Source organism: Microtus pennsylvanicus, chromosome X, assembly GCF_037038515.1.
Source record: "Microtus pennsylvanicus isolate mMicPen1 chromosome X, mMicPen1.hap1, whole genome shotgun sequence".
In the NCBI taxonomy this organism is placed as follows: domain Eukaryota; kingdom Metazoa; phylum Chordata; class Mammalia; order Rodentia; family Cricetidae; genus Microtus; species Microtus pennsylvanicus.
Genome location: NC_134601.1, coordinates 28,286,873 through 28,347,820, shown reverse-complemented (window position 1 = coordinate 28,347,820; position 60,948 = coordinate 28,286,873). Strand labels below are relative to the sequence as shown.

Below are 60,948 nucleotides of genomic sequence, written 5' to 3'. Positions count from 1 at the left end.
CATGGCTAACCCACACAATAGTAGCCTTTTTTAACTCCCCCCCAACACTTTCTTAAGACCTCTTTACAATTGTCATGAACCTTTTCTAGTTTCAAGATGTATGCAGAGAATGTCACACACATGTAAACACACACACACACACACACACAGAGAAAGAGAGAGAGAGAGAGGAAGAGAGAGAGAGAGAGAGAGAGAGAGAGAGAGAGAGAGAGAGAGAAATTTAACACCCAAATATGAGAGAAAATATGGAATGTCTAAGTCTGGAATATGTTGTTTACATATAATTAATTATTAATGTTCTTGAAAAAACCTTGATTTCATTTTTTCCTATGTCTAAATAAATTTAATTGTGTATTTGATCCACATTTTACTTATAGGTCCATGTATCGGTGTCCGTGGGTAGACTGGGGTCTTGTTCTTGCTGTTGTGAATAAAGTAGATGTGAACGTGGGCAGACATGTATCTGTGCAGTGGGATATTGAGTCCTTTGGTGTATACACTAGTGTTGTATAACTAGATCATGGCACCAGAACACACACCAACTAGAAGTGAATCATAAATGGATCTTCTTCCTGCACCTTTACCACCAAGTCTGTTTCTATCCTTTGATGAAAGCAATCCTTACTCCAGTGAGGAAGTCATATAAGGATGTACAGGAATTGGGGGGTATCTACTGGGATTTATAAGTTCATGTATCCCGGAACAAGCAATGGGGACTTTTGACCGCTCCCTGATTGAGGCAGATTCACAGGTAAGTAGGTTTTCCAAGAGGATCCTCCATCAACTGCTATTAAGGGATAAGGCAACTAAATGCCTGCAGTATCTGTATAAGTCAATGACTCAGAAAATCTCTCTCTGTTGATACGGACCTGCTCTTGAAGCTGCAGAAGGATCTATCACAGCTCCCAGTGCTGTACCCTGTTTCGTTGGTAACAGGCTTCATTTCAGTGTGAGCTCATGCTTCAGGAAACTGGCTGGAAGCCAAACAAGACCTGAGATTGTCTGAGAAAGAAAATAAGGTTGTCGCTGAAATCATGAGATACAATGTTGTATAAAAGCAAAGCTTGACTGGAAAAAGCAATCTTGGAAAATTATGCAAATGAGACATGACAGCTCAGCTCTGATTGGAGAGTTTTATTGACCACCAAGCCATGTGAGAATAAAGGCTGTCTGCTTTGTAATAATAGTTCATTCCAGACACAGCACCTGAATTACTTAATTTCCTAAGGTTGTTGAGGTGTTATCCATCAGTACTAATATTACAATTACATTTTTTCAATTGGATCAGGCAACAGGGAAATATACAATTCACAGAGTAGACATACACAGTACTGAAACACTGACAATTTACTGTGTATGAACTGTGAATGTCTTCTCACCTATTACATTTTAGTCTTTACCTTTCATTCCCATTTTTTTTGCTTCTTTGTCATCATTCTTTTCTGGAGTACCAGTTGTGAGTGTTAGAGTTCATATGGAAAAGGATACTGGCTCTTGGTAGCCAAGGAATAATGAGTGTTACATCTCGAGTTGTAGAGTATTCTGTCAATACAGAGTCAGAGAACACTGAGTGTTACAGCTCAAATGGAAGAGTATTCTGTCAGTAGAGAGAGAACACTGAGTGTTACAGCTCAAATGGAAGAGTATTCTGTCAGTAGAGAGAGAACACTGAGTGTTACAGCTCAAATGGAAGAGTATTCTGTCAGTAGAGAGTCAGAGAACACTGAGTGTTACAGCTCAAATGGAAGAGTATTCTGTCAGTAGAGAGTCAGAGAACACTGAGTGTTACAGCTCAAATGGAAGAGTATTCTGTCAGTAGAGAGTCAGAGAACACTGAGTGTTACAGCTCAAATGGAAGAGTATTCTGTCAGTAGAGAGAGAACACTGAGTGTTACAGCTCAAATGGAAGAGTATTCTGTCAGTAGAGATTCAGAGAACACTCAAATGGAACAGTACTCTGGCACTCTGAAGCCAGGGTATAATAGCACAGGACACAGTAAGCAGGGCAGCTTACAGCCCTGCTCTAGGAAATGTTTCCCCCATGTAACAGCTGTTCTCCGGCAGGAAAGGACTTCACCAGCAAACTTGCAACAACTCTGCCATGCTAGAGGAAAGCTTCCCCGTCAAAAGTGTTACAGCCCTGTTCTTTTCCACTCTGCTCCACTCTGAATTCCCTGGCCAAGTTGTAACACCAATTATTTACAAGTTATGATACAGAAAAAGAATACTGGGAATAATATGATCATCTCCAGCATTGCACACAACTCTGACCAGCCAACTAAACTTTGTCCCATCCAGGTGTTCACTTGTCAAAACGAAGTAGACAGAGATAGGCTTCTTTGTGTGACACACAATTGCTTTTACACACATGTACACAAGCCAGGTTCTATTATCATGGCCAGGAAATTCTCCCTGAGCATGTGATACATTCAAAGAGAACAGACTTCACCAGTGCAAACAGACAAAAGAAATCTCCTGATGAAGGCAACACAGAAACTGATCAGGCCGTTTAGGAGCAGGAAACCCCCACAAAAATGGTCCGTTTTTTCCATGGACAGAAGTAGGAAATGTCCTAGATTTCTGGTCAGAATACCAGAAGGGAACTCTAGCTTCTCGTGTCCTCCTAAATTAGAGCCCCTGCTTGAAGGACATGGGAAGATGTAACTGAGACTCAATATGGACACTAGTCCCTGCTGGGGAACACCTTTGTCATTGGATCTGGGCTTTCATGGTGAACTATTATCTATTCTCCAATTCTAACCCCTCTCCTGCATGATTCTGGGGACTCTTCAGGGTGTGTGTGACAGTAGCAGCCTTGGAGGCCATTGAGGGTGGATACCAGAACTCTCATGAGTTGCTTTAAGGGAAAGCTACTTCCTCGGGATGGAAAGAATGGAATACAGCTCTGGCTGTGGCTGGCTGGGGACATGACTGTAAACGGCTCTGAAGAATGACTGTCACAGACTTTCATATCGATGGTCCCTTAAGAGTTAGTTAAGCAGAGTCAGTCAGTCATCTGGTGAAGCAACAGCCCCTCATGCAGGCTGATTTTCCTGGAGAAATGCTAAGGAGAACGGAAGGACAGTATTCTGTACACCGAGACAAGGTCCTTGTCCCTCTCAGAAAGCCGCCCTCCACAGTGCAGACACATGCAGAGCTTTCCTCCAACAGCCCTGCAGATCTCATCAGACAAAGATGTTTTTCAGTTTCCAGTCCTCCTCTAAAGCCTGAGCCTGCTTTCCCTGGGCGTCTGGGCATTCTTAGAGCTTCTCTGTCTCTTTAGTTGTCTGCTCCCTCTGCCGTGTGACAAATAACAAATTGTGTGCAAATAACTCCCTCTTCTCTAGATTCCCTCTCTGAGGAAATGCCAAGATCCACAGCCTGCCAACTTTGCAGTTTCCCTCTCAAATCAGTAAAAATTGTCCTTGAGCTTCCTTCTGACTCTGTTTCTCAATTAATTTACTTACAAGACTAAGAACTCAAAATAGGCCAATCCAGTTTCCCTAGTACCACTTGGCATCCAACACGAGGGTTGCCACAAGTTCCAGAAACAGGTGAACTAGGCTCTTTAGCAGTGTACAGATGTGGAAAATATGTCAGCTCCATCCTCTAGGTCATTGGGACTCATAGCATCCTAAGTAACATGATATTATAAAACTGTCATATCCCTAGCACGGACTTCTATGCAGGTTTGCAAGCACATTATAGTAAAACTAATGGCAGAAAGTAGATTCTACTAAAAACTATCGCAAGACAATTTGTAGGTGGTCAAAGTAGTGTAACCTCACATGATTTCCAGTGTGCAGGAGAGCAGGCACTTCCACACTGTGTTGTCAGGAATAATGTTTGTCGATGGCCTTTGTAATGTAAAGGATAATTTAAAATACAGATGAAGGAGGTGGGTGTTGTATCTTATCTGTTGCTTTCATTGGTTAAGTAAAAAAGAAAACGGCTTGGCCCCCTGATAGGGTAGAATTTCGATAGGCGGAGTAAACAGAACAGAATGCTGGGAGAAAGAAGCTGAGTCAGTGAGTTGCCATGATTCTCCCACTCCAGGGAGATGAGATGCAGCCAGCCACCAGGTCAAACATGCTGAATCTTTCCTGGCAAGCGCACCTCGTGGTGCTACATAGATTATTAGAAATGGGTTAAGATGCTGAAACTAATGGGCCAGGCAGTGTTTAAAAGAATACAGTTTGTGTGTTGTTATTTTGGGGTATAAGCTAGCCAAGCGGCCAGGAGCCGGGCTGTGAGAAGAGGCCACAGCTCATACAACATACAGACTTTATGATTCTGAAAGGATACCTTCAAGATTTCATTATAGACAAGTGTTTGAAAGATGTACAATTGAAGGCAATAGAAACTATGAAGGTGGAAAATTCCCATCACTTGGGGGTTGGTGAGATACAGTTTAAGGTATCCCAGTCGACATAAAACACAAACCTGAAATTTCAACAAAATAGAAGATGGTGCCAGATCAACAAATCTTACGCAATCCTGGTCCAGAAAAGAGCTAACGCACCTTGTCATCGAGTGTGAGAAAGAAATCCCTGCTCAGAAGCTATGCCTTACCATGAACACCTGGGCACTGGAAGGAGCCTCCTTGACCACGGAGCCTGAAGGAAAATGGGAATTTCTGCACTCTGGAGACATTGGACATACAGGCTGTTTGCTTTATCTTGGGTCAGTGGTACCTTCAGGAATATCCCTTATGTGCCCAAATCTGTTTCTGAACTTCCACCTCTAAGAAGAAAATCCTCATAGAAAGAAGCTGTGACCATAGAACTAATATCTTGTTGTCTTAAATTAAAGGCACTTTGAAGTTATCAAGTTAGCCAAACAGCTGCTTCCACCAATCCAAGAGTAAAATGTCACCAGATAATGTTTTAGGTCCATGAAAAATCTTCCCCAAACTCAATGTACTCTTCTTTTTCTGGCTTTTCTGGTGTGCCTATCAATGTATCTTAACCTTGCCTTACTTTGCAACTCTCTCTCTCTCTCTCTCTCCCTCTCTTCTCTCTCTCTCTCTCTCTCTCTCTCTCTCTCTCTCTCTCTCTCTCTCTCTCTCTCTCTCTCTGTGTGTGTGTGTGTTTGTGTAAACATATAATTTTAAAAAACCCACGAAACTGCTTCTTCATTGGAACGTGGAAGTTTGGGTAACCTCAATCTGTGTTCCTGTGCTGTGATCACTCATAATGGCTCCAGAATAAATGTCTACAGTACGAGAGCTGTGATTTTTACATCAGCAAGTAAAAAAATGCCACATGATCACTTTTATTTGTACAGATCTCTACGCAAAGGTCTCACAACATAGAAATGATGGAAAATCTTTCATTCCCGGTAGTACAGAACGTTCTATTTGATTCAGGAATTATCTTAATTTTCCCTAGAGGCCACCAGTGCCCCCTCCCTCTCTTAATGTTTTGAACCTAGGCTTCCTCCTCCAGAATTTCAGTTGTCTTCTAGCTGCACTTCATGATGACGCCACAAGGTGGCACTATGATCAAATAAGTGTCCATCCACGTAGACATAAAGAAAAATCTTGGAGCCGGGCACATACAGACTCCCTGGTAGAATTCTTGTCTGGCATGGATACAGCCAACAAGAGAAACATGCAGGGATGGCAGTGTAACTCCTTAGCAGAGATTTTGCTTAGGTAGAATTTACAAAGACAATGTTTAGATTCTCCATACCACAAAATCAACCCAATTCCTTAAAAACCCAGTTTGGCCATGCATTGTGCTACACAATTTTATTGCAACATCCACGATACATAAGAATGCAGATGTCGGTGAATTTCCAGGACAGTCTGATTTCTACCGCAGGTTTCAGGTCATGGAGGGCACAGTGAGACGGTCTTTAAAATGATCAGTTAGTGAACCTAAATACAGAATTTATATTCTGAAAATCCTGATAGGTATAAGGGAAGACTGTGTGCATCAGGTTTTCTTACAGGAACAAATAGATCATTAGTTTATAAAGCAAAAGCACAGTTTTCCTAGTAGGACTGAAACCCCAGTCCTGGACAGTTTGACTCTGTTGCTTTTGATCTGTGGTGAGGCAGCATCCTTTGGTTTGAGTGCATGGTAGAGAAAAAGCAGCCATCTCGTGGCTAGGGAGCATAGACTAAAAGACACAGGACTGGGTTTACTATATCCACCTCTTCAGAGGCTCGGCTCCAAAGACATAGGGCCTCCCACAGAGCCTTGCTTATCAAGTCTTACCACCTCCCAATAGTGTTGCCTTGACAACAAAGATTCACCAAACAGATCATTGGAGAATGTCCAAGCTTTAGTCCTGAGCACATGCTAGAGACATGTCCTCTGCGTGTCCATATTATAAAACGCCAGGTAGTTCTGGAGCCCCTGGGAATCACCAGCGTGTGCCAGGGACGGCAGGAGTGCGTGGAAGCAGATGGAGATGCAGGCTCAGGAGCTGACAGATGTGTGCAGAGCACACAGGAGAGCCAGGGACTCCAGTGACTGGAGGAGAATGGAGAACCCCGTGAAAGAATGGGGTGTTGGAGAACCCACACTCGACTCCTGGGGAGAAATCTCGACAGTGAAGTGTGATTAATAAAAACTCAGGGTCAGACACTGGGGTTCAACTTGAAGATTCAAACAGCAAAACAGCCAGACACTGGCTCTTACCTGAACCTCAGTCTGAAATGGCGATCCTGCTCCAGCAATTTCAGAATGAGAATGTGTGACTGATCGTTGTCTCCCCAGTGTCATATGCCTAACTAGGGCTGGGATTAAAGGCGAGCACCACTCAGATTAAAAGTGTGTGCAACTGTGGCTATTGCGATTACAGGCGCATGTTACCATAACCTGGTCTATCAGGCTGACTAGTGGGTCTGTCTTACTCTCAGATCTTCAGAGAGTCTGTATTTATTAAAATACAACCGAAATGCCACCACACTACAGTTTGCAGGGTTCAGTCTGCACCAAGGGAGGAAACAATGAGCCTATAATGGGATGCAGATCTGGGGTCAACAGCAAACAGGACTGTCTTAATGTGTGTGGAGATTTGTCACACAGAACCCCTGTTGCAGTGAACATTTAAGATATTTAACTGACAAAAACTCAAAAGAAAACATCCATGGTGCCCCTAGTGGCTAGAGTCAGGATTTTCCCTCTGAGAGTCTGAACAGCTGACTCTGTGGTCTGGAGAGTGAGACAAAGTTAGGAACTGTCTGAGCAATATGAATGATTTAATCACTAGTTGTGACCGTATTATGTTCACCCATTCCCAGGATGTCTAGCTTCAACCGAGAAGCCCGTGCACACTCTGCACCTGGGAATGTACAGTGCTAGAGGAGACACAATCCCCTCCTCACCCATGCGTGGATGTGTACACTCATAGGAGCAAAGCTTCACTTTTATCCATGTTCTCCCTCCATGAAATTGAAAACAATGTTTTCCAAAGGTCTGTATATCCAAAGTGCTTGTGTTAATCTGCTTACAATTACATTCTCGGCTTCCTTAAATCAGGGAATTCCTTTTGTCTTGACTGCAGAAATTTCAAAGCTGGAGCAAGTGACACTGTAGAGGGAAATCATTCTCTCAGTGGACCAGTTCCTTGCTCATGGTTCAGAGTGTCTCACTCACAGACTGGGGACACCCCTCTGACACATTGCTTTAGCCCACAAACATTCCACCTTCCCACATGGCCACACTATTTTAAAGTAGTCAGCTCCAGCAGAGAACTTCCACTGAAGCTACCCTTTTCATTTCGCACTCTCACGGTTTCTCGGTAACTCATGAGTGCTTGTGTCTTCACATATTAAAATATGTTGTTCAAGCTGCTCAATGAAATCACTACCTTTCATCTCCATTAGTAAGTGAATCTCACAGAAAATAGATAATAACCCGGTACTTAGGATTTGCTTGCTAATGTTTCTCCCCGGTGTTGACACAATTCAGTGTTTTTATACAGTTAGAGTCCAGCTTTTTAATAATCCTTTTAGTTATTCTTTGTGTCTTTCACAACGTACATGTCCATCCCATTCAATTTCGCATCCCTTCTTCTCTGCCCTTTCACCCTCCCCCAGGGAAAAGAGGAACAGGAGAAAATTCTCATGGTGCAAGCTGGAATGTGAGTCACACAGTGCACAGTTTAACATGTGTAGATAGAGCATTAGCTTGGTGAGCTTTGAGTTAAGTGAAATATTAAAAGCAATTTTTTATTGTTTTGTAATGAGCACATGGTTTGTAATGAAAACACAGTTGAGCACATGTCCTTGTGGTATGCTTGAGCATCCTTTGGGTACATACTCAAAAGTGGAATTGGTGGGTCTTGAGGTAGGTTGTTTCCTAATTTTCTTAGAAATCGCCATAATGATATCCAACGGGCTGTGCCAGTTTGCACTCCCACCAGCAATGCAGAAGTGTTCCCTTTACCCTACAACCTCTTCAGCATAAGTTGTCATCAAATGTTTCTGATCTTGGCCATTCTTACAGGTGTAAGTTGGCATCTCATATTTGGTTTGTTTTGCATTTCTCTGATGCAAGGAATTGTATTTAGAGGCTAGGCTTGAGTGTGCAGGGGAACTGCAGGGGTTCATGCAATCAGACACTCTGATTGGAAAAGATACAAAACATAGAGTGGTGGATGATCAGATGACATGTAACACCAGCGGAACCTGCTCTTTTCCCCTGTGATCTTAGTTGATCAGACCAGCCACTTGGGTTTTCAAATGGATGAGAGACTCTGCTACACATTTCTCTGAGACACACAAAAGGCCACCAAACACACGAAGATGTACACAGTGTCACTTATCTTTACAGAACTGAATTTTCAAATGGCCTCATATCACAATTCTATGACCACAAAAAAAAAAACTCCAAAAAAAAGAAGAAACTCCAAAATGCAAGTAAACCTAAAAAGTTTAGCTTATGCAAAACAGCGCAGGTGTGGACTACCAGAGTCAAGAGTGAAAGAAACAGGGAGCTTTTGCTTAAAGGAGAGAAGTACTTGGTTCTAAAGCATATTCATTCTGTATAGTACAGGGATTTGTAGCCCAATATTTCATCCAAGATATTTTTAGCCAGGCTCTCTGGCCATGCTCAATTTCCAAGGCAGCTGCAATCCTTCCAGACAAGCTAGCCACCTAACAAAGGCCAGGATGTATGGCTCCTTCTCTTTTGTTAATACATAGATCGCCTGGGGAGAGGTGTTGATTCTAAGCTGGTGACTTAAGTTGCAGGTGTTTTGGTAGTCCTGTGTCCCCTGGAAAGAGAATGAGTTTCCACCTAAGTTTAACTGGGGGATAAAAGGTGTTTGAATAATAAGTGTGGGAGTTCTTCAGGAATGGGTGAAGCCTGAGATGCCTTTCCCATATTTCTGAGTGAACTGTGTTTCATTATTTCCCATGCCTCTGTACAGGTCTAGTTAGGATAAAATATTTTCTATGTTGGGACCACGTAACCCGACAAGGATTGTGACCGTACTTAACAGTAAGGCCTATTATACTGGATATTTTTTAAGAGACTAAATGTGTATTCCTGTCTCAAAAAGGTAACTATATGATTTGATGGAAGTGGTCATTAGATTTGTTGAGGTAATCATTTCACTATATATACATACATCAAAGAGTTCTCTATATCATTTAAATCTGTATGTGTTTGTGTATCATTTGTAAGTTAATAGAACTGACAAGCAGAAAATTGATGGAATATTCATTACTATCAGTCTACACATTGGGAGTGGCATGTCTAGAGATTCCCAACCAAGGTCCAGAGGAACAGACAAAAGTAACTGCAAGGCAATGTGTTGGTCCTTTCCACATACTTGGTGTGCACAGCACCAATGTGAGGCTAATTTCCTACCCACTCCCATTTTACAAATTAAAACTTGAGGAATAGAGATAATAGGGTTTGTAATCATGCCTTCACAGTCAGCAAATGAAAGGCCTTGAATTTGTATTCCGTAATCTGTTCTGAACTGTGGGAAAATGTCGGTAATTTGAATTTGTTGAGAGACAGATTGAGTTGAGAAAAGAATGCACATTAAAGTAACTATCAGAGTATCAGTAAACTGGAACAAGGTTAGAGAAAAATAAGGTTGTGGCCTTGGCGAGAGGATACCATTGCAATATGGGTAGAGAAGTCCAGTGTCGGCTCCTGCCATGCTGCCCACCAGCACAGCCACGGAGAGCAAGGCCAACCACGTGGGGACCGCAGGGGTACCCGGGACTGGAACTGCCACTATGGGCATGGCCCCCGTAGCGGCACGAGCCTGGAGCCAGCAAAGCAGAGCAGGCCGGCCTCGGTAGCAGCAGGCAGCGCGGCAACCCCTGAAGAGGCAATGTCCAACAAGGTTTACGCCCTGCCAAGCGTGGCCAACGCAGAAGTGAAGCCCATAGTGTCCAGCACGCCACTGGTGGACTTGTTGATGCAGCTGGAGGATTACACCCCTGCGATCCCAGATGCAGTGACTGGTTATTACCAGAACCGTGCTGCCTTTGAAGCTTCAGACCCACGCATAATCCTCTTCATCTCACTAGCTGCCCAGAAATTCATCTCAGATATTGCTAATGATGCCCTACAGCACTGCAAAATGAAGGACACAGCCTCTGGCAGCTCCCGAAGCAATAGCAAGGACCGCAAGTACACCCTAACCATGGAGGAATTGACCCCTGCCCTCAGGGAATATGGCATCAATGTGAAGAAGCCACACTACTTCACCTGAGCCACCTAACCCAGATGTATTTGTCTTTTCCTCTGTCCCCACAACAGCCTGTTTTCATAATAAACTTTATTGTGACAGGCAAAGAAAAAATAAATAAATAAATAAGTATTGCTGGAAATGTCAAATTAAAAATCTTAGCTAATAATCAGAGATTTTTACACCGGAATTATTTGAAGCTAAGGGGCAGCTTTGCAATGGGGAAGGGGCCATTGCAGCAGGACACTGTTCTATGATTTTGAGCTTTGTTTGTGGAGACACAACTGGCTTAGAGTGCAGGCTCCTCCTGGGACAGATGGGATGAAGTTGGGAAACGGTTGCTTGGCACACCAAGCATACATGAAAGCATACTTTCTTTGCTCATTTCGCAAACGTTCCGTCAGAATCTGTACCCTGGATAAGGAAGTGGCCTTTGAGCTCAGTTCTTCACACTCTACCTGATATAAACAAGCGCTTTGCTTCTGTATACTTTTTGCCTTGTTTCTAGGTACTTCATTTCTTTTTAATTACTGTTATTTATTGAGACATTGTCTCTTGCAAAGTGAGGTAAGAGTTTCTCATGATCATGTATGCCAGTAAAGGGGGGTCCAGAGTTGAGGTAATGCCTTTTAGTCTGTATAAAAACCATACGAACTAAAGCTTGTTATGCAGTTGTTCATACTCTGCATCCCGTGTCCTGATTTGCGTGAGACCCTTACCCAGAGACCCCAACGCACCAGACGTTGACATTTGTGGGCCTCTCAGTTTGGTATGGGGTTTTCCTTGGACAGAGAGATGTGATTGGGACTGGAAGGAGTAGCTGCGAGGTGTAAGCATCTGAGCTTTTGAGACCATAGAGTCGAGGCTTCCCTGCACGGGGCAGGTCTTTCCTCGGGGCCTTTCTTCTCGGCCAGGTGGGTCAAGCTATAGGGCAGGAAACAGCAGTGATTTCAGAGTTCAGATCACAGCCATGTGAGGAACATGAGCGGACATCTAGGACAAGTGAAACATGGAGATACATCTGGAATTGGAGATGGGGGAAAGTCTGACCTTAATGTGTACTTGTGCCATCAAGTCTTACCTACATGCACAGGTACCAGAATTTCACTTTAAGTACAGCTGCATCTGTGAGACTCACGTGGAAGTGTTGGTGAAGCAGAAATACATACCTAACAGTGTGTATCATATCACATCAACTTTTTCTTAATTCACCAAGATGGACCACAATTTGTCTCTAGGTATCCTAACAGAATTCACAAATACTGCTAAAGTTGCAATCTTTTATTATTTCAAATTCCATATCATTCTAAATTATTGCCAATAAATCTAATTCAAACTGTGAGTTTTGGATTTCCAGGGGTTGTTGTCTGTACTTTAAATCTTTCTATTTTTTTTTATGGGTGTTGGTTTTTTTTCCCACATGGATGTTTGTGTATCATGTGTGTGCAGTGCCCAAAGGGGCCTGAAGTCAGGGTCAGATCCTCTGGAACTGGAAGTACAGGTGGTTGTTGTGCCCACAGTGTGGGTGCTGGAAATCAAACCCCAGGTCCTCTGGGAGAGCAGCAGGTGCTCTTAATCACTGACCCATCTCTCCAGTCCCTTTTGTAATTTTGATGGCTCTTGAAAAATCCATTATTCAAAGCCTTTATCTCAGCTGGCTCTAACTAAAGTGTACATATGGAAATGTTCACTTAAGGCCTCCTGGTGGAATATTTAAGTTTCAGCCCTTACAAATGGTAATTCTGGAAGTTAAGACTGAGGGGAGAAAACACTTTGCTGTTAGGTTTACAAAACATGATTTATAACAAATTAAAATACAAACTAAGTATGTTAATCTATCACAAATAATTAGGAACTAGATAAATTTATACTGTCTTACAAAAGAAGGTATTCGAATTTCTTAAACACCTGTTAAAGGAGCCAGGGAGATAGAACAGCAGGTAAAGGCATCTCCTGCCACACCTGACTGCATGAGTTCAATCCCTTGCACCCACCTGGCAGAAAGACAGAACAAACTCCTACAATGTGTCTCTGAAAGCACACACGCACACGTGTTTGCATATCAAATGTGACAAAATGTTAAAATACTTTGAATATATAAATACATATATTTAAATCATCCCCCAAATATTAGGTTTCATTATGGAATTTTTATGAACTTATTTTTAATTTTATAAGAAATCACAGTTAAGAAACTTTGAAAGTTTAAAGAGACCTTGAACTGTTAATATACTGAAAAAATTAAAGGATTTGATATTTTGAAGGTCATATTGTTTTATGTTGTGATAGTAACGAAAGGTACTGGAAATAAACAAGGAAAGGTTATGGTTTAGAAGCTATGTATGTGTTTCAAGAAGGCAGAGGTCTACTGTAGTGGCTAGTTTGTCAACTTACAGAAACTAGCGTCATGGAGAGAAAGTGGACCATAGATGAAGGACTGTCTCCACCAGATAGACCTGTAAGCAAGTCTGTGAGACATTTTTCTTGATTAATGAATGGTTGATGAAATAGAGCCCAGCCCACTCTGGGAAGTGGTTCCTGGGCAACTGGTCCTGGTTTGTATAAGACTTGTTGTTCAACAAGCCACAGAAAGACACTAAGCAGCTTTCCTCCATCTTTCCTGCCCCTGCTCCTGGTCAAATGCCTACTCTGACTTCCCCCAATGATGGCCTGAGATTGGGACATGTAAGTCAAACTACCTTTACCTCCCTCAGTTGCTTTTGAAGTTTTTATCACAGCCATATAGAAACAATAAAGTACACACACTTAGGTTACCTTTCAAATGTACAGAAAACAAAGTATCCAGAGCACCTGTTTGCATGGGAGTTTCCAGGAATACCATTCACAAAGTCAGTACGACAGGAATAAACTCCAAGTTCTCTGTTCATTGTAGGGTCTAGTTTTCACCTCAGGGTGCAGTGTCTGACAGAAACATGGCAACCAAGGAAAGACAGAGAGAGAAACTATGCCAATATTGGTCCAGTTTCAACTTCCCTAGTATTCTGATATTGTGAACACATCAGTCAGATCCGTATTTCTGAGTGCACAAGATCTCAGATTATATAGTGACAGCCATATGGAAAACACAAAAAAGAAAGTTCAAAGAAACAGGTAAAGTTAATTTTAATATTTTATTTAATACAAACTGTCCAAAACTCTGCATTTTTTAACTTGTAAACAACAAAAGGAAATCGCTCATTACACTGGTATTTTAGTTGGTTTTGAAATTTTGTGCAATATATAATGATGCAAGCATTATGAAAAATGTGTACAAATTTGAAATGTTATATCACAAAATAATTATGACATATGAATTACAGCATATTTTAACATTCTTTTTCTTATTTAGAAATACAATAGTACCACCAAAATAAAATTAATACAAACAAATATTACCTGCCTTGCCGTTGTCTTATGACATTTTGCTTGTAAAATATAATTTGAACCCAGGCAGTGGTGGTCCATGCCTTTCATCTTAGAACTTGGAAGGTGGAGGCAGGTGGATCTCTGGGAGTTTGAGGTCAGCCTGGCCTACAGAGTGAATTCTAGGACAGGCTTCAATGCTACACAGAGAAACCCTGTCTCAAAAAAAAAAACCAATATGTATAGTTTTATACATTTACCAGTATCACTACTAAAAACAAAATTCAATTACTTTTTTCTGTGGTAAGACTGAAACCGAGCAGGACCTCACTTTAAAAAGAAAACAATGTAAAGAATTAAGCCATTGCATTTACTAATTTATTTCAATAGGTCATTATATATAAATTATTACTTACTATCTATTCTTTTTGTTACTGAATGTCTGAAATGCAGTTGTTTTGGCATCTCAACAAAAGCTAATTTTGTATTTTTACCATGACTTGTGATGCAGTATGCATTTAAAGAAATTAACAATATGAGTAAGATATTGTTATGTGTCTGTGTTCATGTGTTGGAGAAGGTGCATGCACTTGACTGTGTGTGCGCACACATGTGCTCATCCTCAAACATGAACGAGTAAAGTCAGTATCTGTTTTCTTTTTCTACACATATTTTCTGAGGGCAGATCTCTCACGGAACGTATAATGCACTATATTGCTAGAATGTCTGGCTATGTAGCCCTAATGATCTTCCTTCCTCCACCTTTTCAACACTGGAGTTACAAGTGTGCTCTTTAATGCTCAGCTTTTTACACAAATGCTAGGTTGGGAGCTGAACACAGGAGTGCTCGTGACTGAGGCATTTCCTTAGCCCTGTGTAAATTCTTAATTACCGACTTTACATACACCATTTCTAAGTAATTCTAGGATGTGCAAACTGAATTTATAATGGTGTTCTATTTTGGAGTTTAAAGTCAGTTAGACTCAGTACTCAAACAGGGCTAGTATGCATCATAGCAAATGGGGCACAGCTAATGGAAAAGAGAAACAAGCTGTATATAGGGAATGACTTATACAGCTAAGGAAATGTACAGGATTGACAGAACTGGGAGTGGAATAGGGGAACTACAGTAGGGGGAATATTATGGCAAGGATCCTAAGTCCCACCTAAAAATTCATGTGACAAAGGCTAGACACCCAACTGAAGACTTCATGGGAAGTAGTGGAAACTTTACAGTTGGCCTACATCAAGGAATTGTCCAATTATAATTATGTTCTTGAGGTTATACTGAAACATCAGAGCCTCTGCTTGCCTGCTTTCCTTGTCCACTACTAAATCTTGGCGGTTTCCCCAGAGCAACCAAAACCGCCTATAGTAACTTAGGGGATGGAAACATTGTCTCATAAAAAATCCACCACCATATCCTCAAATATAGGCAGGAAAGGCTGTCATTGTTCTGATTTGTGTGGTGTACCAACAATTGAACCAACAGTATGAGCAGAAATATAGCAAACTAGGAGTTGATCATCCTGTATTACATGCACATCACTGTGATCAGTAAAATGAAATATATTAATAGTATACAAGAGGTACACAGGAATTCTCAAAGTCCTCCATTTTTTTCTAAATTATTCTGCATACTAATTAGTTTATGTATCTATTTTCCCTAGGTGTAATTTCCCTCAATGTAAGAACCTTATATATTGCATATATGAGTTTAGGAAATAACATTTAGTACTTAAGTAGTACATATCATATTGAAATGGTGTAAGACTGTGAAATTTACTATGGGTAAGTGATCCATTTCATGTCATTCCTTCCTGCAATCTGTAGCATTGCCTTCAGTTGTAGTTGTACAATAGAAAGGCTCCGTCGGTCTAATCGGCCCTGAAAATGCCATCGTTCATAGCAATGTATAGGGATAGGATATATCACGTATTTTAGCCTCATCAAGCGTGTTAATCTATGCATGATATGCACAAGCATAGGCATTGTGATGGGGTTAGCAGCAAAGCCCAGGACACGGAGACGAGTACAACGAACTAGGGCAGGGATAAGAACAGAGATTGCAGAATCATTTATAAGACAATGACTTATCTCTAGATGCTTAAGAGTACCAGAGAGATTTAACAGAAGAGTTTGAAAGGGTACAAAGTCATCCCAATTCATTGCGTTGTTACTAAGATTCAACATCTTTAGGTGGAAAACCTGAGGGCACTGGGCTAGAAATCTGAAGTCTCTGTACGATATATCACAGAATGACAGATACAAAAAATCCAGGTTAGGTGGCAGAACTCTGTAGGGAGAAAACAACAATAAAACTTCTGAAGAATGAGGATTGAATGATAAACACTATATTTTTATATCCAGAATAAACCACTTTTCTCATGCACTATAAATGGATATTAATAAGTTAATCTTTACTTTGTTTGCTTAATAGTTTCATGACTCTGGAGAAAATTTTTTAGGCAGTAACTTACTATGTAGTCCTGGCTCTCCTGGAACTCACTATGGAGATGATACTTCATTGAACTCAGAGAATCTGCCTGTCTTTGCTTCCCGAGTGCTGAGATTAAAATCCTGTGCCACCACACCTGACTGAAAGTTTTGTTTTCAACACTGAGATACAATTTCTTTTAATATTAAGAATGTGTAAAGGGTATTATAGTTGATTATTTCAAGAAATATTAAGAGAAAAACTAACACACTTGATACTTAAAATATTATCCATTGTAGATTTCAGTTCACGTTTTTAGTGGAAAGGGATCAGAAAGAGCAATCAACTGAAAATTACCTTTGGTCAGTCCCTAAATGCCATCCTCTACTTTTATGGCCTATACCTTGGTGACTACAAATTAGCAAAGTGATCTGACATTGTAAACCATTGGCATCAGTGCTATAGAAAAAAGTCTTCCACCATCTCAATTCCTCTTTCTTCTCATATCTAGAGGGCTAGTGGTTTTTGACATTCATATTTCTGCACTTATCTTTAAACTGCTGGCTCCCTAATTTTTGTAATTCCTCCTCCAGTTTCAAATTCGCAAAAGTGACAAAGTGGAAAACATAAAAGGTTTTGAGGAGTTTAGGAATACCCATGAATATTTTCTATGTTGTCCCAAGACTTATCCGGGAAACCCAGAAACCTGTCTGAAACTCTTACCTGAGCACGCTGTCCAGATGGTTTTTGAGACGGAATGAAGACAAGTTGAGTTCCTTAAGGTTTTCCATACGTTGCAAATGACTAAGGAAATTTTTAAAGACTTTCCCACTCAGAGATCTAAAAGTGACTTTAAACAGACTAAGGCTCTTTAGGTGGCTCATCTGAGAAAGAACGTTGGTGATATCACTCAGTGAACCCTTATCAACTAACAGCTGATTAACACAGTTGAGATCAAAAATTCTCAGGGTGCATTTGCAGTCACCCAATTTGTCAACTTGCAAATCTCGACAGCATATGTGCAAAGCACCGAAACTCTCCCTAATTTTCCTCGTAAGCAACATCAAAAATTCCCTTTCCATTAAAGAGCCATCCAGGGAAAGATCCATTAGTAATTCTATAGGTCTGGGTAAATGAATTGAGGACTCTAAATCTGTCAAACGATGCTGTCCTTCCATTTTCGTGACAGAGTTTTCAGAGTAAGTACAAGCGTGAAAACAGAAAGGTGGATTGATTCTGACTTCAGGGCATGTGATCCTACAGTCAATGTCTTGTCTTAAATCTAGGATCCTCAGTTTAGGTTTCCTGTAGGGGTAAGAGGAGATAGAACATCTGAGAAATAGCAAACGGTAATGAAAAGCAATAGGATCAACGATGACATATAGGAACAAATCCTTTTATCCATAGCTGGTACTCCTTGTACTAAGTACCAACAAGTATTTGCCATGAAAATTCACCCCCCTCTTCTCCCATCCTTTGTACACCTTAAATACCCTCCAGTCTTAAAGCTCCTGTCTTTCTCTTAAGTAACACCCATTACATAAACCCATCAATAGAATCCTCAATAACAGATTTCCTAAGGAATATTGAAGACATCAGTCTTTAATGTGTTTCCAAGTTTTAGCTGAGTCTTACAAATAAAACTTCTGCATTCACTAGTTACTCGTTCTAAGACCTCCTTTGTCTTACCATATCTCTATTATACAGTCTTACCGAGACTTATTCTTTGCAGGATATAGTGGAAGATTCTCAATCATGGCTTTCAGGAGTTCACGATGAGGTTCCAGTACAGTTAATGTCCCAAGATGGAGACAGTAAAAGGGCCAGACTTTCACCATATCACCCAATATATTCTTATGCCCACCCTTGAAGGCAGCAATGAACAATGGAATAAAAAGATCTCTTGGAATATACTCCAGAGCTTGGATTGCTGCAGACTCATGTCTCAGCGAACACTGTATAGCAAGATCCATCAGAGTTTTGGGGTTCTTTGCATCCATTTTTGTGAACCTGCATCAGGAGGAGAAACATTTAGAAGTTCTGGGAAAACACATAGGGTCTTCTTAGCAACCCGTGCTAGTAAAGAAGAAATGATAAAAAAGAAATCAATCAGCCACCACCAGCTACTTCTACTATAGACACAAAATAGAAATAGACTTCTGAGTTTATAACTGTATGTGTTTATGTGTGTGTTACTACTCTCTCCCCCATGTATACATAGTCATACTGTATTTTGTTAAATGTCATCAAAATGGGTAGTAAGTAAGCAGAAAACAATTTTGGTCACTTATCTATATGAATGCCAGTATTTTCCCTCCCCTCAGTAGTAGATAAGCTATGATGAAGAAAAAGATAAATCTACAAAGTGGTACAATGGTAAATATTAAAACATCAAATTAATTGTGATTAAAGAGAAAAAGAATGACAATCTAGCCCTTGATTTTTCTCACTCCCATCACTATATTTGTGGCAGATGAAGACACCAAACGTCTACAAGATACACATAAAGGAAGATGGTTAAGAACTTAAAGTTGATCATAAAACATTTAGAAACATTAGTCATAAATTAATCCTAAAGATGAAGAAAACATAAAATCAAAATAAGGCAGTACAGTTTGGGGCAAAGACTTCAAAACTGTTCAACTCAAAGCTGTATGTTGTCTCACACGTGGAAATTAAAAATTAAATAGTCAATCTGATCATGGAATAATGACTTCAAAAGTCTAGGATAGGTGGCAGGGGTTGGGGTGACAAAACACAGTTAGATATAATTCCTGTAACCTGGAGGTTGGTATGGACATATTACAATGAGTCTTAGTAATATGATTTATGAGTATGTGTTACAAAAAAGCATATCAAATGTATATCAAATAAACAATATGGAGGGTTTAAGACTGCAGTCTTTGAAACACACAGACTCTGAGAAAATAAATTGATGTGGATAGGAGAAACATTCAAGAAAATTTGTTAATGATGGAAAAAGACAAAATGCGGGGAGGGGATTAAGAATCCTGTAACACATAAAAGAGTCAGAAAGTTCCTAAAATTTTCCTTCTACTGCCAGAATGACAACAAATCCTCTGAAATGCCTACATAGCACTGATAAAAAGAAAACAGTATGATAAATTGGATTGTAAAACAATGTAGTATCATATGAATACACAAAATAAGGAAAATTTTGAAGCAAAAACTTTAAAACCATCAGAAACAAATTAACTGTTGCTTATCACCTACCTAATATGGTACTTTGCTACAGCATCTTGTACACTTTTCATGGCATTGAATTTTGATAAAATACCTTGATGACTAAGATTTAAAAAGTGTTACACTTTCTTGAGGCTTCTGGGATTTCAATCTCAGGGACATGGCTAAGGGTCTTAAAAAGGTGGTCTTTTGTTGTAGCTCAAAGTGCAAGAGAGGGCAAGTGATTCCTTTTGGTGAAGAACTTTCTTATGTGTGAAGAAAAAGTCAGTCTACAAAGGAAGGCACTGGGCAGTCTCATGTAACAAAGTAGCTGATTTCACACACTGTTACAAATGTTAGTCAAATGTATTCAAGAATTTTCTATTTAATGTTAGAGAAATGTATTCAAGAATTTGCTTTTTGCACTCTATTACCAGGTCACATGGTGTAGGAGGGTCTTCTATTTCTTATTTTCATTGATTAAATAAAGAAATCTGCCTTGGCATTTGATAGGGCAGCCCTTAGATGGGCGTGGCAGACAACAGAATTGTGGGAGGAAAAAGACAGTCTGGCAGACACCATGGCTCTCCTCTTTGAGAAGAACACTGGTTAGACTCATGCCGGTAAGCCACAGTTAAGTGGCAAAACACATTAATGGAGATGGGTAAAACGAATATGTAGTAGTTAGCCAATAAGAGGTTAGAACAAATGGGCCAGGCAGCAATTTAATTAATACAGATCTCTGTGTGATTATTTCAGGTATAAACTAGCCTGGTGGTGGGGACAGGGCCTGCCGCACCTCTTTACAACAGAGTGGCTGCCCAATGTGGTCTACTAACTCCATGTAAAACCTGAGAGTGCTTAAAAAGGAGAGAGAGAGAGTTTAACACAACTTTTTGTTGTTTGTGGGTGGCATGCTACAGAAAGAATTTCTGACTCAGCAGCCTTACAAAAAAAAAAAGCCACACCATTTTAAAACGCAGCTTCCTGGGCCCTATTGCCCATGCAATCTCCAGCTATGGAGCATTTCTGGGTCCGGATATTTCTGTGCCCACTCAGGGTTGAGAGGAAACTGGTTGAGACCATGCCTGTGACTCAGCACTACCTGCCTGGGCAGGCAGCGGGATCAGTTTTACTAGGTGTGCATAACCAGGGGAGCATGGTGGATTCCTGCCACCATACACAGAGATGTTTTCAGGCTGCGCAGTGGTCTGCAGGGCAGAATAGGCTCTAACTCAAATAAAAAGCTCATTCTCAGAGTTAAAGTGTTGAGTGTGGCTCCTACATAAAGGCAGAAGGGAAAAAGCCGCACAGTTTTAAAACACTGGCTTTTTGGGCTATGCTCCTACCTCAACCTCTGTTTCTCGTGGGAGACAGAGAATTTGGATGGGCTTTTGTGAGTAAAGTGCTACGACTTACTTGATGGCAATGTGGACTGCTGTGTACCTGGAACTGTGCGCTGCTCAGGGGCACCAAATGGCTCTGAGGCAGGAGTGTCTCCTGCCATGCTGAACTGTGTTGATCTCAGGTAGAAAACAGTTGTAATTATCATAATAACAGTACAGTTAAGGTTTAGACTGGGCAGGAAACAGGTGGTACCGTATTACCCCTACATGGTGCAACTTAAGTTTTTAAGAAGTGCTTAGCATTTTAAGAAGTGCTCTTGGATAGTAAAGAATTACAGATTCACAATAGGACAGATTCAGACATAAAAGACCTCTAAATGGGTCATAGTGTTAGATAGACATACGTAGGCTTGGGAGAGAAAAGAAAAATAGTATTAAAATGTCATGAAGTAAAGTTAATGCTTTAGAAAAAGGGTAAAGTCTTTAAAGAGACAGAATAAAGTGATAAGAGTAAAAGTAAGCCACATAAAAATGGAAAATTCACAGACAATCTGGATTTTTTGCATTATTGTGTTTTCTTTGAATTTTTTGACTGTAAAGGAGCTAAGTACAGAGAGACATTTCATTATACGGGCTGCCAAGCTAAACCAGAATGGATACCATAAGGGTATTATGACTTCAAAATTTGGGTCTAAGGACATGATGCTTTGGAAAAGAGGTTCTTCTTTTGTTTTCACAGAGGATGAGACCCTGTGGATTGCTTCTATCCCAATATGGCATGACAGACCACGCCCTTCCTGAAAGGTCATTGTGAACTACTTCAGAAAATTACTTCACCCAACTGCTGACTGAGATGAACCTGACACACAGGTTATATCATGAAAGACCTGATTAACAGCGCCCCCATACAGCATGAAGCAGTTTGGAGAGAAATAACTGCACCCATATTCCCAAATGTTGTTTATAAATGTTCTTTTACATTTAAAGTGGGATATGATATAGATATGAATAATTTTCATTGAAATGAATCTTGGTTTACTGATACTAATTTAAGGTCAATCTTATTATATGTATATGTATTTCTGCTCTTGATTAAGGTATTGTGATTGTGTAGTTCATTTAAAAATGTAACATATAATTAGTAAATATAGGTTGTTAATGGATAATCATCAATAATAGTCAAGCTTGTAGTCATGTTAATTAGATTTTCTAGATATATAGAGGTATATTTTAGTTAAATAGGCATTCTTCATATCTTTCAAAGACTACAGAATATGGCATTTTAAATGTTTTAATAACTTAGGGCTTTTCATGACAATAAGACACATCTGCTCCTGGCAGCACCAGCTACTTCAAGAGGAGGATGGGCATTGAAGAGGCTCCTTATAGAATTTGCTAGCCATTTGGGCAAGAAACTGCTCTTGCCTGGACTTTTGCATAAACTGAACACAAAGAACCCACAGAGAGAGGACTACTGAACTTGCCTAAAGGTGAGATGATCTTTTGGGGTTCCTGATTCATGAGAGGGTCTGCAAGACATTCTGCAGGATACAAAAGAAAGTGACTGAACTGTCTTTGAAATTTCCTGCTTCATGGGAAAGTCTGCTGGATACTATGGGCCTGAAGGCCAAAGATGGATGCCCCAACAGTACAAAAGAACTTTGGGTGACTGTCCAGGCAGTGAGATGTCTCTGTCATTTCTAGAGTTTTGGAAGTTGCTTACTTCTCATTTACTTTGGTAATGTTATATCCTTCTGGAGTCTTTGATGGAGTTGAAGAATGCTTAGTTATAGTTATAGTTTTCCTTTGTTATGATAAAAGATAAACTAGATATAAATATAACTAATTTTTGCTTTATAACTGTTTTGTTATATGTAATTTTACTATGTTAAAGTTAAAGCCTCTCTTTTTTGTTTAAACAGAAAAAGGGGAAATGATGTAGGAGGGTCTTCTGTCTATGTCTTACTTTCATTGGTTAAATAAAGAAAATTGCCTTGGCTTTTGATAGGGCAGCCCTTAGATGGGCATGGTAGACAGAACAGAATTCTGGGAGGAAGACAGTGCGGCAGACATCATGGCTCTCCTCTCTGAGATGGATGCTGATTAGACTCATGCTGGTAAGCCACAGTCAAGTGGCAATACAGATTATAAGAAATGGGTTAGATCAATATGTGATAGTTAAACAATAAGGGGATAGAAATAATGGACCAGGCAGTAATTTAATTAATACAATTTGGTGTGGTCATTTCCGGTATAAACTAGCCGGGTGGTGGGGACACAGACCGCCACTCTCATTACAACAGAGTGGTGCCTGTTCCTAAGAATATCTGTAAATATTCAGGGACTTTTGTTCAAAATTCAATTGTGGATGTGCCTGATATGATTGAATAAGGATTCCAGATGCCATTTTAAGGCTTTTGGAACAATGCTATTTAAATTCGACTTTTCCCTGACAAACTCAAAATTAAAAAAACATTTAAGATGTTCTCCCTAAGTTGATGTTTAAATGTAATTCAATTTCAAAAATATCTACATTTTACTGAGTTAGACGGCCTGATGGTAAAGTTCATATATGAAAGAATACACAGGAATAGCTAAGAAGAGAGAAGGAAGCCACTTGAGAAGGGACTCCTGATACCAAGAAAATGAAAACTTTCTAGGGAATGTCTGTAATTACAATATCTTGTCAGAAGAGACAAATAAGGCAGAAGAAATGGCTCAGTGGTTAAGAGCATTGCCTGCTCTTCCAAATGTCCTGAGTTCAATTCCTGGCAAACACATGATGGCTCACAACCATCTGTAATGAGGTCTGGTGCCCTATTCTCTCCTGCAGGCATACACACAGATAGAATATTGTATATATAATAAATAGATATTTTAAAAAATAAAAAAGAGACAAATAGCTGAATAAAATAGGTGAGAACACTCCAGAAGATAAGGCAGAAAGATTATAAGTGCCACTGAGGATGGAATACTCCAAGGAAACAAGGCCTTCTAGACACAACAGGAATGATGCCCTTATAAACTCACAGAGACTGTGGCAACATGTGCACGGCCTGCATAAGTGGACGCAAGCCTCCATACCTAATTAAAAAGTTATCTATCTCTGATTAATAATACTCATAAAGAAAAAATAGTTTTCTCCATGATGAGTCTCACTGGATATGAAACCAGATTTAAGAGCAAGATCTATGCCTGGCACTAACTAGTTAACACAAAATGTTAACTATTTGGAGGGTTTCTGCCAAATAAGGTATCATATGGGTAATTTTTTAAATCTTATATGTCTTTTGCTTTTAAATTATGGTTTCAGTGTTGTGGGATATTCTTTTTGAACATTGTGAAAATTTGTCTTTACCAAGGCAACTTCTGTTTGGTTTTAAAAAAAACTGAATGGCCAATAGCAAGACAGGACTTCCAGGCAATGATAGGAACTCTTGGAAGAAAGTCATAATTTACTAATGAGCAGAGTAGACTTATAGTATGGAGGAGAGGTAACGAGCCATGTGGCAGAATGAGTATTAATATTAATGGGTTAAGTTTTGAGAGCTAGTTGAGAACAAGCCTAAGCCAAGGCCAAGTATTCATAGTTAATAGGAAATCAACATGTCATTATTTTGTCACTGGCAGTCCAAAGATATTATGACTACACTTCAGATTTTGTTCTGACGGGTTTTCTCGGTGTGTGAATGTGTGTTTTTCTTGTGTTTTTTTTCTGCTTTTCTTTTTTTCTGTTTATCTGTTTGTACTGACCTATTCTGGTTTTCTTTTATTCTATCTTAGTTTATATTATTTTGTTAATCTTGTTTGTTTTCTAATGAGAGCAAGAGATAGAAAGGGTAAAGATTTGGGGGAATGGAGAGGAATGGGGACTTTGGGGGAGAGGAAATGATAATCAGAATATATTGTATTAAAATGTATTTTCAGTAAAGAAAGAACTGCTGTTAAATAAAAGAATAGAAATGTGCACTCTATGCTCTCTCTCTCTCTCTCTCATGTAAGAATGTGATATAAAAAACATATTACCTATCCTTTGTGCAAAATAAATGTAAGTGCTATTAGAGCAGAAAGTGAAGAATATACTATTCCTTCAGTGAAGGATATGAAAGAAATGGGAAAGGAGAAAAAGGTGGGAATGTGTAGTACTTTTTAAAAAGACAGTTTTATTCTGGGTTATGTGAATGACAGTAATATTTCCCATACCAACAATATAAATACATTTAGAGTTCTATACCAGCATCTGTTGTGGAATATTAGTTAAAGAGATGTTTATGCTGTGGAATATTTGTTTAATTATACAAAGATGTGTTGCATTTGTTTAACTCTGTAAAGGTATGTTACTTTGCCTGCTTAACACACACATTTGGCCTAATAAAGATGTGAACAGTCAATAGCTAGCCAGAGAAGAATAGGCCGGCCTGGCATGCAGAGAGAATAAATAGGAGGAGAGAAGAGAAAGAAGGGAAAAAAGGAGTAGAAGGGACACAGGGGCCAGCCACCAAGCTATACAAGCTGTGGTGTTAAGAAGTAAATAAAAATATAGAGAATAGAGAATGATAAAATACCCTTGAGGCAAAATGTAGACAGGATAATTTAAGTTAAGAAAAGCTGGCTAGAAACATGGTAAACTAAGGCCAGGAACTCACAAGTAAGAATGAGTCTCTGTATATAGAATAGCCACGTCCCAAAAGTTCTAGCGCCAGTTCTGGATGAAGGTGTGAGGAATGAGGAAAAGTCACTTCCAAATATAATGTGTCTCTGATAAAATGATGGACTCCCTACCTCAAAGGTCAGCCCAAACTTCTCACTAGCATTAATTCATTCTGGGAAATTTGGGGACTGTGATTCTGCTATTGGCACTAGTCAATGTGAGAGAAAAATATTTTTTCCTTTTTAGTGTCTGAGGGATAGCCAGCCAGGTGCAATCTCGAGAGCGGCCGACATTTAAGACAAAGCTACTCTGGTGAATAAGAACTAGAGAGAGGCTCCCACACCAGATTTATGGGGAGACACCTGTAGAAGGCAGTGAAGGGTTGGGTGAATGACAGGCAAGGACGCACTGAAAAAGACAGGCAGCAGCTCCTCAGGAACTGAAGGCCCCACCACTCTGAGCTCACACCACTTGCATGTTAATGAGAAATCTCTGCCACCTTGTGAGGACACTGATGATCCCATGCGTGAGGTTGGGGAACAGTCCTACATCTGAAGTCACTTACCTTCTGGTTCAGAGCTGGTGAAACTGAGAATCCTGAGTTTCAGGTCCACGAAGGCCTTAGGTTGTAGCAGCCTCTTCCCTCTCACAGATGATCTACTGTTGGGTGAGAAGTGAGTGCGCTAAGACAAAAATCCCAACACACACCTCAGGGCTCTATTTCCTTCTCCTGTCCTCTTCATTCACTTATTATTATTTCTACTTTTAAAATAGAACATTTTATTATTTGGAAAGTTCACAATGCATAAAATGTATTCTATTAATATCTGACCCCAGTACTGCCCACATATCCTCCTGGATCAATTCCCCCCTCTAAATGCCTCCCCACCTTATGTGCTCTTTTTCACAGACATTGGGTATGATTCGTTCTACTTTTGCCCAAACTGAGTTTTAACTTAATAATCTACTGTACATTATTACTGTGAGTATCTGCTGCATAGCTGTTGGGGACAGTAGTTGACTTTAACACTTTCTGTGCATCCGTCTATATATAGTTTAGCTATTACAGTGGTTTCTTTTCTTCTTTCTTTTTGGGACTTGATACTGAGCCTTCCACAGAGGGCTATACACTATGAAAAGATAAACCTGAAGGTGTCACATACCCATCCAACGTGATACAGAAGTCACAACAAAAAATTATAAGAAATATGAAAAAGCCAGGCAAATGAATATATCTCCTCAATGCCATATCAAAAAAATGCAGAAGTACTTACAATGCTGAACACATAGTCTAAATGTATACTTGAGAAAAAAAGTATGGTTTGAAACTGAACAAACCAGGGGTGGGAGGAGTCAGTAAACATAAGTACTTCATGGTTTTTGCTTCCAGATTTCTGTCTTAAATTCTTACCCTGACTTCCCTGGATAATGGACATATAAGAGGAAAAGTTAAATAAAACCTTTCCTCCCCAACTTGTTTTCAGTTATGGTGTTATCACAGAAACAAGAAAGCAAACTGGAGCAAGAATGTATAGACTATTACATTCAATAGCTACAGGATACGTATCTTCTCAGCAGTCCATGGGATATTCTGTGATACAGATAATAATGTAAGTCACTGGGCAAGTAAACACTATTTAAAAGTAAAAATAACGTTTTCTATCTTATCAGATCCTAAAGCAGTAAAATTATAAATCACTATCAAGGGAAATGACAGAAATGAAACAATCCAAATAAAATTAAACATTATACCATAATGGTCTATGGGTAAAGGAAGCAATCAGGAATTACTGAAATATGGTTTGGTAAGTCTAAGAAACACCTCAAGGAATAGAAGCTATTGCCATTGTGCTCAGCTGCCTAAGAGAACTTGAAGCTAGGACACTACTGTGAAAGTCACCACACATTTCAGGCCTAGGACTTGGAGGAACTGGGCTGGAAACAGCCCTCAAGTCTCATCCATAAGGACTAGGTCTTACAATTTTCAATGTGCTATGCCAGCTGCTAACAGAGAAAGGCAATCAATAATCATATGTAGCTTTGAGCCCATTGTCTTAGTTGTTTTTCTATTGCTGTGAAGAGACACCATGACCAAGGAAAATATGAAAAAGTAACATTTAATTAGGGGTTTGCTTACAGTTTCAGAGGCTTAGTCCATGAAAATCAAGGTGAGGAGTAAGGTGACTGACTGGCAGGCAGGTCTGGCGATGGGGCAGTAGCTGAGAGCTTACTTCCTCATCTGCAAGCAGGAGGAAGAGAGAAAGTGAGACTGGGCCTGGAACTGGCTTTTGAAATGTCAAAACCCACTGCCCAGTAACAGGGTTTCTCAAACAAGGCCACAATCCCTAATCCTTCCTAAATAGTTCACCAACTAGGAATCAAACATTCAAATACTTGAGCCTATGGGAGCCATCCTCGTTCAAACTACTCCATCCTACTCCCTGGTCCGCATAAGTCTGGAGTCCTATCTTAATGCAAAATGCACTCAGTCCAACTTCAAATGTCCCCACAGTCTTTCAGTCTCCAGACTGTTTACAATTCCAGAGCTTAAAGTTTCTTGTGAGACTCAGGGTAATCTCTTAACTGTAAGCCCTGTAAAATCAAAATAAAAAATCAAATTACATACTCCTAACATTGAATGACACAAAAATTATATTACTATTCCAAAAGAGAGGAGGAAAGGGTCCATAGTGAATAAATACTGGAGCAAAGCAAGACTGAAACACAGCAGGGAAATTCTGTATCTCTATGATTGATGTTAAAGCGATTATTTGGTGAATCTTCATATCTCCCACTCCTCCTAGTGTTGTTGACTACATCATCAGTTTTCTTTAACAATGGAGCAAGATTCCACAACCCCTTTACACCTGTATCTTCCTTGAAAACAGACAGAACCACGGGACTTAAGGAACCAAGTTATTATGTTTACCTGGATTAAAACCTGGTCCCATCCACTACTTACATTTACATGAGCTTTGACATGGTAATAGATTCTGAAAGAATTCCCTGGCAGCTGAAAACCAAAAGTCCTGCTGAGACTGTCTTAATGTCATTGTGCAACTGTTATCAGTCAGCCAAATTCATATCTCAGGGAGAACTGTTTTTGAGACAGTTCCCAAGATGTCCTGCTGTTGTGGAACAATCTTTCTATATGCTATGAATATGTATTACTCTCATTGGTTACAAAGAGCTCAATACCCTATAGCTGGGCAGGAGGAGGTTAGATGGGAAAACTAGACTAAAAGGATGCTGGATGAAGAAGTACAGAGTCAAAGGAGTGACCAGCCAATGGCAGTATGAATCAGACACACAAAATGGGACAGACATAAAGCTAAACAGCAGAATGTAGATTAACAGATATGGGTAAATTTAAGATATAACAGCTCGTAAGTAATAAGCCTGAGCTACCAGATGAGCATTCAAAATAAAAGACGCAGTGTGTTTCAGAGCAGCTGCAGGACAGGAAAATTTCACCTACACAAATGGCACCCAACTTTCAGGACCATATACATTCACATAAAGCCAGATAAGCTTTAAAAAAGGAATCTAAACACACAGTCAAACTCGAATTCCTGGTACCACTGTTTTCTTGTTTGCTAGAGGCAAACAGAGGCATGCCTACTTTAAGATGCATTTTCCTGGTTTGTGTTACCAGCATGGATGGGTCTTTTGGGAGGCCCTGCTACTGAACACTTAATGGGGTTTATGAGCAGCAAGCAATGCTACTTGGTGGCAGCATGGACTCAACACTTCCCAGAGTTGGGGCAGTAAATGCTGCTCACACCTGTACCTCTGACATGAAGCTCGGCTCTCAGGGAACCAAACAGGGCAGAATCAGCTGCCAAGGCACAGGCTTTGGTCCTAGCCACACCACTTAACAGTTTGAAATTTGGCTCATGTGGTCAGAAAAGGACAGAGATACTCAGTAAAGCAGGATCAGATGGAAAAAGCCTCTAAATGTGTCACAGTGTGTTTAATAATATGCACAGACTTGGAAGAGAAAGAGAAATGGTATATAAAATAGTTTTAAAATAATTAGGTCCTAAAAGAGAGAGAGTAAAATAATAATAAAAAGCAACAGCAAAATAAAAATTAAAAAAACATAGAGAGTCTGGATCCTGTATGTTATTCTGTCATCTTTGAAGTTTTTGGTTTCTAGAACATACTGTATTGTAAGGACTGCTTGATTAAACATATATATATATATATATATATATATATATATATATATATATATATATATATAAAATGCCTTGACCTCCAAATTTTAAGTCAAAATATGTATTGCTTTGCAGGAGAGGTTATGCTTTTATTTCCACAGGAAATGAGAGGCTGTGGATTCATTCTGGGTTAAAGAAAATCAGGTCTGAAAGAGAAAGATCCTCTGAAACCCTAACTAAAGAACTAAAAGATATGCAATGCATATTTTATCTACTTAAACACATAAAAAATCATATTTGGCTGACTTATGTACAATGCACATTCTATACTAGAATTAATGTGAATATATAATATCTTTAAAAGTTTATGTATTTTCAGAGCAAGCTGACCAAACACCTATGAAAACTGATATCCCTGGTGATCCAGAATTTCAGAATTCCTCTTTTAGAGTCTCCTCAAAATTCTTCATCCAAAACAGCTTCAAGGCTGCTGGCTGAGATGGTCCAGCCTCACAGACTTCTGCAGCTGGTACTTCAATAAACGTACAGTCAAAATCATATTAAATTTGGAAAACTGCAAAGCATTTTTTTCTCAAGTCAGCAACGAGAAAGTATGATCCACCCTCTCCAATCTCACTCAATGTGCTGAATGAAGATTCAGTTCACTGTAGTAAAGCAAGAGAAAATGCAAATGATACACAAAAAGTAAAGGGAGATGTCTAATGATTTCTAAGAATCTTTGCTATAATCCCATAATTAAAAGACCTCAAATGCTCTAACATAAAACATTAGGGTTTGGTAAAAGCAGCAAAAAACAAAAAAACAATTCAGTATTACAAGATAAGTGCAAACATTGACGCTTTTCCATATTCCAATAATCATGACATTGACAAATAAATCAGGAAAACAATTCAATGCAAAACTGCTTCAAACATTAAATACTAAGGAACAGACTTAACGAGGATGTGAAAGACTGAAACAGCTAATTTAATAACAGTGAAGGAAGAAATCGAAGAAGACAGTAGAAGACGGAAAGCCCTCTTACATCCAGGAAAAAGCAAGTAAATATTAGCTGCTTTCAAATTATGTCATGGAGCAATAGAAACAAAAACAGCATGCTATTGCAACAAAACGAGATGTGTAAGTCAGTGGAATGAAATAGCAAACCCTGAAATTTGATCATCTATCTAGAATCACCTGATTATTGAAAAAAAAGTGCCCAAAACATCCTATGGAGTAAAGGAAACTATGTTACAACACTTTAGTTAATTTTTGCTATTTTAGCAAAACTAACCATCTAAATGTAGAGAGACTAACCTGTACTCCTGTCTCTCTTTACAAACATCAGTTCAAAATCAATCAATGCTCCTAGTGTAAGATGTGACATCTTGAAACTTCTATAATAAAAACACTTTATAGGCACTGTATAGGAACTGTAAAGCCTCTTTAAATGCATTCTGGAAACTGCCCAGGAAACAATATCAAAAACCGATAAATTAAATTTCAAGAAATAAAAATCTGGCCAGGAGGTGGTGGTGCATGCCTTTAATCCATGCACTCGGGAGGCAGAGGCAGGCAGATCTCTGTGATTTTGAGGCCAGCCTGATCTACAAGAGCTAGTTCCAGAACAGGTTACAAAAGCTACAGAGAAATCCTTTCAAAAAAAAAAAAACCGAAAAAAGAAAAATTAGAAAAAAAGAAAAGGGGGATATAGAAATGATAGGATAAAAGGGTAAATCACTGAACTTACTTTAATCCAAAAATCAACTATTAATCTGAAATATGTTACATTGATATATATATTTTGATACATTTTTTCCTCTTTTTGTATTGTTTTTATTGAGCTATACATTTTTTAATCTGCTACCCTTCAACCAATCTCTATTTTTAAAAAATATCTTGATTTCAAAATTTAAGTCAAAGATATATTACTTTGGAGAAAGGCTATGCTTATATTTTGACAGAAAATGAGAGACTATGCATTCATTCCAGGTTAAAGAAAATCAGGTTTGATCAAGGAAGACCCCATGAAAAATCTAACTACAAACATAAAGAAAATAACCTAGAAGAACTATAAGATATGCAAAATATATTTTACCTGCTCAAACATAAAACAAACATAAATCATCTTTGGTTGACTTACATACAATTAACAGTCTATACTTGTATTAATGCAGAGATGTATCTTACCTTTAAAAGCATATCTTCAGAGCAAGGAGATCAAACACCAAAAGAAAAACAGATGGCCTAGGTGATCCAGCATTTCAAAATGCCTCTGTGACAGTCTCCTCAAAATTCTGCATCCAGAATTGCTTCAAGGCTGCTGTCTCAGATCATACTCCAGTCAGGACTTGACCATAATTGTAAATTTTCCCAGGATCCCCAAAAGAAAACAGTGCCCACATCAACAGGAAGTAGTCTAGAGAACAACGTCCACATCCCAAAATGATGGATTATATTTACTAATTATTATTTAAGGTAGATTGGTTGCAAGTTGTTATTGGTAATGGTCAGGAAAAAAAAGCAAAAAAGTTTATATTCAGGGATCTTGTTCTAAAAATAAAGGATGGCAGGCAGTGGTGGTGAACACCTTTAATCCCAGCACACAGGAAGCAAAGGCAGGCCGATCTCTGTGAGTTCGAGGACAGCCTGGTCTACAAGAGCTAGTTCCAGGACAGGAACCAAAAGCTACAGAGAAACTCTGTCTAGAAAAAAAGAAAAAAGGAAAGAAGGAAGAAAGAAAGGAAAAGAAAAGAAAAAAAGAAAGAAAATGGGGATATAGAAATGATAGGATAAAAAGGTAGATTATTGAATTCAAGGAAGACTTTAATTTCTTTCTTTATTTCTTCCTTAATCCAGGTATGGTTCAGTAGTTCAACTATGTTCATAGCAGTATTATTTGTAATAGCCAGAAGCTGGAAACAACCTAGATGCCCTTCAATGGAAGAATGGATGAAGAAAGTATGGAATATATACACATTAGAGTACTACGCTGCGGTAAAAAACAATGACTTCTCGAATTTTGCATGCAAATGGATGGAAATAGAAAACACTATCCTGAGTGAGGTATCCCAGACCCAAAAAGATGAACATGGGATGTACTCACTCATAATTGGTTTCTAGCCATAAATAGGGACCACGGAGTCTACAATAGGCGAATCTAAAGAAGCTAAGTGAGAAGGTGAACCCAAGGAAAAACATATAGTTATCCTCTTGGATAAGGGAAGTATACAAAATTTCCGGGGAGAAAAGTGGGATGTTGGGGGTGGGGTGGGATGGGGGTAAGGGGAGATGGGGAGAGAAAAGGTAGAAGGAAAGGAGGGGGGACTTGGGGAAACAGGAGGATCGGGATAAAGGAAGGTTGGATAGGGGAGCACGGAACCCCATTTCTTAGTTAAAGGACCCACTTTAGGATGGGCAGGAGACTTGACCCTAGAGGGGATCCCAGGTGCCCAAGCTGAGGCCCCCAGTTAGTTCCTTGGGCAGCTGAGGATAGGGAACCTGAAATGACCCTATCCTAGAGCAATACTGACGAATATCATGCATATCATCCTAGAACTTTCATCTGGCGACGGATGGAGATAGAGACAGAGACCCACACTGGAACACTGGATAGAGCTCCCAAGGTCCCAAGGAGGAGCAGAAGGAGGGAGAACATGAGCAAAGAAGTCGGGACCACGAGGGGTGCACCCACCCACTGAGACAGTGGAGCTGATCTACTGGGAGCTCACCAAGGCCAGCTGGACTGTTACCAAAAAAAACATGGGATAAAACTGGACTCTCTGAACATGACGAACAATGAGGGCTGATGAGACGCCAAGGACAATGGCACGCGGTTTTGATCCAACGCAATGTGCTGGCTTGGTGGGAGCCTAGCCAGTTTGGATGTTCATCTTCCTAGATATGGACGGAGGGGGGAGGACCTAGGACTTACCACAGGGCAGGGAACCCTGACTACTCTTTGGACTGGAGAGAGAGGGGGAGAAAAGTGGGGGGAAGGGGAGAGGGGTGGGAGGAGGGGGAGAAGAATGGGAGGAGGGGGAGGGAAATGGGAGGCTGGGAGGAGGTGGAAATTTGTTTTTTTTTCTTTCTTTTCTTTATTCTCCTTTTATCAATAAAAAAATACATAAAAAAGGTAGATTATTGATTTACTTTAATCCAAAACGCAAAAACAACTATTACTCTGAAATATTTTACATTGATAAGAATTTTGATTTTTTGATACATCTTTTCCTCTTTTCTTTTTTGTATTGCTTTTACTGAGCTACAAAGTTTTTTTTTTAATCTGCTCCCCTTTCTTCCTCCCTTTTCCTCTTCTACACTCTCCAGTGACTTGCACACTCCCAATTTATTCAGGAGAACTTATACTTTTCTCCTTCATATGTAGATCCATGTATATCTCTCTTAGAGTCCTCTTTGCTGCTTAGGTTCTCTGGAGTTATGGCCTGTAGACTGGGTTTTCTTTGCTTTATGTCTTAAAGTCACTTATGAGTGTATATCCACCCATTTGCCTGCAGATTTTGAGATGTCATTACTTTTACCACTGGATATAACTATATTATTCAACACAATTCTTTCTTTCTTTATTTTGTTTTTTAAGACCGAGTTTTTCTTTGTAGCTTTGGAGCCTGTCCTGGAACTCACTATGTAGACCACGCTGGCTTTGAACTCACAGAGATCTGCCTGCTTCTGCCTCTCCAGTGCTGGGATTAAAGGGGTGCACCACCATGCTCAGCTATACCACATTTTCCTTATCCATTCTTTGGTTGATGGGCATTTAGGCTGTTTCGTAGTTCTGACCATTACATATGATGCTGCCAAGAACATACCTGAGCACATGTCCTTATGGTATGATTGAGCATCCTTTGGGTATATACACAATTGATGAAAATTTAACTTAGTTATACTGTATGTATATTTCTATTCTTATTTGAAGTATTGTGTTTATGCAGCCCATTTAAAAACGCAATGTATAATTAAGAAATACAGATTAATAGTCATCTATAATAGTCAAACTTATAGTCATGTTAGGTATGTTTTCAAGGTCATCAACAGCTACATTTAGGCAGATAGATGGTCTTAAAACACTACAATGACCTACAGAATATGACATTTAATACATTTAATAACTTAAGACTTTTAATAACAGTGAGACATGTCTGCTCCTGGCAGCACCAATCTATTTCAGAAAAGGTGATGGGCATCAAAGAACATCTGTATTTATTTTGCTTTCCTTATGGGACAAACTAGCTTTATAAAATGTCTCTCAGCCGAGATATCTGGGAAAATACATTTTAGACTTGTAAAATTATTTTAAATGTTTTATAGATAAAAGTCAGGCATGGAGGCAAACACTTATAACTCTCACATTCAGTATGCAGAGGCATGTATATCGTTTCCAACCAGACACAGCAGGGAACTGAAAAATTTCTAAATGCCTTGGAAATGAAATCACACTCATCACCAACAGGTATCTCTATTGCAGATGCAAAAGTATTTTAAAATGCATATTAAATAAACTGGAAGGGAAATCAGCATCTACCATTTTAACAGTCTGGTATATGAAAACTAACAGGAGAAATATGCAAAGAAAAAAATGATGAGTTCTTTTCTTTGTGGGGGTTGTTTACTTTTTAAGACAAGCCCTTGTATCTACTCAGGGTGAAGCAAACAGAAAGAAAGGCAATATTTTCCTGTTATTGTTGGCTGTGTATTTTTTATACAAGGATACATCAGGTACCCAGGTTGATGCAAATAATGATGATTTTGTTATTGCTGTTTGTTTTTATTTTGTTGTTGTTATTGTTTTTTCCCTGAGAGAAGACCTCGCCATGTATCCAGGCTGAGGCAGAACTTGGAGTCGGCTTACTTCAGCCTCCAATATGGCACCACACCCAGCTCAGAAATATAGACTAATAGGTGAAAGAATGTGAAGCATTTTAAATAGAGAATATAGAGCAATTGATCACATAATTGATGTGACCTCAGGAACTCACACCTCAAGTGAACAGGGCCGGACCGAGGCCTCGAGAAAACAAGCCGGGACCTATGCCTTGAACGAACAGGCGAAGAAACTCTTCCTCGCAAGAACTGGGCTGCCTCGCGCGATCAGGGCCGAACTGTTAAGAAATCCGACGAAATCGATGATTAATCCCCAAATAGGTTCAGTTTATGAAAAGAAACTTCCGTCGTCACTTACCTGACTAGGGGAACGGGGAGAATTTCCCGACTTCTTCAGCACCTCAGACGCGGCAGCTGAGACGAGAGAGCGAGAACTTCAAAAGCCGCTCGAGGACCCCAGCCGGTCCTCTCCACAGTTAGTGCGCCCAATGGAGGACTCCAATTGGCTAGCTGGGGTCAGCTGACTGCTCTCCAACGCCTTCTGCGTGCTGCGGCTCACGAGGCCCCAGCGGCACGTCCAATTTAGGTGTCTATGCCATTGCCTACATCTTTGTGAATTAAAAATTTTATATGGACTATATGAGTGTGCCTTAAACACTGAATGACCAGAGAATTCCACTAAGCCCGGTCTCAAGCTTGGAGAAAAATAGTCAAATAGAATGAACAAAAGAACACAAGATTTTCACTTAAAAATCAGGCCTTTTCTGGACAGATGTTTCAGTGGTTAAAAGCATTGGCTGTTCTGCTCGGCCTAAGTCCCAGGTCGGAAGGATACACAAAATGCCTCCCAGCGTTTGACACCTTTAGTTTCCCTGAATCTATCACACTCTTTAGGTTTCCATCAAGAATAAATGCAGTCTTTTGGCTTTTGTGGGCACTATATGCACAGGGTACACAAATATGCAGATATGCACAATACCATTCTGTACCGCCAAAATACATTTGTTAGAAAACACACATATATTACACTCTCATATATTAATGTCCACACTTCTTTGATGTATATAGTACTAGTTCTTATTTTTACCAGGTGCTTTTTTCTGGATTGTGACACAGTCATTTTATTTTTCTTCTTAAGTTTGTTAATATAGTGAAACCAAACTGATCTCATTTTGAGAAGCTGAGTTTCTGCATAACAAGCACTTTGTGTTGATAGATTCGATTTACTAAAGTTTTACTATGAGTTTTTACAACTATATGCAAGAAGATTACTGATATATTTTTTTCTTCTGACAGTTTTGCTTAGGTTGTCACAGAATTTAGTGTCATAATATAAAATAGGAAGCTTGTCATATTTACATTCTTGAAAATGTTATGCAGATAAGATTTACCTCATCCTTAAATTTTGTTTAAGTTTATAAGATCATTACTATGGACCTGGAAATTCTAATTATTGCGGTTGAAAAGTTTTTCAACTATTATTTTAATATTTTAATTTCTTGAGGATAGTCAAAATTTCTGTTCTTTCCTGGGTATTGAATGTACATTCAAAGAGTTGCTAAATTTTGCTTAATTTTCAAATTGTGTTATTTTCAGTGTTTTACTATAATATTGTTATTAGTTCTGTAAACCAAACTTACATTTATTTTTTTAAAATTTTAAGTATTTGTCATACAGTCAGATGTATTTTTGTGCGTATGTATGTGTTTATGCTGTGTATCATGTTTAAATTTATTTGTGTCTGTGTGTGTGTGTGTGTGTGTGTGTGTGCTAGAGTTTCAGTCCAAGAGTCTTCCTCGATTGCTCTCCTCATCATTTCATCAAAATATGATCCCTCACTTTAACCCAGTTAGCAATGAAAGTTCCCTATCTCTGTCTTCCCAGCCCTGAATTACAGATGGGCAGCCGTGCCAGTGGGCTTTGCTTTTTTTTTTTTGCTTTGAGTGCCTGTGATCTAACTCGGGCTTATAACCATATCTCAGTGCTAATATCCATTCAGTCCAACTTCAAAAGTCCCCATAGTCTCAATACTTTTTAAGGTCCAAAGTCCAAATTACCTTCTGAGACTCCTGACAATCTCTTAACTGAAATTCCCTGTAATATCAAAATAAAAAAGCAGATCTCTTATTTCCTACATCCAACGGTACATGATAAGCCTGGCTGTGGTGGCGCACGTCTTTACTCCAGCACTTGGGAGGCAGAGGCAGGCAGATCTCTGTGAATTTGAGGCCAGCCTAGTCTACAAGAGCTAGTTCCAGGACAGGCCTCAAAAAGAAAAAAAAAGAAAAACAAAGGCACAGGATATACATCACCATTCCTAAAGGGAGCATAGGGAGCACAGTGAGAAAATTCCAGAATAAAGGAAATTCAAAAACTAGCAGGACAGGCTTCATATTCTGCATCTCCATGACTGATATTGAATCTCTGTTCCAAACTCCAAAGTCTTTCAATTTTGTTGAATGTAACATTCTTGTCTCTCTTAGGATGATTCTACACCTAGTCTGCAGCTCTCCTTGGCAGATAACCTACAGCTCTGGCTTCACCTCCACAGTTTCACAAATGGCGTCTCCCAGCCTCCATGCAGGGACTACGAGGCCTCAGTTGCTTTCTGTAAGCATAGAGGAAGACCCCACAGCCCCTGTCTTTGAACGACTTTTCTAAAGCTGACAAGTTCTGCTGATTGATGGGACTGGGAGCTTCCCCATTGTTAAGTTACTGTTGCATCAGGTTGCTGTTGATTATGGTTTCCTTCACTGCTTAAGCTTGTCTTTAATTGCTTTCTACTACTTGTGTGCCTAGCTGGATGGGGTGTCGCTCTGAGGTCACACCACTCCTTTTATTCCATTTAGCATCAGGCATTTCCTGAAACTTTTTATCTCCTTGAGCACTGAACATAGCCAACTATACTTCCTAATGTTCCTCCAGAAATTTTGGACAAGTGCAGTTACAATCTTTGCTAAAGTATCACAGTTACGGTCTCTAGACCTTAGTAATATTCTTTCCCTTTGAATCTTCTTGAGCTGAGTCCACATTGCCCTATCAGCATAGTCCCTTAAGTCTCATTTCAAGTGTTCAACTGCTTTTCTATTCCAAAGTCCCAAAGTCTTCCATAGTCTTCAAACAACAGCACAGTTAGCCCTTTCACAATGATAGCACAGTCTTGGTACCACCTTCTATCTTAGCCACTGCTTTATCGCTATAAAGAAACATAATGGCCAAGGCAACTCTTACTAAGGAAAGCACTCAAATAGGGCTTCCTTACAGTTTCAGAGCTTTAGTCCATTGCCATCATGGCAGAGAACATGGAGGCAGGGAGGACAGTTATGGTGCTTAAGAAGTAGCTGAGAGCTACATCCTGATCTGCAGACAGAGAGAGAGAGATTGGGCCTGTCATGGACTTTTCAGAACCACAAAGACCACTAATCACACATTTCCTCTACCCAAGCCACATATCCTAATTCTTCTAATTCTTTCAAATAGTCCCACTACCTGGGGACTAAGTCTATTGAGGCCATTATTTTCAAATCACCACATCCTTACAATTATTACTAATGTTAAGGGGTGTGGTGGTTAGTGTTGAGTATCAAATTTTTCTTCCTTTAGCTGAGTGAAGTTAATATTCGTCCTTTGGTTTTCATGAATACTATTTTCTGTATAAGCTGTATCATAAAACACTTAGTCTTTTGATTTTGACATTTTATTTTCTAGGATGTATTTTAAGATTAATATATTTTATATAATATAGAAATATTTCTTTTCTTTTGATAGATTAATATTCAATTGCATAGATACATAACATTTTACTTATCTCTACAAGCTGCTGGCTGTGTGTTATTTATGTAGTATATTTTTCATGAATAGTTACTGCTGGAATGTTACAGCTAATACCTACCTGCCTACTGAGGTGTGGCCTCATGGACTATTTACCTGGATGCGGAAGCATGTCTGGCCCATTCCTTACTCTCTCTGCTCGTCCCTGGGTCCTGCTTTGACTGTTTGGTTTGCTTTGGATCTGATCTTCGTCCATCGTTCAAGCATAACATCCTGACTTTGTAAGTCTAATGCTTAATAAACCCCAATTCTTAGTTCTGAGCTAGTGCGAGATTCCGTTTTTCTTGATCGTCCAATCAGTTCAGCCTTCTAGTGAGGCAATGTGGGTTTTAACTTCTCATTCTCCATGCTGGAGGTTGAGACCTCACACGGCACAGACAGATTTGCTTTTGACTGAAAGGTAATTTTTCTTTTTCTTTTTATAAAATACCCGTCACTAGGGAGTTAGCAGTGTGAGAGCTGGAGCAGGGATAGAAGTGCTTTTACCAGCCACTGAAAAATCTCTGGAATGACCTTTTGTCCCAGGGACACAGCATAAGGACGTGGGGGCCCACAGTCTTCCAAGCAGCGCAGGAACCTCCACAACAGCTGTGCACAACTTCTCGCATAGGGTTGGAGCGATGTCACGGCCACCCTCGACCCGCAAGGAATGACGCGACCACCAGAGCTCTTCTCATTGCAGTTTATTCCAGGACCTTATTCACTCTCTCTCTCTCTTCCTCTCTTCCCCTCCCTCTCCGATGACCTCTCTCCTTTTTTCCTCTCTCCTCTCTCTCTCCGGGCAAATCCTCTCCCAGCCCTTAAGTAGGCATGGGCTGCCAACCCCGAACTGCCAGGTGGGCACTGCCCATAGGTTCACGCATATGCAGGCAGCCGATAATCATTGCATGATCATAGCATAGGTCAGGCCTTAGCTATCTCAGGAGTTGATTATACATCTCCATCAGGTGTGACACCATGCAGCTCGCTACAGAGCTGCAATCCCCAGCAGAGTGGCAGGGCAGGCGCCCAGGGCGAGCGGCACTGTTTGTCAGCTGCTGAAAGCTCCCTGAATTTCTGTTCTCTGTGCCTGGAATCTGGGTTTTCTTAATTGATTTAACTACATCTAACCTCTTGAGTGACTCATTTTCCCCGAGTTTTTTTCTTTTTTAACAAATATCAGGTCAGATTTTACCATAGGATCTGTCATGACACCATTGCATCGGTTCCAGTAGCTACTTGGAAACAATGCCATCTGCTGGTTAACAGGTAAAATGGCAGATTTCGTTTCTAATGTGATTTTTGCCACTCTCCTTGCTACTATGATGGAAGACATCACACAAGGCTTCCATGAATATGGAGGTACCTCAATTTACTGGTTAATAGGTTTCAATTTTCTTCTCCATAAAATATCATTATGGAAGTATACGGCACTAATTGATAGGATTAATACCATGATAGGCAAAATTGACTCCATATCTAAGGGTACTAGAAACTTACCTGAAAGGGTCCAGGCTGTTGAATTTGAAGTTATCACATGTTTTGATAAGGTAACAGACAGAATATACCTCCAGGATGGCAACTTATGCAATATACAGGAGCAGTTCTAGGAGAAGACATTATCTTTGAAAGCAAACATTAATACCTTGAAATCACAGGTACAGAATGGTGACCAGAAAATTAATACTGTAGCGAATCACTAGAAACATTTGCAGGTCAGGAAATTCAGGCTTTATGAGAGATAATGATAAAGAGATTTGAAATGATTGAGGAAATTATTGGAGCTGATGAACAGGGTGAGAAGGCACAAGGGTAGGATACAATGTCACCACTGGCTGTCAGAACTGGTTTACCCAAGATTTTAGTGACATCCCCTGTAATTTACTCTGACAAAGTGTCAACTTCTAAAGACTCAAAGGGAGACAAAGAAGGTAGATGGACACCCATAAGAACGAACGACCTAAGGAAAATTAAGCATGTTGTCGTTACTTATGGCTTGTGCTCTACATTTGTTAAAGAAATGATAAGAACTTGGGCTTCTAATGTCAGGGCTATGCCTCATAATTTCTCCCACTTAGCATCAGCAGTGTTAGAGGATGGACCTTCCTTGATGATTGAAATTTATTTTAGAGAAGAATCCAAGCATATGGAACAGCAAGAAAGAACAAAGGATGTGGAGGTTTCCCAGGATCAAATTCTTGGTGTAGGAGAGTATGCTGATACACAGGTCCAAGCTCTTTACAACAAAGAAGTATTGTCCCTATGCCATGAAGCAGCCTTGATTGCTTGGAATGGGATACCAGAACTAGGGAAAATTATCGAATCATATACCTGGTTAGGCAGGGACAGAGGGAACCCTATACTGACTTTTTGCAAAGATTAATTAAGGCTCTGCACATAGGAGTATCAGACCCAGAAGCTAGATAAATAATTCTTGAATCACTGGCTTTTAAAAATGTAAACTTAGAATGCAAAAACATAACTGGGCCTTTAAGGTATAGATCAGCACCTATGGATGAATGGACTCAGCATATGATGAATTTTCAGACGTTTAGCTACAATGATGAATCTTGGGTATTAGAAGCGATTTACAAAGCAATGAGGGGACACCAAACTGCCAAATGTTATAATTGTAGTAAATTAGGACACCTGAAAGGGGATTGCAGGCAAGGAATTTCTAAGAATAACACTTCATCTGGGAATGGCAGGAATAGGAGACCTCAGCCTTCAGGTATATGTAGGAGGTGTGGTAAAGGAAAGCATTGGAGCAATGAATGCAGATCAACAGCAGACAGAAAAGGCAACCCGATACCATCGGGAAACTCTTTGAGGGGCCTCTCATAGGCCCCAAAGCCAAAAGTGGCCCAGTCATTCCCAGGAACTGGGGAAGACATGTCACACCAGGAAAATTAAAAACTCTAGAAGCTTCTGTGCAAGACCATAAGGTTCTAAATGATGGCTCAAATTTGAAGGATTAGTCAGAAATTCAAATAGGAAATAAAAAGTGTATCGTTTGGCAAACTTCTATAAATGATCAGAGACCAAAAAGCTGAGGGTATGTATAAATGGAATTGTGGTTGTTGGCTTGATAGACACAGGAGCGGATGTGAGTATCATCACTCCAGAATCTTGGAATCCAAATTGGCCCCTTCAAGAGGCAGATGGAACCATATCTCGAGTTAAACAAAGCACGAGATAGGTTGACTATATTGGGCCAGAAGGTCAAAGAGGAAACCTAAGGCCATATGTAGCTGATATTGCCATAAATTTATGGGACCATGACTTGCTACAGATTAACATTCCTGCAGCCCCAGGAACTCATAATTCTGGGAAGGATGTAATAAGGTACTATATACACAAAGGTCACCAGCCATTCAGGCTGTACAAGAACATAAAACTAAGAACCAAAGACACTCCACTTGGAGCTTGTCTTCTTTTTGGCAAAACCGGCCTTTGGTCAAGGATCTGCCCATACCTCAACTACTGACAAAATACGTAGTATCCGGAAATGGATAAGCACAACTGTCAATCTTGCCAAGGCAGGGTAAGACAGTTTTGAAAAATTTCTTGCCTTTAAAAATACTCTGTCAGTTATTCTAGGCCTTAGCCAAAGTTGGTTTCTTCAGCGTTGTAAATGTGACTTTGGGTGATTGCCCAGGTAGCCAGTTGTCTCTGTGATTTGTTGCATGTTTTGGAAGTTGTCTGATCACACTTCCTAATTACTCAGGTAACATTATTTCCCTTCTTGGATCTTCAGTGGGGTTGACGACTAGATAAATGTAGCTACTTTCCTCTCTTGACTTGGCCAAGGTATTTATTTTACAAGACTTAAGCTAGTTAGAATAGGATATTTGTTCTTATTGTATATAATTTTATAGTAGGTTTAGAACTCTCTTATTTGAATAAAAGGGGGAGGTGCTGCAGGAAGGTTACAGCTAATACCTACCTGCCTACTGGGGCATGGCATCATGCACTATTTACCTGGATGCGGAAGCATGTCTGGCCCCTTCCTTGCTCTCTCTGATTGCCCCTAGGTCCCATTTTGGCTGCTCAGTTTGCTTTGGATCTGATCTTCATCCATCGTTCAAGCAGAACATCCTGACTTTGTAAGTCTAACCCTTAATAAACACCAATGTGTTTTCTTAGTTCTGAGCTAGTGTAAGATTCCTTTTTTGTTAAGTGTCCGATCATTTCCACCTTCAAATAGATATCCACAGATAGGGTTGTTTCACCTTCATGTTTCTTCCATTAATAAATTTCTGACTTTTATTGAGTGTTCAATGGTCTGGTGATGGTGGGCAGGACCTACCTCTAATTTCTTAATAGCCTCCATTTTAAGGGTTCCATGGTGTGTGTGTGTGTGTGTGTGTGTGTGTGTGTGTGTGTGTGTAAGGGATTCTGGATAGTAGGTGGATGCTATTAGCTTTCCTACCTCACTTCCACGAGGCACCCAAATATTACCATGAATTCGTGATTATGTTTGAGAGAATTGCCTGCCTCTATCTCTTCAGTAGGGTAAGCAATACATAATGCTACTGCTAAAGGGTATGTAGTCATGGACGTAGGTGACAACTTATTACCAGAAATGAGCTTGACTCTTGCATTGCCCCAAATGGGATCTGTGACCTCCATTCCTATACACCTTTGGCTTGCCTTAAACTTCAGAGTGCTAGTCTGCCCGTTGAATGAGGTCTTGTAATATTTAAGATCTTTGAGAATCTGTCAATAGAGATGGGATTTGGACCTCCCATTCCAATGTCAAGCATATTTGTCTCAGAATGTCCTCCAAACCCCTCTCCTGGGTCAGTCTGGTCCCCTGATTGTATCAGGGAACATGAGAAAGAAACAGTCTAAGAATAAAAGTTATTGGGCCCTAGGACAGCTAATGGGTAAACTATTTCCAATATAGGTTACTGTTTTTAACACCTAATATAAAAAAGTCTATAGTAAAAATAACAAGGGGATGCAAAAAGTAAAAGATAGTCCCCTGACTGACAGGGAGCTACTGTCACGCTTTCCCTATCTGAGGCCAGAGCTGGACGACAAGAAGCAGATAGGGACAGCTAGGGCTGCATTCCAGGAACAGGTCCCGTCAGCAAGACACATAACGACAACAACAAAATTATAGGTATATGAGACATTTGTCTTAAGCTCCTTTCTTTACAACTCTGAAACCTGGACAATGAAACGCTCTTCAGAGCAGAATGTGTTTGAGAAGGCATGTCTCAGGAAGAGTCTAGGTGTCACACTGAGAAATAGGCTGCGCAACAATGACATTAAGAAACATCTTCCTGACCAGCCTGGTCTACAAGAGCTAGTTCTGAACTCATATTTTTGGTTGTGAGCCTAGCCTTTAACGGCTGAGCCATCTCTCCAGCTCGGGGGGTGCACCCACATACTGAGACAATGGGGATGTTCTATTGGGAACTCACCAAGGCCAGCTGGCCTGGGTCTGAAAAAGCCTGGGATAAAACCGGACTCGCTGAACATAGCGGACAATGAGGACTACTGAGAACTCAAGAAAAATGGCAATGGGTTTTGGGTCCTACTGCACGTACTGGCTTTGTGGGAGCCTAGGCAGTTTGGATGCTCACCTTACTAGACCTGGATGGAGGAGGGTGGTCCTTGGACTTCCCACAGGGCAGGGAACCCTGATTGCTCTTCGGGCTGATGAGGGAGGGGGAGTTGATAGGGGTAGGGGGAGGGAAATGGGAGATGGTGGCGGGGAAGAGACAGAAATCTTTAATAAATGAATAAATAAATAAATAAACAAACAAACAAATAAATAAAATAAAATAAAAGAGCTAGTTCCAAGACAGGCTTCAAAACCACAGAGAAACCCTGTCTCGAAAAACAAACAAACAAACAAAAAACACAAAAAACAATAAAAAAAAACCCAAAACATCTTCCTGGCTTGCCACTGCCAGCCGCTGCCCAGGGAGCCGCTTTGTCTAGGGCGGGGCGCACAGAGAGGCCGCCAGGTGACCCTCTGCCGCGGGCCCGCCCCCCCTTCCCGGGGCTGCGATGATGGTGCTGGGCCAGTATGGGCCCCAAGCGGCAGCTGACATTCAAGGAGAAGTCGCGGATCATCCAGGAGGTGGAGGAGAACCCAGACCTAAGCAAGGGCGAGATCGCGCTGAGCTTCAACCTGCCGCCGCCCACACTGAGCACCATCCTAAAGAACAAGCGCGCCATCCTGGCATCGGAGAGCAAGTACGGAGTGGCCACCACCTGCCGCAAGACCAACAAGCTGTCCCCGTAAGACAAGCTGGAGGGGCTCCTCATTGCTTGGTTCCAGCAGATCCTCGCCGCGGGTCTGCCGGTCAAGGGCATCATCCTGAAAGAGAAGGCGCTACAGATAGCTGAGGAGCTGGGCATGGACGACTTCAAGGCTTCCAAAGTCTGGCTGGATCGCTTCCACCGGCGCCATGGTGTAGTGGCCTGCAGTGGCCTGACAGGCTCCAGGGCGCAAAGCTCTGAGAGCAGCGGTGGGAGTGCACCAGGCTGGCGCCCACAGGAGGAGCAGCCGCTGTCAGTGGCTGAAGGCTATGCCTCGCAGGACGTGTTCAGTGCCACCGAGACCAGCCTGTGGTAAGACTTTCTGTCCGACCAGGCCTCGGGGCTGTGGGGAGGTGATGGAATGGCTCGCCAGGCCACCCAGCGCCTTAGTGTTTTGCTGTGCGCCAACGCTGAAGGCAGCGCAAAGCTTCCCCTGGACATAGCAACTTGCTTTCGGGAGGCCGGTTTTGGAGGTGGCCTTAATGCCAATATCACCACTTCCTTCAAGAGTGAGGGAGTAGAAGAGGAGGAGGAAGATGAGGAGGAGGAAGAAGAAGAGGAGGGTGAAGGGGAAGAGGAGGAGGAAGAAGAGGAAGAAGAAGGGGAGGAGGAAGAAGGTGGGGAAGGACAGGAGGTGGGAGAGGAAGAGGAGGTGGAAGAGGAGGGTGAGGTTGATGACAGTGATGAAGAAGAGGAGGAGGAGGAAGAAGAAGAAGAAAGCTCCTCTGAGGGTTTAGAGACTGAAGACTAGGCCCAGAGAGTAGTGGAGGAGGCCAGTGGTGGCTTTGGGGGTTACAGTGTCCAGGAAGAGGCCCAGTGCCCCACCCTCCAATTTCTGGAAGGTAGGGAGGACTCGGACTCAGACAGTGATGAAGAGGAGGAAGATGAAGAGGAGGATGAGAAGGATGATGAAAACGAGGATGATGATGATGATGGCGATGAGGTCCCTGTACCCAGCTTTGGGGAGGCCATGGCCTACTTTGCCATAGTCAAATGGTACCTGACCTCCTTTCCCATCGATGACCGCGTGCAGAGCCACATCCTTCACTTGGATGATCTGGTCCACGTGACTAGGAAGAACCATGCCAGGCAGGCGGGAGTTCGGGGTCTTGGACATCAAAGCTGATCTGCGGGACATAGCTGCGCTCCAGCCCGGAAGGACAGCACCTGCCCAAGGCAGAGAACTCTGGGCAGCTGCTGGAGATGGCTGGAGGAGTTGCAGGGCCTTCAGGAATGCTTCGCCCGGCCCCGAGACAGGCCCAGGGGCTGAGGTCTGCCTCACTGCTATTGCCTCCTTCTCCGATTCCTCTTTCCTCCCCGTTAGTTCCTGGGCTCAGGGCACTGGTTGGGTGGGAAGCTGTCCGGTGCTACCACGCTATACCACCAGTGTGCTATACCATAGCAGCAGCCAGGGACAGGTCCTGGAAGCTCTCAGCCAGAGAGTGCCTCTCCCCTTGCCACCCAAACAGGTCTTTGGTGGGGGGATCCGAAAGCCATTCTGGAAAGGGCTCCAGAGGAAGGTCCAGCCTAGGCTCCCACAAAACTAGCATCCCCCCGTCCTGCACCTCTAGGCTGCCTAAAGAAGCACAGTGTAACGCAGGGCAGCCTCCTGAGCCTGCCTCCTGCCTGCTTTCCACCTCCCTAAATCCCTTGCTCTGGCCCAGTCTTTGGCCCTTGGTTTTCTTTCCAGATTGGAGGTTTCCAAGAGGCCCTCTTGGGGAGTGACAGCAGGCACCTCCAATCTGGGCAGCTGCAGGCCTTGTGCCTCAACCTCTGCAGGCCCCCATCCTGGGCATAGGGGCCTGGAGCTGGGCCCAGAGTCCAGCCGTCCAGGTGCTCCCTTCCCAGTTTGAATTCAATAAATCTGTCTACTCCCCTTTTGTGGGAGTGAATGTTTTAACAGCCAAAAAAAAAAATCTTCCTCTACAAAAGGAAGTAAACTACAGGATACAGCAACCACGTTTGGAATACTTTGGCTGGAATTACAGGCAACTGTGAGCTGCCTGACATGGGTGCAGGAAACTAAACTCTGTTCCCCTATAGGAGCGAAAAGCACTCTTAATTATTCTGAAGCCGTATCTGCAGCCCATGTCTGGTTTCGGGAGTTTTCTCTTTGAGATAAGGTCTTACTACACAGCCCATGCAGTACAGAACTTAACAAGCATACTACCTCTGCTTCACTAATTTACTTCAAAATGCTTTAAGGGGGGAGGGAAAGCTGAAGAAAAGGCTCAGTGGTTAAGAGCACTGACTATTTTTACAGTGCTCCTGAGTTCAATTCCCTGGAAACCACATAAAAAATGTTAGAGAGATATAAAGATAGTAATTGTGTTACTAAAAAGTATTGATATGTATGAAGATTAAGTTAGATGGATGTTTATAGAATGGAAAAGAAAATAAGAAATCTTATGCAAGTCATGAATAGCTGAGTTATTCAAAGCATGTAAGGGATAAGACTTCGAGAAGGTGTATATGGTATTAAAATTTCTAAGGCCAAAGATCTACATTACAATAATTGGCTGAAATGCGTCTCTAACCAATTTTATTTAGAAATTGTTAGCCATTAAAATATTATACAGTAATTAAAATTCCAGACTGGTGTGACTAATCTTGGAGTTCAAAAACCATTTTTTGGAGGCTTATATTAATATACTCAGAGATATGAAATAAAGAATATTTTCTTCTTGCCCTCTAAGGTCAATGAGGCTACAAGGGACTGCCAGCCATCTCTAGAAACACTCTGCAAAGGTAGAAAGTCACCTATTCTCTTGTTCAAGGAAGCCACAGAGACCCTAACCTGTGAATTCTAACCAGCATCCAGTCTACAAAGAAGAAGGTCAACACAGAGGAAAGATCTCCTCAGTGCTTCCGAGGCAAGGCATAGTCAATCAAGGTCTTTGCCTTATCTTAGATGGATGGACAACTGGTGAAAAAAAGCATAGAGGAACACGAGATTGAGATTCTTCATAAGCCCAAGGGGTTCCCAAGGATTAGATTGTCAAGTAGCCTTAACAGTACAAAAACAAAATTTTGGCTACCTACATGGTCTTAAACACACAGCAGGAAAGTGTATGCATGGTAAAAATGATCAGTATGCTTAACAGCTCAAGGGATTGCAGTCCCCAGACATAACCATATGAAATAGTATTTTGAAAACTCTTTCCCAACTCTTTCCTTCCCTGATATAGGAAAAAAACCAGTCTACCTCAGCACTGCAGTGTCTAGCTATAGCTCATAAAGAAGTTTATCTTCTTAATCACTGAGGCCAAATCTAAATCTGTATTTACTAATGATGGAACACTGTCTCTTTCTGGAAGACTGTGTCTCCCAGCTGTCATGTGTCCTTCTTCACTCTAACCACCTATGTTAGAGGAGGCTGCTAGACACTCCAAGATTTTGGAAATTACTCAGAATAGCCAAGTGATGTTTTTGGAATGCTGCTAGACATTCTCATAAAAATGACTTAATATGATTGAGTCTCATTTAAACTGTTGCTTAGATGCTGATTTTTAACAGATTTCTCTTACAAAGCTTCCAGGTACTTGTTCCTTAAACAGGAGGCTGATGCAATAAACAGCTTACAGAATGAATTAATCTCTCTCTCTCTCTCTCTCTCTCTCTCTCTCTCTCTCTCTCTGTGTGTGTGTGTGTGTGTGTGTGTGTGTGTGTGTATGTATTGGAACGGCATACAGGCTACAGTCTAGCTAATCCAACAATGGCTAACTGTATAGGTGTGAATGGAATGCCCAAGAATCCAGTTGTTGCTCAGCCCCCAAGGCTGGACATCTCAATTGATCGGCTTGTTCTGGTCTCCAACAGCTCATCTGGGAGATGCACATAAAGCTTAGATTGCCCAGTCATTACTCCTCTTGTTTCAAGGAATTTCTAGGACACCTGAGAAGGAAGAGCTTGCCCATTGGTGTGTAGTAATATGAGCGCGGCGGCTGGGCTGCGTCCCCAAAACCCCAGCCGCCTGCCCGGCTCGGCTAGCTTATGCCCCGAAATAATTACACAGACACTGTATTCTTTTCATCACTGCTTGGCCCTTAGCTCTGGCCCTTACTGGCTAATTCTCACATATTAATTTAGCCCATTTCTAATCATCTGTGTAGCGCCCCTAGGTGCGCTTACCGGGAAGATTCTAGCCTAAGTCAATCCTGGGTCGGAGCTGGGGCATGGCGTGCGTCTTCCCTGGAGCGGGTAGCATGGCGTCTCTCTGAAGGCGTCTGCTCCGGAGAGGAGAGCTGTCGCGTCTGACCTCACTTCCTCTTCCTCCCGGCATTCTGTTCTGTTTACTCCACCCACCTAAGGGTGGGCCTATCCAATGGGCCTAGCAGTTTCTTTATTGCTTAACCAAGGAAATCAACAGATTGATATATGACACTCCCCCATCACTTCCCCTTTTTCTGTTTAAACAAAAAAGAAAGGCTTTAACTTTAACATAGTAAAATTACATATAACAAAACAGTTATCAAGTAAAAGTTACATCAGAAACATTTATACATATAACAAAATTGACCTTAAATCTCTATAAATAAAGCAAAATCTATACTAATGCAAATTATTCATATCTATATCATATCCCCCTTTAAATGTAAAAGAACGTTTATAAACCATATTTGGGAACATGGGCGCAGTTTTTCTCTCCAAACTGCTTCCTGCTGAATGGGGGCGTCGTTAATTAGGTCTTTCTTGGTATAACCTGTGTGCTAGTTTCATCTCAGTTGGCAGTTGAGCAAAGCAATTTTCTGAAGATGTTCACAGCAACCCTTCAGGAGGACGTGGTCCATCATACCAAATCGGGATAAATGCAATCCACAAGGTCTGATCCTCTGTGAAAACAAAAGCAGAATCTCTTTTCCAAAGTATCATATCCTTAGATCCAAATTTTGAAATCATACCCTCATGATATCCGTTCTGATTCCACTTGGCAGCCCTTATAATGAAATGTCTCTCTGTACTTAGCTCCTTCACAGTCAAAAATTTTAAAGAAAACACAATGTACATAATCCAGACTCTCTGTGAATTTTTCATTTTTACGCGGCTTATTTTTATTTATATCTATAACTATCTGTACTCTGTCTCTTTAAAGACTTTACTTTTACTTTTTTCTTTTTAAACCATTAACTTTATTCTCTATATTCTTTTTCTTCTCTCTCCCAAGCCAACGTACATTCGTCCAACAGTGTGACTCATTTATTGGTCTGAATCTGTCCTATTGTGAATCTGCAATTTTTTACCATCCAGGAGCACTTTTGATTTGCGCCTTTAAATCATTAGGCGCTTAAGAATCTAAGCTGAGACATTCCTAAGTTAACTTTTTGCTTTTTGAGCATATATCTGTGGACCAGGCTGTCTTTGAACTCTCAGAGATCCGCCTGTCTCTGCCTCCCAGGCATTGGGATTAAAGGTGTTTGCTACTACACCTTGAACTCACAGAGATCTGTTCGTCTCTGCCTTTTAGGCACTGGGATTAAAGGCGTGTGCTACCACACCTTGAAGTCACAGAGGTCTAACTCCCTCTGCCTCCCAAGTGTTGGGATTAAAGGTGTGTACTAGGACACAAAACAACTCTCTTCCTTTTTTTTTTTTTTAAGAACTTCAACTTTTAGCTTGCATATATTTTTAACACACAGTAAACCATTTAGAAATTTTCTTTGTCTCTGAATCTCTCTTTACTGTATCTCTGTCTTTTTCTGACCACAAGAGCCTTTAATTTACCAAGCAATATCAGTAGGACTAAAGGCGTGGCTTTGCCAGCTAGATCCAGTCCATTCCTTAGCTTTTCAGCCTCTTGGCTGAGGTACTGGCTGTAGCCATGTTTATAGCATTTCAAGGTCCCTGCCAGCCAGCAAGCTACAACAGACAACACTCAAGTCCTCTCTCGGTAGCCGGCCCTCCTGCCTCAAACAGTCAGAGTTTGCCCTGGCAGGATGGCCCAGAAAGCCGGCATTTTAAAACGGCGCAGCTTTTTTCCTGCTACGGCTGAAAACCGAAAAGCATGCGTTCAGCTTTTCGTCAACACCGTTTAAGTGTTTCGTGGCAGGACCTCTTAATGAGCTGCAGGCTTTGCAGCTGAAGCTGAGTCAGGAAGCCTCTCTTAGATGAGGCGCTTGCTTGCCTCTAGCAAGCAAAGTAGACCAGAGAAATTGTCACAATCAAGAAAACATGCTTTACTCTTTCCCAAGCTTTCTCAGGCTTTCAGTGGGTTCAGTTAGCCACACGTCTGGGCGCCATTTGTAGTAATATGAGCGCGGCGGCTGGGCTGCGTCCCCAAAACCCCAGCCGCCTGCCCGGCTCGGCTAGCTTATGCCCCGAAATAATTACACAGACACTGTATTCTTTTCATCACTGCTTGGACCTTAGCTCTGGCCCTTACTGGCTAATTCTCACATATTAATTTAGCCCATTTCTAATCATCTGTGTAGCGCCCCTAGGTGCGCTTACCGGGAAGATTCTAGCCTAAGTCAATCCTGGGTCGGAGCTGGGGCACGGCGTGCGTCTTCCCTGGAGCGGGTAGCATGGCGTCTCTCTGAAGGCGTCTGCTCCGGAGAGGAGAGCTGTCGCGTCTGACCTCACTTCCTCTTCCTCCCAGCATTCTGTTCTGTTTACTCCACCCACCTAAGGGTGGGCCTATCCAATGGGCCTAGCAGTTTCTTTATTGCTTAACCAAGGAAATCAACAGATTGATATATGACACTCCCCCATCATTGGTGGTTTCTGGGAGGCAGTCCACATCAGCCATCACACAGTGATTACCTGGAACAAGTCAGTTAGAATTAACCATTGCTGACGCCACCAATATGGGCGTCTAACCTAAAACACAGTTTTCATCTAGAATCCCTAAAAATAGCCTACCAATGTACGTATAGCCTCATCATTTTAGTGCTTTCCCAGATTTATTTATATGTGTGTAGGTGTTTGCCTACATGTATGTTTGTGTGTAGGCAGCGTAATAACCAGGCTAGCTTAATATGAAACAGCAAATTTTAATGAAGAGATAGCTTACAACACCAGGGATCCAGCGATGAGCAGGAGATACAAACAAAGAGAGCAGCCGGGCTCACACTTGCCAGATTTATATGTAAACATTAGCCCGAGGTGAACATGCTCCCTAAGGGGCTGGGCTATTCCTACATATCCCCCTTTTGTCTACATAAGACAGAACTAAACCAAATACAACTATATACAATAATAACAAATAATAAATATAACAAACAATATTGAGAAGAAAAGTTTTGCTAAACATTCTATCTCTAGGAGTCTAAATAATGTAGAGAATAACTACAATTATATAATCTTCTCTGTCAAAGATCTGAAAAGGGAGTTAATATTACTTAACAAATGAGGGATATCCAAAATGTGCAACAAATGACAGAGACAACTGACTACCTGGGCAATCACCCAAAGTCTCGTTTGCAATGTTGAGTCAACCAATTTTGGCTAAGGACTAACATAACTGACATACCATTATTAAAGGCAAGGGACTTTCTTAGAACTATCCTACCCTGTCTTGGTAAGGTAAGACAATCCTGTTTTATCCACTTATGGATATTCTGTATCTTTGTCAGTAGTTGAGGTATGGGCTTTTCTTAACCCAAAGGCCAGTTTTGCCAAGAAGACAAGCTCTTAGTGGAGTGTCTTTGGTGCTCAACGTTCTCTCGGGAGTAGAGTGGAGTAACCAGGAGTGATTGTGTCTTATTGGCACAGAATTCTAGGTTAGATTAAAGGCCATTTTCTACAGCTCTTCTAAGAGGCTGAAGATTATACTATCTATACTAAATATAATCTCCATGTATCTAAAAGACCTGATTAATTCTCAATATCTATCTAACTTGAAGACTAAGAGAATAAACAACTGTGCAATATATGAAGGCGATGATCTTCAACTGTAAACAATGTCATTACATATCACATGTAAACAATGTTATTATATAAATAATATCAGAGGTAGAAATGTACATTGTAATATGGTAAATGTATCAATACAATATAGACAAAGTTATAAGCATACTCTTATACAAACATAGAGGTAGGAACACTCGCATTCAATATTCAGTATATCAATATACAAAAAATAGTACCAATACAATTTTCTAAAAACAGTAATTCACAAATACCAATCATCCCATCAAACCAGTTAATCCCCCCCTTTTTTTGAAAATATCCCTAATTCCATAAAATATCTCCCCATCCTCCAACCCTAAACCAACCACTAAATGATGTCCCTAACTCTGTTGGGAGAGGGACATCATCCTCTAAGATTGCTTCTAGCTGATATGGGGATGACGTTCTTCTTAGGGGGTCCTGTGAAAGCAAATGATGGTAAAATTCCCAAATTAACCTTTGACAAGAAAATTGTAACTAGTCTCTGAGCGTTTTGAGAAGGTCCGGCAAGAGTGTTGTCAAAAATGTGCACCATTCGAAATTGTCTTGTGCAGTTGGTACCAAAAAACAGGTCTAATTTTAGCGCTCAAAAAATATGAAGTCATAATAACCAGATTGAGTTGATGTCGTGGGGCCCCATCTTCATCCTGGCAACTTCAAAGATTACTGTAGGAAAATTTGTTGCTTGTTATGGGAAATTTAAACATTAACAACAAGGACATATACTGACATATAAAGAAAGACACAGATGAGGAAAGGCAAAGAAAGTTTATCAAGTACATAATTATTCTTATTCTGTCCCATTTCATGGCTCCTGACCTGAGACAGAAACTCTGAGATATCTCTTATCAATAGGCTTGGAATTGAAGAGGGACTGAGCCATAGTCCAACTCCAAAACCAGCTCTATATATTTATAAAGAAATGTTTAATAAGACATATAAAAATTAATACTTACAGAACATGTATAGTTTTATTGTTGATCCTTAGTGGGTCGTAACTAGTTTCCATCTATCAGTAATTAAATATTCAGGGTACCTTAAATTCTTTGAAGATGGGTATTTTCCTGTGGAGATAAGAAAAGAACCCTGCCCCCAACCTATCTGTATTTCTTACCATCAGTATGCTCGCCATCCTTGTGAATGAATTGTTATTTATCTTTCCCAAGTGGCTTCTCTTCTTCAAACCGAACCTTTATTAATTTTGATGGTATCCACAATTTTTCCTCACCTGTGGAGACAAGAGCAAAACCCAGTCCCCAACGCAGCACATCTCCTGGCTTCCATTGTGAGGTCAGCACATCCTTGAAATAAACTGGTTGATTTAATTCAGTAGACTTTTCCATTATCCAATGTCTTTCTGCAGCCATTGTTCCCTTCTCATTAGCGTTAAGAAAATTCAAGGTTAACAAAGCATTATGTAACCTATTTCTGGGGGTGTTTTCCACCCCTTTCTGTTTGTTCAACATATCCTTTATAGTTCGATTTGATCTTTCTATGACTACTTGACCTGTAGGATTGTATGGTACACCTGTAACATGTTTGATATTGTAATAATCAAAAAACCATTTCATTTTTCTAGAGACATAAGCAGGACCATTATCCGTCTTTATTTGTGTAGGTATAAACATGATAGCCATGACTTCTAATAAATGTGTGATTACTGAATCAGCTTTTTCTGAACTTAAAGCAGTTGCCCACTGAAAACCTGAATAAGCGTCAATGGTGTGATGAAGATATTTTAATTTGCCAAATTCTGCAAAGTGGAACACATCCATCTGCCAGATATCATTCCTTTGGGTGCCCTTTGGATTAGCCCCTGCAGGCAGTGGTGTTTGGTTATATAAAGAGCAAGTAGGGCATTTCTTTACAATCTCCTTAGCTTGTTGCCATGTAATAGAAAACTCTTTCTTCAAGCCTTTGCTATTAACATGATGTTTTTCTTTATGAAATTCAGAGGCTTGTAGCACACTACCAATCAATAATTGATCAATCTCTGCATTACCTTGTGCTAGAGGACCTGGCAGACCCGTATGGGATCGGATGTGTGTTATGTACATAGGGCAAAGCCTGTTCCTGATCAAATCTGGTACCCAGATAAACAATGAGGTTAGGTCTGTATCATCAGGTATAAATTCAGCAGTTTCAATATGTAAAATAACTCTTTCTGCGTATTGTGATTCAGTAACTATATTAATAGGTTCTTTAAAATCCCTTAGCATATAATTCTGCCTCCTGGACAGAATCATAAGGACTTTGTTCCACCTTACCCAAGTCTTCTGATTTGTAACCTGCCTTCCCTGATTTATTGGTATCAGTATAGAATGTACGGGCTCCAGTTATTGGAGCATCACAGACGATTCGAGGAAGGATCCAAGAAGTTCTCTTTATGAAGTTAAGCCTCCTGCTTTTTGGATAATTGTTGTTAATGTCTCCCAAAAAATGAGCACAAGATCTTTGCCATGGTTCATTATCTTCCCATAATTTCTTTAGTTCATCATTAGTGAAAGGCACTATAATTTCTGCTGGGTTTATGCCTGCTAGTTGACGAAGTCTCAACTTGCCTTTTATAATTAACTCAGAGACTTTTTCCACATAAGTTTTCAGTTTATTACTTGGTTTATGTGGTAAAAAGATCCATTCCAAGATAATATCATCTCTCTGCATTAAAATTCCTGTAGGAGAAATTTTTGATGGTAGTATGAGAATACAATTGAGCTCTGGATTCACCCTGTCCACATGTGCCTGTTGTAATTTTTCCTCAATCATTGTCAGTTCTTTTTCTGCTTCAGCTGTTAATTCTCTGGGACTGTTCAAATCTTTATCATCATCCAAGGTTTTGTTCAAATGAATTATTAGATCAGGTGTTATCCCAATAGCTGGTCATAGACTGGAAATGTCTCCTAGCAGTCTTTGAAAGTCATTAAGAGTCCATAGGTGATCTCTCCTAATTTGTGCCTTTTGTGTCTTAATTTTTTGCAAACCTATTTTATAACCTAAATAATTAACAGAATATCCCCTTTGAATATTTTCAGGAGCAATTTGCAATCCCCATTTAGGTAAAAGTATCTTTATTTCTTCAAACAGTCTGTTCAAGGTATCCATGTTTGAATCAGATAACAAAATGTCATCTATGTAATGATATACTATAGATTTGGGCAATTTCTTGCCTATTATTTGCAATGGTTGATTCACAAAATATTGACACAGGGAGGGGCTATTTAACATACCCTGGGGGAGGACGGCCCAGTGGTACCTCCTCGAAGGTTGAGAATTGTTATAAGTAGGCACTGTGAAGGCAAACTTTTCTCTATATTCATTTTGTAAAGGTATAGTAAAAAAACAATCCTTTAAATCAATAACTATGAGAGGCCATCCTTTTGGTAATAAAGAGGGGAAAGGAATTCCAGATTGAAGAGGGCCCATAGGTTGAATAAGCTTGTTGACAGCCCTGAGATCTGTCACCATTCTCCATTTACCTGATTTTTTCTTAACCACAAATACAGGAGAATTCCAAGGGATGGTAGATTCTTCTATATTTCCAGCATCTAATTGCTCTTGTACCAGCTTTTCTAAAGCCTGTAACTTTTCCTCAGCTAAAGGCCATTGCTTTGTCCATATTGGTTTCTCAGTCAACCATTTTAGAGGCAAGGCTGTTGGTATCTCTGAAGGGACATCAATTGCTTGTTCTTGTACAGCCTGAATGGCCGGTTTTCTCCGTTTGTAATATCTTTTAATATTATTCTCAGAAATATAGGCTCTAGAAGTAGCAGGAATGTTAATTTGGGTATTCCATTGTTGTAATAGGTCACAACACCATAAATTCACTGAAATATTGGCTACATATGGTCTTAATTTTCCTATTTGTCCCTCTGGCCCTATGCATTCAACCCATCTCATGCTCTGCCTTACTCGAGATAGGGTTCCAATTTCCAGGAGCTGAACATTTACATTCTGAAGAGGCCAATACAGATGCTAAGATTCTGGGGTAATGATACTGTGTCCAGCAGGCCAGTAATAAAAATGCCATTTACACACACTCTCAGCTTTGGTCTTTGATCACTTATAGAAGTTTTCCAAAACACACGGAAATCATCTTTCTGATCATTTTTGCTTGTAACAGTAGGCATGGGGCTTCCTAATTGTCCTGACGAGGCACATTCTCTGCAGTAACTGGAAATGACTGAACCATGTTTGCCATGGGAGCCTGTGAGGCCCCCCTCTCAAGTTTCCCATCTGTATCACGTTGCCTTGTCTATCTCTTGTAGACCTGCATTCATTCGTCCAGTGTCTGCCTTTCCCACATCTTCTACATAAACCTGAAGACTGAGTCCTCCTATTTCTGTTATTTCTAGAAGATGCATTATTATTATTTCTGAAAATCCATTGTCTACAATTCCTTTTCATATGACCCATTTTGCCACAATTAAAACATTTGGTATTCTGGTGTCTCCTTTTACCATTGGAAATTGCTTCTTCTACCCATGCTTCAGTGCCATAGTCAAATGTATCAACATTGAGTGTATCCAAGACCCATTCTTCCAAGGGCGCTGATCTGAGCTTTAAAGGCCCCAAGATCCTTTTGCATTCCACATTTGCATTTTCATAAGCCAAAGACTCAATCATTATACGTCTTGCTTCTGGGTCAGATATCCCTATTTGTACAGCCTTAGTTAGTCTTTGTAAAAAGCACTAAAGGGTTCTCTCTGACCCTGTTTAACTCTGACAAATGATTCCATTCTCTGTCCTGGGTCTTGTACCCTGTCCCAAGCCCTTAAGGCTGTTGTAGTACATGTGGAGAGTATGTTTTCATCAAAATTAGCTTGTTCCTGAGGGTCGGAAAAGGGCCCTTCACCTAGAATTTTATCTAGGGAAATGTCAATTCCCTTCACTCTTTCCTGCTGTTCTAAGAGTCTAGCCTCTTGCCTAAATAAGCATTTCCAGTTCAACTGCGGTCCACTCTCAAGTACCACAGAACTCAACTGGAGCCAGTCAAAGGACGTGGCCCTGTTTTTTGTGGCCCAAGATTTTAGTGTCTCTTTAACAAAGGAGGCGTGCATCCCAAAAGTCATCACAGCCTGTTTAATTTCTTTGAGATCATTCATACGGACAGGCTCCCATTTATCTTCCTTGATGACCCTAGGGTTTCTGAAACCAATCACTTTCTCTGTTGTTATTACTGAAAAGGCAGGTAGAACTGTAGGTAGAGCTTTGTGGGAATTGTCCCAGAGAAATTTACCCACAGATGGAGTTAAAATTTGCCTTTCTACCCTTTGCTCTTCTTCATCAGAATTTAGAAATTCTTCAATCTTTTCAATTCTATTCACTATTGCTTTCTGCAATGTCTGAATCTCCTGTACAGAATTATGTTCCAAAGCCTTCACTGAGGATCCTAAAGTATGAAGTTTGTCCATTAGAGATAACATCTCATCTTTGGACATAATTTTCATGGCATAAACCTTGCCTTCTTGAATTGACAATTTTTCTGACAATCTGTCACAGTCTTTAGACAAAATCCGATTGTCACATACAGCAGTTTTGATTCTCTCAGTTAATATTTCAGTTCCTACACAAAGGGACTGAAGCTTACGATCCAAATCAGCTGTTCCATCTTCCATAGTAATGAATTTCTCCGTAATATCAGCCTGTACCTTTTTTAAATTCTGCTCAGTTGATCGAGTCATGTTAAACAAAGATCTATTCTCTTCTTGGAGAATTTCAAACTGATTCTTGAGAAGATTGTTGTCATTCTCAATTGTTTTTAAGTGGTCAACCTCTGACTTAAGAAGCCTGGATTTGTCTCGTAAAGACTTTATCATATTTCTATTATCAAACCATATAGTACCAAGGAAAACTACGAATCCCAGAAAGATCCATAGATGTGGGGTGACAGACACCTCTTGTAAAATCTCCCACATGGTACAATCAAAAAGGCTGTTAAAGTCTTGAATGGTAACGTTTTCAGACATTTTTAATCAAATCAGTATTTATTTTTATTTACAAAAGAAATTTTTTTATCTGTAATGACTGTTTCCTGCCAGTGGTGGCAAAATGCACCTGAGTCCACATGGCTGAAATCAAAGCCGGTCTGAAAAAAGTCTACTCAAAACCCAAAACTGAAAGTTAACTGTAAGCAGCGAGGGGGAGGGCCAGGAAATGGGGCAGAGCCAAGGCAGGACTTAGCCACCCATGCAGAGGGGACGCAGAGCAGTCACATGCATGGAGTGGCGTTGTGTACTCATCAAGCTGTTTACTGCTAGGTGCTCAGATGTGGGGGCGGCTGAATACAGAGGCACTTGCACCACTTGCTACATCCGAGCAATTCTGGCGGGCAGGGCTGAGCTGCACAGACTCCTGCGGGGGGCTGCTCTGTTTAGTATGGCGGGCGGGGCCTAGCGGGGTTGCCAGTCTGCCAAACTGTGACTGTACCATGGCCTGGGCCAAGCCGCCGATGAACGATGAACGTGCAGCTGGACAGGAGTGGGGGAAGGGAAAACTACCAGGGTGCACTCCGTGAAAGCTAGTGGGCTCCTCTCAGCTGACTAGCAAGCAAAGGCTGGGAAAGATTGAGCTTGTGCCCCCAGCCATACAGGGGCGGGGGGGGGGGAAAGCCCAAAGTTGGAGTACCAAAATGTAGGCGGCATAATAACCAGGCTATCTTAATATGAAACAGCAAATTTTAATGAAGGGATAGCTTACAACACCAGGGATACAGTGATGAGCAGGAGATACAAAAAAGAGAGCAGTGGGGCTCATGCTCACCAGATATGTATGTAAACATTAGCCCGAGGTGAACACGCCCCCTAAGGGGCTGGGCTATTCCTACATTCATGCACCAATGCCCCAGTGCCCTCAGAGGCCAGGAACAGGCATCAACTCCCTGCAAGTGGAGCTGCAGATGGGTTTGAGCTCCCATAAGGGTGTTGAGCATCAAACCTTGTTGAAGAAGAGAACCAATTGTTGGTTACCGGCCATCCAGCTAGCTTAGACCTGAAAGAATGACACAAAAATGACATTATTTAAATCACTGCTTAGCCCATTAGCTCTAGCTTCTTAACGGATAACTCTTGCATATTAATTTAACCCATCTGTGTATCGCCACGTGGCAGTGGCCTATTGGCAAAGTTTCAGCATATCTGACTCTGGTGGCTCCATGGCTTCTCTCTGACTCTGCCCTTCTTTCTCCCAGCATTCAGCTTAGCTTTCCCTCCCTACCTAAGTTCTGCCTTGCTACAGGTCTAAAGCAGTTTCTTTATTCATTAATGGTAATCACAGCACACAGAGGGGACTCCCATATCAAAACCTCAGATCTCTGGAAGAGCAGAT

The 60,948-nt window shown here is 40.7% G+C and overlaps 1 protein-coding gene and 2 pseudogenes across 1 annotated transcript; 2 read left to right on the top strand and 1 right to left on the bottom strand.

Annotated features, from left to right (window-relative positions):
• The first annotated feature begins 709 nt into the window (after positions 1-709).
• On the top strand, positions 710-10,797 carry LOC142840292 (transcription initiation factor TFIID subunit 10 pseudogene; annotated as a pseudogene).
• A 5,019-nt stretch (positions 10,798-15,816) lies between these two features.
• Positions 15,817-18,468, bottom strand: LOC142840291 (melanoma antigen preferentially expressed in tumors-like). Its single transcript, XM_075956880.1, has 3 exons — positions 18,182-18,468; positions 17,192-17,773; positions 15,817-16,327 (listed from the first exon to the last, which is right to left on the bottom strand). Exons 1-3 carry the CDS (start codon positions 18,466-18,468, stop codon positions 15,817-15,819), a joined length of 1,380 nt encoding a protein of 459 aa, XP_075812995.1.
• A 27,034-nt stretch (positions 18,469-45,502) lies between these two features.
• LOC142840711 (major centromere autoantigen B-like) lies at positions 45,503-47,640 on the top strand (annotated as a pseudogene).
• Positions 47,641-60,948: the final 13,308 nt, after the last annotated feature.

What these genes read in the sequence shown, in the direction of transcription:
- LOC142840291 (XM_075956880.1), bottom strand. Translation starts at nt 18,468, where the DNA reads ATGGATGCAAAGAACCCCAAAACTCTGATGGATCTTGCTATACAGTGT. An exon ending in CCTGCAAAGAATAAGTCTCG is followed by an intron (nt 17,774 to 18,181) that starts GTAAGACTGTAT and finishes TTACCCCTACAG; the next exon opens with GAAACCTAAACTGAGGATCC. An exon ending in CATCTGGACAGCGTGCTCAG is followed by an intron (nt 16,328 to 17,191) that starts GTAAGAGTTTCA and finishes TTCTCCCTACAG; the next exon opens with AGTTCTGCCACCTAACCTGG.